Source organism: Prinia subflava, chromosome 3 (genome assembly GCF_021018805.1).
Source record: "Prinia subflava isolate CZ2003 ecotype Zambia chromosome 3, Cam_Psub_1.2, whole genome shotgun sequence".
NCBI lineage: Eukaryota > Metazoa > Chordata > Aves > Passeriformes > Cisticolidae > Prinia > Prinia subflava.
Window position 1 is genome coordinate 62,373,372 of NC_086249.1, and position 72,089 is coordinate 62,445,460.

Genomic DNA, 72,089 nt, shown 5'->3' on the forward strand with positions numbered 1-72,089 from the left:
TTGTTTCAGGTTTTGGAAAATAGAATAAAATATTTCAGAAGTGACATATGTTTTATTAATTTCTTCCCCTGCCATCACTCCCATCTTCCTGGTCTAATATCCTTCTGGACATGATTCTAATTTCATGGTCCAAAAAAACCACAAATAGACATTATCATCATGTTGTATAAAATTCAACACAAAAGACACTCTACAAGTTGCAACTCACATGTGCAATCTGTCCTCTTGAAGTGAAATTCAGAGGTAAGACACATGATGTACTCCAAAGCGTATGTGGTGTAGTTCAGAATTAATTATTTAGAACCTTACAGGTTTAATATACAAAATAAAATGTCACTTCACTTTCTGCTGACAAAGGTATAAATCAATCTGGTTTTATAAAATTCCTCTCCACGATCATGCCTTCCACGTACATCAATGAGCAAGGATCGATGCAGGTCCATAATCTTTTGTAAGAGAAAGTTTTAGCCTTATAATCTATTAATGTCATCTAGTCAGACTAAAAATTTCTTCCTTGTTGACAGTTATAATTTTCTATATCATGTCTAATCATGCAGTAAAATAATGCAACAAATATTTTCAGAGAAAGAAGGGATATAATCAGCTTTTTTTAGGAACAAAACCACATTCTCTTATGAGGGGAAGAAAAAATAATGCAATATCAGATTGTCTGTCTGGAGGAAATCTTTAAATAACTGGACAAACCTTTAGAGTAGACTTAGAGTTTGATAGAAGACATGATATGAGGACTTCTAGAATTAAATATTCATACCTTGACTAAAAACACCACTAAAGCACATGTCATGGGGTAGAACAATCAAAACCAGTTCAAAAATGCAAAAGTATACAGGAAACATTTTACATTGGACAAATTATTCTGCTAACATTTGTCAGAAATTATGTTACTAAGGTTTTAAGAGGAATGTAGAAAAAATAATTCAGCAAGAGATAGGTCAAGGGAAAAAAGTGCTCTGATTTTTTTTTTTTTTTTTTTTTTTTTTTTTTTTTTTTTTTTTTTTTTTTTTTTTTTATGATGGCATAGAGCAGGGATGGTTTCACAGGTTTTCCTTGCATCATGATTTGGGTCATTGATCTTTATTTCAATAAACTAATGGAAAAAATATATATAAAAGGCCTTGGTTTTATTTCTGTTCTCATTACTTTAGTGCTGCATTAGCACTCTAAAATGTTGAATATGTGATTTTTTTTAGGAATCCTTGGAGAAAAATCAATCATGTCATAGTTGTCTTTTTTAGAAGATTGTTAACAGAGACATATATCTATGAAGATTTATTATTATTACAATATTACATCGTTGAATATATTCTCTAAGAACTCAATAATACATGGTAGCATGTAATTTGGATTTCTCAAATACTCTGGAAATAAAATAAAATTAAAAATTTGAACAGATTTGGTTATTTGAAACAGGAAAAATATTCCTTTCATGAAAAGAGAATAAACTTTTAGCTTTCTTTGTTACTCATTTTTTTAAAATTTTCTAATAAGCTGCACATCTGGAAAAAATAAAAACTACACTAATTATATTCCAAATGTATGCTAGTATTGACCAATATTTTACATTCCATTGAAGTTTGTATGGAAACATTAAGGCTGGGTAGAGAGGACAAACATGCTTTTCTTCTTTTGACAGGTTTTCTTACAGACCGAACAAAATGTTTTTACAGACCTAAAGATGTTTTATAGAATATATAATCATTTTATATTTTTGGGGATCTGTACTTCTAAAAGGTTAATGAAAGAAACTGCAAAATTAAGTTGTTATTTTAACTGAGAGACATGATTTCATAGTTCATTGTTAATTTGTCATTGACATAAGTGACAACAATACATGGATCTCCAAAATTTCTCATTTCCTTCTCTTATTCCTTAGGACCAGTGTTTGGATTGAAATCTGTCTCATGTCTTTTAAACCAATACTGATGGGGTACAGCAGGGTAGAACTGACTTGGAGATGTATAAGATGCCTCTTTTGTTTCAAAGACAACAGAAAATCTTTGTTTCAAAGAGGCTTTAGGTCCAACTTAATACCAGCTTATGTTGGTTTGGGCTGGAAAAGATTTTATTTTCTTCTTAGTGGACATTTTCTGCTTCCCATCCTGCCCGTGGGTAGGCTGAGGGTGCAGAAGTTGATAGGGGACACAGCTGGGACAGCTGACCCCAAAGACCCAGAAATGAAAGCTAGGGGAAATAAGGAGAAGGAGACAATGTTCAGATTCATAGTGTTTGATCCTCCAAGTCACTATTATACATGATGGAGCCCTGTTTTTCTGGAGATGCCTGAACACCTACCTGCCCACAGGAAGAAGTGGGTTAATTCTATGTTTTGTTTTGCTATCATGTACCAGTAGTTGGTTTAACTGTTAAATTGCCTTTATGTCAGCCCATGAGTTTTCACACATTTGTCTCTCCTTCCATTGCTGAGTCTTATACTTTGTTATACAGAGATACCTATAGCTTTGCAAGATGATTTTCTTTATTGTGGTTTTCATAGGTAACACAGGCAGTATGCTTCTGCAATATATAGATTAACTGCCAAGGGCTGGCTTGAAATGAATATGTGCTATGTACTGCAAGTTCTTTAAACTTGACATTGTACACTTAAAGAATACAGTTATTGTTATTGGAAGAAAAAAAAAGGAGAAAAAAATTAAAACAAAAATAAATTGGACGTGGCAGTTAAGGAGAGTAAAATAGATGATGGTGAGTACATTTTTTATGTATAAGATGTCTTATTTTGGCTTGTTGTTAGCAACTGCAAAACACAAGGTGGAATGGTATGTCTTGTATGTGATAACTTTCCATTGAATTCTTATTTGCTTCAGATGACTCTGTTCTAATTTATTCTTTTTAACTAATTCAGCCTTAAATCGTATTATTTCTCTCTGCCTTTGTGACTCAAGTAGGATTTTTCTACATACCTAGTCATAAATCTATTCATAGTCTAATAATGTTGCCAGCAGCTGCTAAAAGCTTTGTTCAGGGTGCTCAAGTTAAATTCACTTATTAGTAGCACTTGAAAATGCAGGTCAGCTTTTTTTTTTTTTCCTTTATTTATGTCTGTGTATACGCAGATTGTGAGTGTTTATGGAGTGGAGAGAGATATAAACCAGATACAATAGCCGTGTCTCTTTTTCTGAATAAACAATTCCAGGCAATCTCACATTCCCAGTTTATAGGTTTTCATTAGCACTTCCACTTGTGGCAAGAGAACTGCTTTATGTTTTACAAATTTAGACTAAGACTGTTCATACTTGTCATCTAGTTGAAGTGAAATGTGAAAAAGTGCTAAGAGATGCTATATTGGATTTACTAGATAGCTGTGAAAGCCCAGTGCTGTCTTTGAGTGTAAGCTGTAGCTTCTGGAAGGGAAACACTCACACTGAATATTTCTTTCCTTTCTGTGTTAGTGAAGAGAGCATCCCCTGTATCTAAATGATGGGAGAATTCCTAACTAGTGGGATCTCAATTCTCACTGGTACAGAGGAGAAATATTCTTTTCATTCCCACAAAATCGTCCATGGAGTTATCATTAATTAGTGCTTCTGTGCTCACATAGAAACTCCATCTTCCTGTATGTGACATCTATTGCTGGGAGTTTTAGAAACTTAATAGTTATAGTAGTAAGTAACCACCTTGTCTGAGATGAACTTAGGGAATCACTGAATATTCAAATATACCTACAATTTATTTGTCTTGCAGAATATCTAAAGGGATCAAAGTTTCTTTACACAATTTTTCACATAGTGTGTCATAAAACAGGGGTTGACAACAGGCTAAGGCATAAGTAAAGATATAGGGTTGTTGGATAGAGGCTGAGAAAAAACAAAATAAGATGACAGGAAATTATGAACATTTTATAGAGGAAGAATGAAGTATAGTCTGGTGGTTAGGATGGGAGTCTAGAATTCACTACTTGTGTCAATACCCAAATAACTCACTATATCTGGCCTAGAAACAAGTCTTTCCTACAACACCTTCCTTTCCTGTATCCCTGAAGGGCTGTGGAATAACAAATCTCTTGGTCTACATCTGCAGTAGAAACTAATGCATAGCCAGAAAACAAACTGAGACACTGCTCATCTCATGATCTTCACTGCTTCTCTCATTTCACATTTACTGTCTGTGTTACAGCCCCTCTGACTAACTTCTTACAAGTCATGTATGTCTACAGAACAGTCTGCTTAGACTTTCTCTAAGGAATATGAGAGAAGAAGTATCAGGTTGTGGTGTCATTTGATCATAGATAGGTCCCTCTTGGGTCTGTTTTGTTTTGTTTTCACATGGTAGGGTACACATGTCCTTAGTTTTGTACACATTGCAGTATAAATTAAAAAAAAAAATAAAGTCTGGGCTCAGGTGAAAACCGGAAAATTAATGGTATTCTTCATACATTTTTTGCAATATGGAGGTGTAAATAATCATTTTACTATTTAATTTCATTCTATATGTAATATCATTAAAAGTTATAGTGAGAAGGATTAATTGTTAAGTCTCATGTGATACCTCATAGGAACATATATCACAGGATTTGGGCATATATGTACTTTGTGGGGAAAAGGAGAAACCACATGACTATAAACCACTTTCCTGAAAATATGATTGAAGAATTTAATTTGATCATTCACTTATGGACTTGATTAATCATCTCTGGAAGAAGTGCAACAAGAACAGAAGAACAGAAGAAATGAGCACTGTTGTCCTAAATCTGTGGTCTATGCAGCTCAGCATTGTGGTTCCTGTTACTGCAGTACAAGTGGCTGCAGGAAAGAGCAGCTCCTCTGCAGTCCCTTTCTCTTCAACCCATGTAGTCTCGGACTGAGGAAATGGAAGCATACACTTCTGCTGGTTACCTTCAACATTTATTTATGGCCAGTGTTATCCACTCTATAACAAAGATTTAAATGCCATTCAAAAAGCAGCAAGTTGGAAGTTAGAAGGAACTTTTTTTGCATCATTTGATAGTCTAAAACTATAAGGACTGTCTTCTGTCACATTTTGCCTCATAGTCTTTCATCTTCTAAAAGTCACACATACACATATATAACATATTTTTACTATAGAACATGCAGTATTAGAACATATGCAGTGTAGAATATAGGAAATATATCATGCATATAGTGCACATAAAGCACAGCATAAAATATTCAGGTTGAAGGATCAACCTACAACGATCATGCCATTCAATTGCCTGAACATTTCAGAGCTGACCAAGAGTTAAAGTATGTTATTGAGGGCATTGTGCAAATGCCTCAGACAGGTTTGGGGCATAGGTTACCTCTCTAGAAAGCCTGTTCCAGTGTTTAACCACCACCCTTGAGGTAAAGAAATGTTTCATAATGTCTGGTCTGAACAACTTGTGACACACCATTAAAACATTGTTATGTCCTGGCACCAGAAATCAGGGAGAAGCACCTCCCTCTCTACTCCTTTTCCAAGAAGCCATAAAAAGCAAGATAGTCCATCCCTCGGCCTGCTTTTCTCCAAATAAGACAACTTCAAAGTCCTCAGATGCTGCTAACAGGACATTCTTTCCAGCCTGTTCACCATCCTATGGATGCATTTGAGTGCCTTAAGAAATTTCCCAAGTTTTGTGTCCCAGAACAGCACACAGAACTCAAGGTAAGGTTGCAGCAACATTGCAAACAGCAAAATAATTAGCTTTTGACTGACTAGCAAAGTCATGTTTGGTGCACCCTGGTATAAATATATGCTACACATACAGATAGATATTATAGGATATGTATCCCATTTACACCTATCATATCTGCTATTAACTCTACTGTACACACTGTCTCTATACTAGTAACACATTACTCTATTTACTATTCTACAAGCCACTCTGGGTGATGGACTGGCTTATGGTCAGAGCTCAAAATGTAGGGAATGGGGCTACACCTGACTGCAACTGGTCAGCAGCCACTTTCCTCAAGGTTTAGTTCTAGGGCTAGTTCTCTTCAGGATTTTTTATCACTAATCTAAGTGCAGGAGCTGGATGCACTGTTAAACGGTTTGCTGTTGATGCTGGGTGTTGTCCCTGCAGATGGTGGGGGACATACGATGGTATCTGGGGTCCCTTCCAACACAAACCTTTCTGTTGTCTGCAAGAGGTGGGACAAAGTGCCTCGCAGAGGGATTTAGATGTACTGGAGCACTGGACAATTAATAGTAATTAAACAAATTGAAATGCCATCCAGCTTCACCAAGGATGTACTCATGCCAGGCAGAAGTACAAATCGGGAGAGGAATACGAGGAGAGCAGCACGGAAGAAAGGAACAGGATAGGTTCAGTGTGCTCCAGATGTGTGCCCTGGCAACCATCCTGAGATGCAGCAAACACAGTGTAACCAGCCAGGAGATGTTACTGGGCTCAGAGAAAGGCCACCACAGTGATCGGAAGTCTTGAATTTCTCTTATGAAGAAAAGCTGAGAGGGTTGGGGCTGTTTAGTACAGAGAAGAGATTTGATTGCTGCCTTTCAATAGTCAAAGGGGGCTTACAAAAACACACAAACAAACAAACAAAAAAAAAAAACCCAAAACAAAAAAACACAACAAAAACAAAAACAAACAAACAAAAAACCAAACAAACAAACAAAACCAACAAAAAAACCACAGAGAGAGGCTTTCTAGAAAGGCCTGTAGTGTCAGTAGAAGGGCCAATGCTTTTAAACTTTAGGAGGGTAAGTTATGATTGGATGTCAGGAAGAAATTCTTTATGAGGAAGGTGATGAGATGTTGGAACAAGTTGTCCAAAGAAATTGTAAATCCTTCATCCCTGGAAATGTTCACAGTCATATTGGAGTAAGCAACCTGACCCAGTGAAAACCACCAGGGCAATGGGGTTGAACTAGATAATCTTTAATTGTCCCTTCCTAACAAATGATTCTAAGGCTCTGGGATATCCTAAACAGCAATGTGAAAAAGTTGCTTGACACTTGTCTGGAGCTTTCACCTCTGTCTCATTTAAACTTCACAGAAAAAAAAAAAATTCAGAAACCATGACAGATATGAAGGAAATTTCACCATATGAACTGATAATTATGTTCTGCCTTTGTAATTTATACAATAATTAAATTGAATTGAGAACATTCAATGGAGGAAACCATATATATGTGTGTTTATATATAATTCTCATTAGAAATGGGTCTCAGATAGGGACCATAGTTCATATAAATCCATCATAGTGTCATTATGAGGAAAATGACTGGGAAAATTCTAATGCTTTCAGCATTCTGGGATTTCAAATGAGTTAAAGATGAAACCTGAATTTTTCAAGCTATGAAAAGACAGGTGTTAACCTCTCCCGAGTCCTTTTCCAGCCACCTGCCAGCCTCAGTACAAAAACTAACACAAAAATGTAACACACTTTCATATCCATAGAAAGCCTTTATAAAGATTAAAGCTTTGCATTATCTTTCCTCTATGAAAAAAAATCTTTTTTTTCCCTTAGTGAGACCTTTTATAACTGATTTCTATTGTGTGCTAGATTTTTTTTTAATGGCTGTGATTCAGCTTGTGGTTTCTTCCAATACTCCCTCCCCCAAATAAGAAGCACAACTTGTTAAAATTAAATAGAAGTGGCTACAAGCTGACATCTGTGTCGATGTGAAGAACAAGGACAAAGATTCCATGTCTCTCTTTTAAGAACAGAAGGACTGTTTTTCCTGGAATTCTGAAAGTAGTCTAAAGGCCTTCCACATGTAGCCTTCCTTTCTAAATGAAAGATGAAACTACTGCAGACAAAAGAATCAATGTCCTGTAAATAAATGAAAAAAAATTTCTTATTTGGGAAAATATTCCAGACAAAAGCTAAAAGTCTATACATGCCTTCCAAGATTTAATGTTTGATAGTATACACCATATCATACATATATTTTTATACCTATATTACTTTTCAGTAGACATTTTTGTCATAAATTAAATACCTTTGTGCTAAGTGCTTGTGCCTAAGTGCTGCAAGCATAAATGCTGCTTATAAATAGAAGCTGTTCTTAACTTTGTCTTCTGAATAGAAAACTTCACACTTGCACTTTAAAGGCATGCTGACACGTGCAGTTCTCCATAGGAGTAACCATGATTGGGTCATGTCTTATTTTTCAGAATAGAACTACATGAGACACTATATGAATCGCAACAAGTGAAGTTGCAATTATAAAAAACTATTTTTTAATAAAAACACATTACAGACATTTAAAAGACAAAAGCTTTTTGACTGTAAGATATTAGAAAATAGCATTTTAGATGAGCCCTATTTCACTGAAGTTTGAAGCTTAAGTTTGTAATGAATTATTTAATCAAATGTCAACTAAATGTAGGCAGTCACATCTAATATAAGATAGAATATAGAATATGTCATGTTTCAAATTTGTGCTAATCATAATTGTATTGATATTTTCTTTTGTGAAAAGTCCATATCTGCAATGATTTTTCCTATAGCATCTTTCATCCAGAAGATAATCTTTAAGAGTATGAACATGAATCCTGAGAAATAGTGTAATTGTACAGTGGGACAGGCTCCCGAGGGAAGGCATCATAGCAGAAAGCCTGACAGAGTTCAAGAAGCATTTGGACAATACTATCAGACACAAGGTGTCATTTTTGGGGTGTCCTATGCAGGACCTGGAATTGGACTCAATGACTCTGATAGGTCTTTTCCAACTCAGCCTGTTCTCTGATTCTATGTTCACTTCAAACACATTGGCACCTAACTATGGAAATTATTAGCACTTTTACCCTTATCACTCCAGTGCATTGGCATCATGCCAGTTGTCTTTATGTACTGCAGGGCCCTCATTCTGCAAATTGAAAAGCATTCTAAAAAGCATTTATGCATTTATTTCCTAATCTCACTATCCTCAGTCATTACCAGATCCATTGAACTTGACATAAATCACGTCAAAATTAAAAATATTTAACATTTCAAAATATAATGCTCAAGAATATGTGCCATAATCAGTTTACAATTACTTACTGTTTAACTCAGTCGCATTAACAAGCCACTCTTCCTTCTATGCATTCCTGGGGGAAATAAAGTGGATACATACTTTAAGGTGAGAATACGAGACTACAAATAGAAACAGAAACCTGTTTTAGACTTCCGAGATGAGAGACACACATCTCAGTACTTCTCATTCAAACTATTGTCAATAATAATGAGAATGTTATCCAAACTATACTCTAGTAACAGCAAGGAGAGAAAATATCCTATCTATAACTTCATAATTATACAGGTTAAATACTCTCAGGCAAAAGATGTATTTCAACAAAATATGCATAAAAATATGCACTTCAGTCATTGAACTAGAAAAGACAAGACCAAATCTATCACAACTTCTGAGAAATTACTCTGTATGATTCAGGTCCTTAATATCAAGAGATGGATCATGAATTCCAAATGGAGAGAGAAGCCTTTTTTCCATACCAGAATAAAGCGCCTCTCTTTAAGAAATGAAGCATAAGGTCTGCAGGTCTTCACAGCACTCTCTTCTAGCAAATTATTTCTGCTTAGTTCAGCAGCCTGGCTTCATGGATTGCTTCAGGTCTGTAACAGTCCTCAAGCACTTGAAGGGGCTTGGGCACTGAAAACAGAGTATGTATTCTACTCCATGGCAAAAATATATGGAAGAACAAGAAATTACCTCATCAGGCATTTTAGACCTACCTCCAAACCCAAAGGCTTTACTATCTGATGGCCAAGAGTTTCTTATCAGTTCTGTGTAACCTATTGGTTACCAAATTAGAGAAAATACCACTTGCCTGGCTGTTCTGCTTTCTGGTATTGTAAATGTACATCTAGATAATTAATGAAATTTACTTTGTTTTGTTTGCTCTTAGGAAATAGGAACTCAGAAATCTAATATTGTTTCAAAGTTGTAACACTTAAAAAACACTAGTGATCTAATGGGGTTTTTTTTGGTATGGGTATAGTTGTTTATTTGTTGGTTGGCTTGGTTTGTGGTTTTGTTGTTGTTTTTCCTGTAGTAATATAATCTGGAGTGGTGAATCATCATGGAATAGAATAAAATTGAGTTCAGCTTCTGAATCTGCTAAAGCCAATAGTTCCTCTGTTTTAAACATGCTCATTCAGAGCAGACACTTCAGAGAGGCAGATTTTAATCTGATATATATCCCTATAACACCACTGTGTGATTTTATTTTTGCCTGCCTTGAAATTGAAAGTGCTGTACAGGTACTAATGGAAAACAAGATTCTTCACTCAGTTGTCATACATGTAGAATTTATGCAGAGATAAATTCAAGGACAAGCTTGAATCTAGTTACTTGTGTAACTCATAGTTATGTCTTTGGGTTTTCGTAGTTTTAAGCTGTGGTCTGTGTGGTGGGCTGACCTTGGAGGGGTATCAGACCCCATCACCTTTCACCCATCTCTCACACCCACTCAGCTGTTCTCTCAATCCCCCTTCTCAGCTGTGCAGGCAGAGAAAATAAGATGAAAAAGCTTGTGGATGAAGATAAAGATGCAGCTTTTGTGTTGCAACAGGATGGGGAATGGAGGTTGCAGTCAGTTCATAAAAGTTCCTCTTTGATGCCCTCTGCTTATCCTGAAATTGGGAAGTACAGTAACTGCACCAAAGGTATAATTAATTGTTTTTCATTAAACACTGTCAGTATCATGGCCTTGGCCCAAAATGTCTTTTTATTTTTTCTGCTTCCAGGTAGTTATATAAAAGCTACTTCCTTTTATGTGAATTTTCAGGGTCTCTGTGGGCAGAGATTGATTGCCACTTTTCCATCATGGCACTGTATTTTTTATTTAAAAAAAAAGAAACTTTCCATAGTAAAATAAGCTAGGTAAAGTCTCCATAAGGTTTGGACATGTTTATATGAGTTTAATTTAATCACCTCTATTAATGACTTTTCATTAAATCTTCTTTAACAACGAGTTTCAACTTTTAAATTCAGTGAAGCAAATCATAGTTTTTTGAGCTAAATGCACTTATCTTGAAAACTGGAAGCAGATATGCTCCAAGATCAGACTGTAATTTGCCTTATTTTTCCAGCTATAATCACTCAGGGCAAGACTGTCAACATAAATTAAACATTTCTAGGATAAGGAATAGATCTGGTTAACTTTAATGTGTTCACAATCTGATTTATTTTGTTGATAGTATCACAGACTGTTAGTATAGAAGAAACCAAGAAGGTTTCTTCTATACTAACACCTAACTTCAAGCAGGAACAAATTTCATAGTTGTGCATGCAATACTTTTTTTTTTTTTTTTGCTAAATGTTTCAGATTTTCTCTTTCATTTACATATAAAAATATTGCATACTTTCACTTCTTATAGGCAATATCTTTGTTATTGCTACTAAAAATTCTATTTTTATACAGAACAGGAAATTTTTGTGCCCATGTTGGCAATAATTGCATCATTTATATTTTATGTAATTTACCTTTTTGTCTTTATTTTTTGTCTCTGTTGTGGCTACCAGAATTGAGTTTCTGGACATGAAGAGTTGGCAGCACAAAGCAGTACCTGTCTTTCTAATCAGACACAGCTTTCACTGACATTGGGCAGATCAAGACCAAATCTTAACAGCTCAGCCAATGCCAAAAACAGGGACATGAGTTCAGCAGGCTTTGGATCAGTCTCAAATGCCCATGTTTTTCCATCTTCATTTTCCTCAGGTAAGCAAGTCCTTGCTTGCAGGGAACCCATCCGGTTCTGCAGTGTAGGAGATGGCTGCAGGAGGCCAAAATGTGAGGATCCCAGGCTGATGCAGAAATGTCTTCTGAACCCCAGGAAGCCCCGGGGCAGCCCAGCACAGCTCTACCAGTCTCTCATGCAAAAAAGTTGAAGCAGCTCTGGGCAGTAGCTGAGCAATGGTTAGAAAGAAGTACAATTGAATCTTCCCTATCCTCATGGATCAGAAAAAGAGATGTTCATTCAGAGTATGTGCAGGAGAAAGACTGTAGCTGTATGTTATTTTAACGTACTTGTGTCAAAATTGGATTTCTGCATTTTGCAGGTCCATCTGGAATGCCTTTTTTTTTTTTTTTAATAGATTTCCCTAACATTGATAAATCTTAGCCTTTTGTACCATTTTTAAGGAATTTGTCAGTAGCAAAGATAAGACTATAACAGCAACCTGACAGAAAATATTTTTATTGTGGTATAGTCACTAAAAGCAATACTAAATTGCCGAAAGAAATCATACAGGACTTGATGTTTGAGAGTCTTGTTAACAGCTCAGAACAGGTTCAACCGAAGGTCAGTAAAGCTTTGAAGACAACTTTACTTCTGTTTTTGGGCAATTTCTGTGTCTTACACAGAATATGTCTGTATTTTGAAATAACAGAAAAAAGAGAAAATACCAAAGCACTTAAACAGGAAGCAGGTACCTAAATCTAAATTTTTAATGCCTACTCATCTGTCACTGAAGTGAAAGGAGTTTATAATAAAGCAGACTTTACAGATAGTATTACTAAACATTTCCAAGTTAGAAATCCTGAACATCATATCATCTGCCCAATTGCTCCTGAAAATCCTACTTTCAGAAGTAATACAATACAGAAAATATGGTTGAGCCTCCTGTATACTTCTACAATGCTTTTGATGAAAGATTGTGAAATGCCTTTAAACAAACCTGACAGGCTGAAATAGCTTTTTATACAATGAAAATCTGCGCTTCAGCTTCCCTACATGCATGAAGGATTGCAAGTGTACATTTCTCATCCTCATGACAGTCACTTAAGCACTAAACAGGAGGCTGTCAGTTAGGTAAAAGAAACAGTAGTAACACTTTCACAGAAATGTAGGATGGTTTGTAGTGAAAGGGCCTTAAAGGTCATCCAGTTCCCACCTCCCCTATCATGGGCAGGGATACAGTCCATAAGACCAAATTGCTCAGAGCTCCACCCAATGTGGTCTTGAACACCTCCAGGGATGGGACATCACTTCTCTGGACAACCTGTTCCAGGGTCTCACCATCTTCACAGTAAAGATCCTTTCCTAATACCTAATGGAAATATATTTTCATTTTGAATCCACTTGCCCTTGTCCAATCACAACACCTTGAAAAAAGTACCTCTTCATGCGCACTGTGTGGGAGCCTCTGGTTTCTAACACAGGGTCCTCAATCTCTTTGCATGGATAACTCTGAGCACAGAGGCACCCATGCTCCTTTTTACATCTAATAGTTTATGTGTGTTGTGTACAAACACACATAATGGCCATGGTGTATGCTCAGGAGTTGGATACAGCTGAGTGGTGGGTCAAAAAAGGTAAACTTCATTTTCCCAGATATAAGCCTTCAGAAGACAGGCATAATATTTAGGCGTAACTCATAGCACTGTTAAAGAATGTGCTAGAGGGCTCATCACTCTTCATTGACTTTGAAAAACATCCAGCAAAGTTTAAGTAGACCAAAATGTTAAACTGTTAATCCATTTCGAATTACGCCTCCATACCAACAAGATGATTAATCCTCACCATTTAAATCAGCCTTCAAAGTACTCAACCTTGTCATGGTTTGGCCTTTTAATCTTTTAAAACTGAGTCCAGAGCAGAAATTTCTGAATACATTAATTCAATTTCAAATACACAACTTCAATCCGTAATTAGTCCCTTTTCTTTTTTCTATTTTATTCAATCATCCAGTGGTTGTTAAAGCAGAATGGCCTCTGGCTTTTTGAGGCCCCTTAGGCAAATCACATCATGTAGCTATAAAATGAAAATGGTGTAGTCATGCCTACCACTAAAGAGATATTTGATATAATATGTTATGCATTTTCTTCAAGCTCACCAGTGAAAAACACAACATGAAAGCCTGGAAATTATTACAATGAGACTCCCGTGAGAGAATTTTCTTACATGTTGCATACAACAAAAACATGCAATATTGAAGAGAAAATTAAATGCTCATAATGACCATAAATAACTACCACAATCCATATATATTTTACCTTTGTTCAATCATTTGAATGCAAATCCAGGTTATTGTACATATTCAGAAATTTAGATGAAATTTAGATGGCTTTTTTCTGAAATATGGGCTATGTAATTTTAACCAATATTAAGAAAAACAGAGAACTTTCTCATTTACATACCTTTTGCTCTATTCTGTTTTCAATTTTAACATTAACACTGATCAAAAAGGAAGCTTCTGCTACTAACTTTGCTGAGGATTCCAGAACTTTAAATACAGCTGCTTGCAAAACTTACACATTTAAATAATTAATTTATATACGTCATGGAATACATGCTAATTCAATGTTATATTAAACATATGTATGTAAAATTTAGACTTATAAGTTAACTGTATTGTGGTGCAATGTCCACAGTAGTTCCTAATGTCTATAGCAAAACTATTGCAAATGTCATTATTGTGTCTGCATATATAAAACTGTAATGAATAGATTCTTTCCATAACTAAAATACAGTTTTTACTTCTAAACCAGAGCCAGTGTTCCAGTGAATCCTGGGGAGAAAAATACATCACTTTTCATCAGTTAATATGGTGGGACATGTTTGGCTTTTTGTTTGTTTGTTTCGGGTTTTTTGTTTGGTTTTGGTGGGGTTTTTTTGCATATTGCACAGAATAAGAAAGGAATTTGCTTTTAATATGGGCAACTGTGTTTTAACACAGATAACTTTGTTGATGCTGACAGTTGTTCTGTAGGCTAGAATCATTTAGAAAATCTCAAACATGCATCTGACAGCAAATGCTTACATAAAATGATTTAAATAAGATGACAAAACCTATTTAGCAATACTAATGTCTCTGAAATAATGGAACAACTGTTTCTAAATTATATAAATCAAGAGACAGGTTGTGTCTGTACAGGCAAAACAACTGCAACATGTAAAGCACGTGATGAACCAAAATGCACTAATGCAATCAGGTGAGATCCTAGCATATATTCCCATATTCTGTGGAAAGCTATTTGTTCTGGCTGAATTTGGAACAATATTGAATATAATATCTTAATAACAGAGGTTATGAATATAGGAAGGGTGAAATAGACAGAGAGAAAGCAGCAGATGTAATTTGCCATTTATACTCATTTAGTAAGTCGTTAATGAAAGTAGAATGTTGTTTGAAGAACATACGGTCATTAATATAGGTAAATATAATGAATGAAGAGACTAACATTCAATCCATACAAAAAAAAAACAAAAATCAGGTTATTGAAAAGACATGTAATACTAAGCTTGAATTCAAGTTATTCAAGCAGAGTAATAATTTAAAGATGTACTGGTCATTCTTGCTTCACCTCAATTCTTTCCTGCTTTCTACACATCAGCCTGGAGGACCTACAGATCTTCAACCTAAACAAGCCCAAGCCATCACATCTCTTTCTCTGGACCAGTTCTTTAGGTTTTTCTTCAATTATTCCTCATCTTTCCTAAAGAATGATGTAAATTTTGTGAGCTGTATCATGAAAAATTCAACACACAGTGTCTCCACACTCGCTGTTGAGCTTGTTTTATGGGCAGAAGAGAAGCTGAAATTCCTTATACCAGGGAAAGAGGAAGTCTGTAACAAAGAAGATGTGCAGCCTTGAGAGCTGTCAAAGGCTACTTTGTGGTCAGGGAATAATCAGACAATTCAGGCAAGAGAGGCCAGAGGGACGTAACCTGTTAAGATAAGCACCTACATTTGATCACCAGACTAGTTTCTTGGCTCCAAGGGCTTTCTTACCTAGCTCTTCACCGACCTTGACGGATGGTTAGACAACTACATTTAGACACTAAAATTAGTGTCTCTTTAATCTAATGCTGCATCAACTTTCATTGATTATTAAAAAGAAAGAAAGAAAAAAAAGTAAGCCATGATGAACTAGTAAAGGAGAAACAGAAGAAGGAGGAACACCCTCTTAAAATTATTTTTTAGAATACTCTGTGGCCATAAAACCATTAGGAGTTTTCCTTCTTTCAACAATCTTTTAAATTACAGAAAATTGAAGACCAAAACATACATACGATTCCTGAATATTCATCATGCACGTCATTGTAGAGAATAATTGCAATATTTCCCTTGTTAGTGGCATCAATCCCAAGTTAATTTACCAGAAATACCACTCTGTTTATGGTATTTGTGTGTAGATAGTGTGAGTGTGTGTCCACTGAATGGAGTATGATACATGTTTTCTTTCCACATCTGAAGTCATCTCTACTGTCACTATGTTGCAACATATTCCAAACTGAACATATTTGGAAATTCCTTCAGATAAAAAATAAATATTTCCTTTGTCAACTGATGAAATTGTACAGGAACAAAACATTTTGAAGACTGGAGCTCTTTTGGTCCAAGTTGATATGGTCAGTAATAGATACATCTAGTTCTTGCATAAAGAGGGTTTTTTTACAAATATTTTATACACCTATTATTATTGATGTCTATTGTCCCCTACTCTGCCTTTCAAATCATCTGATCTAGATAAAAACATAAAAAATGTATTAAAAAAAAAGATTCTATAAGTCTTACATCTGGTGAGGTCTGGAGGAAAGAGCTAGGAATTTTGATGGATATGAGAAATGCAAAAACAATGAAAGATTTTAAGGCTGAATGCATATGGATTAAATAACATTGCATAATGTTGTAAACCATCTCAAACTGCTTTTCAAAGTTACACATGCCCTGCCTACTGAAGCATGGACAATTCTCTGACGTGCGGTGTGAACGTCCCTGTACTGAGCACTGCCACCCACCTTCAGCTACCAAGGCATTAGTAACTTTGTAGTTATTGGCTCACAAACCCTAGTTTTTGACCTGTGTTTTCACTTGGAGGAGAATTTCAGATAATTTAATAGAAATGTATAAAGCTTCATGTATCAAGTACTATGTGATGATTTGCCTGTAGATCAGTCATAGCTTTAGGAGAATGCACATTCATTTGGTGTAGTTTGTTCCTTTCAGCTTTTCCTCACTTTTCCTCACCCATCCTTTGCCAGGGAACTGTTCTGAAAAGTGAGAAATGTACTCCTGCACAAGAAGGGGGAAGCAGATCCATTATACACTTATTTTTCTCTGTGCGGCCTCACCTTATTTCTGTGTGTGGTTTTGCTTTTCAGTCTTGCCTGAATTAGTCAAAAGAATTACAAAATTGTAAGCATAAATGCATGATTTGCCTGTTAGGCAAATGTGATACATATTCACTACAAAAGTAGTTTGGCTAATAATATATAAAAAGGAGAAAACAGTACACCATTTCTAATAAATATATATGTTTTAATAATTTGCTATTTTTGCTCTCCTGATATGGCAAATCCACTTAAATATATGGTACTAGGCTCCAGGGCTTTTTAAAAACATTGCTATTATTTATCCTGTTTCTGCATCACAGGGTTTTTCCTAATCATTGTTTCATTGTTGTTGTTGTTTTCTAATAGAAATATTTGTTTTGTATTTTCTGTTTTCATAATGTTTAAACTCAAATCAAATGTTACCAATTATACAGCTACATGAAATGCAGTGATGTAGCATATCAAGAGACAGAAGATAAATTTGGAGATAGCTATAATACATATCTATAAAAGCTTAGAGATATGTATAATTTTATATGTACATATATATGTGTGTGTGTGTGTGTCTATAGGCATACATATATTCCTTCCCTTCAAAGATGAGGTCAGCTCTGGATGAATATATTAAGACATTTAAACTTTTAATATCAAGTATTGGGTGTCATCTTTTTAAAAGTCTCAAGACTTAGGACAAGCTCTGCAATATAGTTGAGCTTTATACATCAAGCCAGTTTTAACTGTTCGACTCAGATTATAATGCTGAAGCAATATATACTGTAGTGTATTCTACACAAGGTATCTTGCCTAAATTTATTTTTCAAAAGTTGTAATATATTATACTCAATGTTTAAAGTCTTGGTTCAGCACATGAAGTACTATAAAGAAAAACAAACACCCAGTAATATGAAAAGTCAGTCTTCCAAATACCTCTTTGTATTTGAAGAGGCATCTCATAAAATCATAGTCCTAATTCTTTGTTTGCCAGGCCATTGGGCAGTCATGCAAATTGGATGTTAAATATTTGTTTAGAATTATTTTCTACTCTGTGTACATACTTAAAAATAATTACTCTTGATGAAAAATCTCAACAGAATTAAGCCAAAGTAACACTTGCATTTTGATGAACAAATTCTTTTCCTCTATTTGCACTGAAAAGATGAGAGGCAAATGCAGACTTAACATATATATTCACACTCAGAGTTTTACAAGTATAGTTTAGAAACATAATAAATAGAAATTGTTTGAGCAGCTGGTAAAAATTACAGATAATCACTATGGAAATTAATTTCATCAATTTATTAGGAAACAAATGACTTAATGACTAATGAGAGGTATGAAAATAATTACAGGAGGGAAAGAATTAAATTGAAGTGACCATAAAATCGTGGAAAGCTTTTTTACCTCCCAGCAATATACCTTCAGTAATTCCCCTCCAAACTCCATAAATGTTATATTTATAGACTGTCAGTACAATTCTTTTAGGTAGGAAAGAATTTCTACAAATGAGACCCAAGGGACCTGAACTGAATTGCCTTTGCAAGATATTTCCTGTGAACTTGGAAAAGTCCTGACAGCTCTCTGTGAGGATTCCATCTCATACAGCTTTAGGGAGCTATGATAAAGGTGTCTACATCACCTGGTCACCCATTATCATCATGAGAGAAAAAGGTTTTTTTAGAGCAGATTTTAGATTTGCTTTAAATATCTACATTGTGAAGAGACAATGTGTCTTTCTCTCAGCCACAAAAAAAGAAGACCCTGGGATGAATCCCATTTTACATGTCTTTCTTTTGAGAATTGTGAAATGAAGAATGCAGTCCTGCTTTTCTCCTCAGAAGGATAATGAAGAGAGTTTTAAATCTGAAGCACTGTGAATTGCTCTGGGTTTAAATAAGATAAATATGAATATCTGGATGTACAAAAAGAATTGATAGATCCAATTATCAACAAATAATTCTGATATTTCGATCCACTAACAAATGAGCCACGACGTGATGACTTATATAGCTTAAAGGACAGATAGAAATGCCATATTTATAGGACCATAAATAAAAGGAACCTGAAACTCAGTCTCAAAAGTAAGTATGTCCTGAGACTGGGTCTGTTCTTGTTTTTCTACAAACAAATTTAAAGTTAATATACAACATCAAGTTCTCAAGATCACAGAGTCATAGAATCGTTTAGGGTAGAATGGACCTCAAAGAACATGTAATGTTCTTCCTGTAATAAGCAGAGACATCTTAAACTAGATTAGCAACTATATTAGGTTGCTCAGACCGCCATCTAACCTGACTGAATCTTTCCTGGGATAGGACACTCTTTTGGTGTATCACCACCTCCATTGTAAAAAAATTCTTCTTTATATCTAATCTGAGTCTCTTTTAATTAAAACTCATTACCGCTTGTCCTATTTCAACAGGTCCATGTAAGAGGTTAGTCCCCATGTTTCTTACCAGCTCTCTTTATGTACTGCAAGGCCACAATGAGATCTTTCTGGAGTCTTCTCCAGACTGATCAACCCCAACCATCTCAGGTGTGATGTTCTAGGCTTCTGATCATTTCTGTTGCTCTCCTCTGGACCTACTCCAACAGGTCCACCTCTTGCCTGAGCTGAAGAACCTAGAGCTGGATGCAGTACAGGTGTCCTAAAAGAGCAGAGCAGAGGACAAGAACAACCTCCACTGACCTGCTGGCTATGGTTCTCTTGTCCTTCTGTCTGATTTCCATTCACTAGCATCCCAAGTCCTTCCTGGAAGGACTGCTCCCACTTGTTTTGACACTGAGGGTTGCCCTGACCCAGATGTAGCACCTTGCATCTTACCGTTCATCTGAGCCACTTGTCCCCTCTTGAATGGCATCCCGTCCTTCAGCTGTGTCATCTGAACCACTTAATCTGATGTCATTCACAAACTGGCTGAGGGTGCATTTGATCCAACTCTCTATGTCACTGATGAAGAGATGAAAAAATACTGATCCAAATATGGAGCCCTGAGGGACTCCACTTGTCACTGATCTCTATCTTAACACTGAGCCATTGACCACTACCTTCTGCATCTGCCCATCCAACCAATTCCTCATCCACCAAACATTCCACACGTAAAATCCATCTCTGTCCAGTATAGAGGCAAGGATGTTGTGGAGGACCATGTCAAAGGCCTGACAGAAGTTCAGATAGACATCCATAGCCCTTCCCTCATCTACTGATGTAATCATTCCATCATAGGCCAATGGTTTGGTCAATCAACACTTGCACTTGGTGGAGCAATGCTGCCTGTTTCGAACCACTTCTCTGTCTTTCACTTACGTCAGCACAGCTTCTAAGGGAATCTCCATGATCCTCCCAGGGTCTTATCTTTTCTTCCCGTTTTAAACGTAGGTGCTTTGTTTCCCTTTTTCTAATCCCCTGAACCTTACCTGACTGCCATTACTTTTAAAGTATAATGGAGAATGGCTACATCAGCCAATCCCCTCAGGACTCTGGGATGCATTTCATAATGTCCCACAGACTTATTTATGGACAAGTTCCACGGGTGGTCACAAACCTGAGCTTCTCTGTCCTCTGAATGCCTGTTTTGTTTTTACTGAATGACTAATTGTTTTTAAGATGATGCCTGATCTAAAAGATTGGTGTCTGTGGTCTCAGAAACTAGATTGAGTGTAGGTATGTGAATGAATGTGTGAGCTCTAGTGAAGATCCATATGCTCTTGATGGTGAGCAGGTGAAGCGGCTTGGTTGTGAAAAACAAACAGGGAGACAAAGAACCTTGTCTGTTCACTGGTCTGTATGTGGATCAACTTCTTTCAAAATGTTTAAATCCCCCCAAAATAGGTTACTTATTCACCAAAAAACAGAAATAAAACCTTTAAAATCTTTTTGAGGCATAATCGAAGAAGGATTTTCAAACGTGACCTGAAGAACAGAGATGGGAACAGCATTATGGTTTGGGGGTTTTTTTGTTTGTTTTGTTTTGTTTTGTTTTGTTTTGTTTTGTTTTGTTTTGTTTTGTTTTGTTTTGTTTTGTTTTGTTTTGTTTTGTTTTGTTTTGTTTTGTTTTGTTTTGTTTTGTTTTGTTTTGTTTTAAGGCATGAGGGACAAACCAGTGAGTGGAAACATCTAGATGTACACATGAATACTTGTGCATATTTTACACATTTTACATACAAACAATTTCTCCAACTCATTTTCATTCTGAGGGAAAGTTTTTACCACAGTACTTGCTTTGAAGGAGAAAGACATCTATCTGTTCGTTACACTAAATTATTTCTAAGCTGAAGATGTGACATGCTATTAAACTTTATTTTCTTTACAGTATTACTGTTCTGCAATCATTACAAAGAAGTTGTGTGGAACGATACACAGAGAACAACTGTAAAAAAATATGCATTTTAAATGGTTTTGTGAATACATGCCCTGTGGTGAGACATAACTGTAACATTGTGTTTGGATGAAACCCAAGGTGACAGTTAAGGGAACACACTAATTTAATAACAGTTGATGAATTAAGAAACTGTATTACTTTTTAAAATCACTTAGGAAGTCTCCTTTCAAACCCCTTGGTAGTCTAGTTGATTCTTCTGGACAGCATGTCAAAAAGATTTGGAAACACACAGTCTGTACAAACCACCATGTCTGGTTCAGCTTCTTTTTCACTTTATAAAGAAACTTGCATCAAAGCTTTATATTTCCATTCCAATAAATATGCTCTGTACAAGGGTTTTCTCTTCTGGAAAAAAAAATAATACTTATTATCACAAAATTTATTCCAAGCTGATTACACAACCTGTAGCATCCATCACTTTTATATATATTTCCTTTGAAAGGATAATATGTTAATGAGACAAAGTCCAAGCATTCTTAATGATGATAAATGACTCCTTGCTATTTATATGCAAAAGAAAACAAACCATTTACATAAATGTAAATTTCTAGGAAAACTTAATATGATGGCACAAATGTCTAATGATTATAGATAAATATCACAAACTTTGTGAACTCAGAGTCACAAAAATAGGTATGGCACAATTTGAACTTGACCGTTGTGGTTTCTAAAATGTTTTCAAAACAGGGAACAACTATGACTGAAGTAAAAAAAAAACCAACGTATATATCCAAAGGATAAGTTCCAGTACTCAAAAAAGTCCTCAAAGAAAGACATTTCAGTTACTTTTTAAAATAGATTTAAATATTTTCTTTTAACCTTGATATTCTACAATAGATTGTTTCAATTTATTCTTTATGAATCACAAATTAACATGATGCTTGATCTGACAAGTGAGTGCTCCTCTGAGTAGAAGTGGAAAGGCAGTGTCATCATGTACAAAAAGACAGAACTTCTGAAGCAGATGTGTGTTAAATACAGAAGAGATAGTAATTATAGTACAAATGTTTCTGTGCACATGCACATGTTTCTAAAGAGCTCAAGTTCTAGCTCCAACTTCTTATTTGTCAGTATTTGAACCTTATTAAAACCTCACATTTACCACTGAATAAATTGTTTAACAATTCTATGAAAATACAGTGTTAAATGGAATAAAAACCACCTCCCAATTAATTTTCTCATGCCTTTGAAAGTGACTCAAAGAGTCAACAATGTCCTGAATTGAGGGTTAAAAGTCTGCTCCCAAGAGAAAGAAGTGAATTTTCTCCTCCTGCAGTAGTGATAATAATGTAAGGTACACTTTTTTTATTTTCTACTAGGAAAGACTAAGAGAATTTGGTTTATTCAGCCTGAAAAAGAGACAGCCAGGCATGATCTAACTGTGGCCTTTCAGGACCTGAAAGGAGCCTGCAAGATAGAGGGAGAGGGACTTTTTACAACAGTATGTAGTGAAAGATCAAGGGGAAATGGAATCAAACTGAAAGAGAGCAGGTTTAGATTAAGTATTAGGAAAAAATTCTTTATTGTGAGAGTGGTGAGACACTGAAACAGGTTGTCTAGAGAAGCTGTGGCTGCTCCATCCCTGGAGGTGTTCAAGGCCAGGCTGGATGGAGCTCTGATTAATCTGCCTATGTCCATGGCAGAGGGTTGGAAGCAGATGATCTTTAATGTTCCTTCCACCTCGATTCATTCTATGATTCTATGATTTATAGCACTTGGCCCATGGTACTGTGTCTCTCTGTCCAGTCTATAGAATTCAAGTTGTATTCTATACATACATTTAGTCACAATGACTGCAAGAAAAAAGGACTTACTCCTTTTTCCTGGTTAGAATGAAGCAATGATTATAATTGTTATCTATGCAAAACCAAAAATCTCACCATCAGTCTTAGAATCTTCAGCCTAAAATTCATTTTCCAAAGATGGAATAGTTGTATTATTTTTCAGATTATTTTTCAGCCTCATTTAAAAACACTCACAACAAAGGCTTAACAGCATCTTGGTGTATTTAATGTTCTGCTAAATTTATGATAAAGTTTCATAGGTTTTTTTAGGTCTATGTAATCTAATCTAGTTTTTCCCCACTAAATTTTAAGGACCATTATTATTTTTGTAATCTTTTTATCCTTCTACCATAATTTTAGGTATTTAAAAGATTGTCATCTTGCTTCTTTCATGGTTTTCATTTGTATGACCAGTTTTGTTTCATTCAATCTTTTCATAGAAGTCATATTTCCTAGGCACCGATAATTCTTCTGTCTCATCTTTTTGAACTGTTCCAAATAGTTCCTTTAGTATGGCACAAATCTGACAGTAGGTATTTAGGTGAACCCTTTGTGGTTTTGAAGAAACAGGAAATATTTCTATTTTGTTACACATGTGGGGTTTCTTTGTGTTTGTTGTTTGTTTGTTTGTTTGTTTGTTTAGATGTGAGGTTTATGTATGCATACATGCTTCTGTATGTCCATATACAAATGCTTTAGAATATGGATATTTTATAAATGCATATATGCATATTTTAGACTGATTTTTGAAATTTATATTTTATTTCTTTCCAACATCTGGCTGTTTTACCCTTAATAGCTGCAAAAATATTTTCCTCTTTGTTACTAAAGTACATGTGATCACACTAAAAGAAATGGTTCAGCACTGTACAGCTGCTTTGTCCTACCTTGACCTCTCTTCAATTAAGGTGAAAAAGGCCTGTGATTCATTGCTGAAGAATCCAGACTCTAACACAGGAATGAACCTCTTTCTCTTTCATGTCTGCAAAGGATATGTTACCACAAATAATATGTTACATGCAGATATATATGGGCAAATATAAACTTTTATGCAATGGAAGTGAGGTTTTGAAATCCTGATGTTTTACTGAGATAAACAACACACCCTGGAGTTAGATTGTTTAATTTTCTGTCTGCAAATATACATCTATGTAAGATACTGACTTATTACTTCTGAAAACCATTAAGCTGCAGTTTTTTCATGGAAACTGAACAGGTGACACGTCTCTGGGAGACTGAGTTAAATTCTTGTTATTACAACTCTGGATTTAAACCTTACAATAGAATTTTTTCCATAAACCAGAGAAAATGTCATTTGCTGTTAGATTCCACAGTAAGCTAACAAGAATGACAGTTAAGCTATTTGCTACAAACTGTAGGGAAATCTCTCTGGAGACATTTAGAAAAATGAATGAACATTTGTAGCTTTGGTCATTTAAATAAATTTTATCAAAGGGCCTTGGCAAAATAAATAAGAACCCAATTTAGGTTTACAGCTGCTTTTTTCTTGTGCTATTCAGCTCTGCAAGTCAAAAGGCACAAGCACTAAATACCTTTTTTTATTTCTCACTTACATGTTCTTGTGGACACAACCACTATACAGAGGTGAAGGTATACAGGGTTTATCATTTCAGGGACTTTTTTATTTATATATTTTATAAAGTCCATTTTACATTAAGTCAATCTTTGATAAAATATTTATTTGAGGGCTATCCAGTCTCTGCAATGTCTTTGTCAGTATGACTACAACTAGTGTAAGGGCAAAATATTAATAATTGTGGAAAAATTTTAAATTTACTACTAAAGCTCTCAATGACTACTTCAGAAATAGCAAATCTTCCATTATCAAAAAAAAAAAAAAAAAAATGCCCTGGCCCTGCACTTTTTCAAGTTTAGTACACTATTTAATTTCTAAATTTTGTTAAAACTGTTTGGAAGTTCAAGTTTTCAGAACAGAGATGTCTTAGGTTTTTTTTTCTTGTGTTTTAACACTTGCACAGCCTCCACTAAGAAAGATTACCTTTCTTTCCACTATGCTTCATCCTATATATATATGAAAAGAAGTAGCTCTTCATTTGAATAATGCACTGCACAGTGTTGCTTGGAAAATAGAGTTCTAGGAGCAAATCTAGATAAACAGTATAAACTTTTTTATAGGGAAATACAGTTCTTTTATTTCTTATAAAATTCTTGATAATTTAAAAATAGGATATGCAATAGGGAAAATATTCTTCCTCAGGGAAAAAAAATTGGAAACCATTAAATTCTGATTCAAAAAGAAACATAATCTTAGAAAATCCACATTTTAAGCTAAATGAAACAATTAATGAAAATGCAAAAAGGAAAAAGCTGTATGCATTATGAACTAATGCTCTTTCAGAAAGATTATTGTAAATTGTGTTCTTTGCTTTAAAATGGTGCAGAATGTGACATGTTCAACCCTCGTTCACTTCTGCTGGTCAGAGTTTATTAAAGGTATAATATAAAAGTCAGTCTGCCTAAATATTGTGTCGATGATTAAGCCTTAGCCTTTTTTTCTGATTTGTATGTGTTAATCAGTCCTATTGATGGCATACCTGCCTGTCTACTTCACCAGAAATTTTTGTGAAAATATCTACTCAAATTTTGCTATAGGCGAAAAGGACCACATGACAAGACAAAGACAAAAATTTATTGTTATTTCAATTAATGTTTTAGCTGTCCAAGTCCAGAAAATCCTGGCTAATAATACCGGTTTATATTCAAAGCAGGTAGAGGTGCTAGCATCAGTAGTTGTAGGGACTATACCTCTCTGCGTCTAGTGAGGGTCTATTGGACCTTGTAATTTTTTATGTGCCTGGATTTTGTCTTCAATAATTCACAAAAAGTTCACTGCAAACCATAAAGGACATACCTGATATGCCACATTTCTTTCACACAAAAAAATTGAAATCTTTTACCAAATATGGAATTACTTATTGAATTTCCTGAATTTGAAGCTTAATTTGTCTATGGGCCAGCCAAGTTGTATATTAGAGTACGTTTAATAGGAATGATTGACAAACATGTAATGGCTGCTGGAGTGGAAAAACTGATCCATCACTACACCAACAACTTAACAAAGATTAGTAGTTAAATGAGTAGAAAACCCACAAACCTCTGCCACAGATATTTCAGGAGTGGATCTTTTCCTCTTAAATTTTTGTTCCTCTTTTGCAGATGGAAACATGAAAAAAAAATCACTTTAGGAAAAGTCTCACAGGTAAAGCTGAAGTTTCAGTCAGAGGATGAATTTTAAATAGAAAAGAAAAAATAATCATGTTACATTAAAATATTTTACAGCTCCCTCTTGCTCCACAGAAATTAGTCTTAAAAAATAAAACACCTATTCCTGCATATCAAGGAAAATTAAGTGTTTTTTTTATGACTTAGATACTTAAGAAGAAGAAAAGAAAATTAAAAATTAAGCAACAAAAAAATTCAAATCCATCAAAATGTAAAGAACTAGGACAAGATCTGACACAAAGGATGGCTTTATATTTTCCTAAACATATTAACAAAAACAAAAACAAAACAAAAAACAAACAAACAAACCACAAAAACAAACAAACAAACAAAACCCCAACAAAACACCTTTCCTCAGTAGTTACCACCTCCTGTCTCTAAACTAGTTAGAAGGGAATTGCAGTAAAATATTTTGATCCACCACTAGAAGCTGTTCTGGGCTATGGTAATAAGTTCCTTGGCTCTTTCATCTACCATGTGAACATTAAGTACATGGTGCAATTTATCTCCTTCACAATTTCCTTTGGAAGGTTGGCACAATCATCAGCAACTAATCCAAAAGCAGCTCCTGCAGAGGTTCACAGGGCTGGCAGTCAGTTGGTATGAGAGATCCTATCCAGGAATGCATTTTAAGAGTCTCGCACACAAACCTAGCAATTTGTATCCTTATACTAGAGTAATGAGAACTGATAATCTTAGCATGCTATGCAAATGAGATGTTGTATTTTACACACATTAGGTCAAATAAAAAAGTCAGAACTTTAAATTTGCTAAGGCTTGTAAGAAAATAGGAAGTAAAATTAGAAAATATTTAGTAAAAGTTGTTCATAAATCCATTCAATTTTAAGGACTAGAAAAGCATATAATTCCTAAAGAAAAGCATTCCATTTAATTTTGCCTGACCAAATTTATTCTGTAACAGATACTGAAACTCTCACCAGAATGTCCATAATAATCTGCTCTCTTGCAATATGTAGTTCCTATTCTCTTGTAATTTCTATGTAACCAGGCTTTCCAGCAATCAAGCTGGATGGAAAATTTTAAAGATATTATCTAAGATGTTGAATAAAGTTTTTTTCAAAGTGGGAAAAAAAGAAATTATAGATTTACCGCATAAAATTTCTATAGGGTTCTAGGAGAGACTAAGTGAGTAATATCAAAGCACAAAGGTCTGAAAAACTGAAACGTTTAATTATTGACAACTATGTTCAACTGAAAAAAAAAATAGGCGTTAGTTTTGGAAAAAAATCTTCCTATGTGAAATACTGAGGATTTTGATTGTATATTTTCCCATCAAGCTGTACTTTGACAGAAAATTTCAAGTCAACTTGAGATGCAATTATTTTTCTTCCCCTTCTCATATAAACATTTATTTGCTTGTTTGTATTGTGATCTTTTCACTGCAAAAGAGAAAGAAACAAAAATAATGAATTATATGTTACTGAGTTGATTAGCACCTTAAGTCTCTGTGTTGTTTTAAAAAACCACTATAAAGATCATTGGCCAGTGGTGAACAACAAACATTTAGACAGTTGCTACCTAAAACCTCACAACTTATCTGGGCTACAAAATTTTACATACATTAACAAAAGAAAGCTTAAAAAAAATAAATTAAAAAAAAAAAAAAAAGAGATGGATAATAAAGATAAATATATAATAGGTTATGCAGAGAACAATGGATAGATGCTTGAAATACTTTCATGATTTTTATTTACCCTTTTTTAAATTAAGGACATTTTAATTTGGTTTTTTGTTGTGGAATTTTTTACAGATTTGTTTTATTTTAATTAAAACACAATATTTTTCAATTATCTCTTGGATCTACCTTTTAGAAGTGAGACTGAGGATTCACTGCAGTTCCAAGAGAATACAACTGTGTATTAAATCAGCTATATTCCATAGACTCTTTAGGTATGGGTTGTCTGAAAAAGCACTTTATATAGGAATAAAAATTTCAAAACTTTGTGGCAGTGTATTTACATATTTAGGTAGAAAACAAATACATTTTTATTGATGTTCATTGTCAAAGAATTACATGATTGATGTCTAATCTTCTGCTTTTAAATTGTAGGAATAATAAACATTTTATCTATTTCTGAAAATCCCTTGAAGTCTTATGTTCATGTTGAATCTCAGGCTAACATTTCTTCCATTAAATTTTTGTGGATGACTGTCTATGATTATTTCAATAATTCGCTTCTTCCATGTGTGGCTAAATAATTGGTCTGGTAAGAACATATCAGTGTTTGCACTACACTTCAGAGGTTTAATTTACATGATTAATATATAACAGATCTATCAAAAGCATACAAATTATATTTTTATTTTTATTTAAAAAGACTCTAGTAACAAAGTTAGGAAATCACTTCCAGATATAGGTCTAGGCAAGTCTAAGAAATTTGGTTTCCACAAAGGTATTCATGTATGTTATATGTATACATATATGTATAATGAACTTACTAACAGCCATCCTAGGACAAATCAAAAAATCCATTCAGTATCCAGTGTTCAAAAGTAGCTAACTTATACACTTAAAGACTATAAGAAACATGGAAATATAATTGCAGAAATATTTGCCCTAAATCTCTATGGAAGTATTTGGTTTCAGGTAACAGGTAACATAGCACAGAAGGATTTTGAAAAGGCTGATTGCTAATTAGCATGAAGCACTGCACTTAGACCAAAGAGTCTGGTTCCAAGTCCTGTTTCATAATTTGAAATATTTAAAGTAGAATTTTTATATTAAAATATTTTAAGTTTAAAACATACATTACTCATACACTACTTAATAATTTGTCCTTTTGACAAACAGAATACATTAAATACTTTTAAAACCTGGAAGAACCTTTGAAAAACTGACATTGTTACCTTTGAAATTAGTGCAGGATTACACTAGCAATATGTCAAGAAAACAAGGATCATTACTTCAACCAGTACAGAAATGGATCACTCTTCAACTGTTTCAGATTGTCTCAATACTTTATTTAGAATCTGAAGTCATCTAATCTGGAAGAAAGTACTTTTAAGAATAAATTTAGGTAGCCACAGTTCACCATCACCATTATACCACTGTCAGAGAAGTACTGTTTATTTGATGCATCATTCATATTACTTCATCTCTGTATCATACAAGAGTTACGTGAAAAGCTTTTATTTCATGACAGTGTTTGGTGAATACCGCCTTTTTCCTTAACCTCATATTCAGGAAGCCTGTGTATAGAAAAGAAAGACTGTAGACTATTTTTGCCCTAAATATCTTTGGCAGAATCATATTAGAACCACAGATATTGTCCCTGGAAGGAACCCCTGGAGACTCTCTAGTCCATCTTCCTCCTTCAGGGGGCTGAGGTTCCATGGGTACTTTAGGTAATGTATCTCAGTGCTGCACTAGTGAAGAAGATTTTCTTATTATTCAAATGTCTTTTAGGTGTTTACTACTCACATTTACCTTTATAACCCACACTGTGATCTTCTTAGCATACTTAAGTATTGGAAAAAATGAGAGAAAGAAACAAACACATAACTTTTATTTTTTCAGGAGATCGTGTCATGGGAGACTTCAAAATAAATTTTGTGAGGTATTTTTTAGGATATGGTCAGGTCTTATAGTTAAGAACACACACTGGTCTTAACTTAAGCTGTTTGGAAAACAATTGGATGCAGCAATACCCCAATGCTTTTTTTCTATATGTATCTGTGCAGACAAAACCATAAACTTCTAAGATGCTTCTACATCACTCTGTATCTGAAAAACAGAATTCCTTAGCTTTAATGGTTCTTGGATCAGGGAATTAATCAAAAATTCAGAGGGGATTTTTTTTCTTTATATGATTGCTTCTATATGGGGAAATAATAAAGTTTCTGTATATTCTGTAGTCATTGTTACGAATAAAAATAATCATGGGATCTGAGACTGCAAGAAGTCCAACTTCAGACAAAATTTCAGTCCTTAGATCCTATAATAAACAATTACTTTAGAATATATAAAATATGATTCAGCCTTTGAACAACCATGTATAGCAACATGAAAATAGCTATCTTCTGCACATTTCCCTTCAGGATATTCAAAAGTATGAGTGATCAATAGACAGCAATACCACCTCCTCCCCATCCCTCCTGAAGTGATATATTACTTAAAGACAATTGTGTAATGCATGAGGCAATTAAAATCTCCAAATATTAATCTCCATTTCATTATAATTCCATGGAAACATTTACCTTTTGTGAACAATGACATCTAAATGATACATTTCTGATTTAGTGAGGGTTTACGTTCATCTTTAGTAATGTGATACACCACTGTGGAACATCGAAAACTTCAAAATGAGCATGATGAGAAAAGCAATCTAAGTCTCTAATTATTGCTCAAGAACCTTTCCTTCATAAAAAATTATAGATATTTTTCACTCTCCTCCAAGTACCCAAAATTCCAGGATGTCTGAATTCCAATAAACTAGCCCCAAATTTTCAGCCTGGAATTTTGTTTGTATCAAGTTTCATAAATATCTAATATTCATGAGGTCTGATCTAACAGGCATATCTAAAGGATAATTGACATACAAGGCCTTTTTAGAAGTGCAGTGGAAACAGCCTCCCACTTACAAAAGAGCATGCTTGCATAGACTACTAGTTAGTCCAAATCCTTCTACTTTACATGCTGTATGAACTGCCTAAACATACTGTGCTGCAGGGATGGGAATCCATTATACTGTACTCTCCAAAAAGGATATTTAACAAAGATACAAAAGATTTTGCCTAGTTTGGTCTCCTTGCTCAGGATTTTTTTTTTTTTCTTTTTTGAACACTACACTACACCATTTCAGTAGGGAAAATGAGGGAAAGTAGCAGATTATATTTGAAAGCATTTTTTTTGGTTGTCTTAGAGTGGAACCATTTAATATGCATTCAACCCAAATATGAGTCATTATGGAATTGTTACGTTGGCTTTGAATTTGGAAAAATGGGAAAATGCTGACCTGTCACTTAATTTAAAACTAAAAATAATACTATCGTTTATGAGCTGACAATGACATAGTTTCTTTTAAAAAAAGCAAGTTTATGCTAGCATGCTATAGGATTTCTTAATATATAAAAGGTTTCTCATTTTCTATTTGAAAAACTAATTGTCTACTCTTCTGTAGTTTATTTGGAAAATAATCACTAGAAGAATTTTAAATTTCTCAACTTGTAAAAAAAAATCTGAAAATGAAATAATCTGGATTTTTTTTCAAAAAAAATAAACAACTGAAGTTACAATAAATAACATTGTTCCTTGAAACATGAAACTATATTTTTTCTTTTCTGTATTCCAATATTCCATTTCATAAACCATAAGTAAAAATCAAGTAGAAGTAGTCCTTCCAGTAGTAACATTCACATACTGTGAATATTTTAAAGTTAATGTCTTAGAACATGAAACTTTGGTAAATGTTTTATGAAATGTACTGTGCGCATGTACTTGCACTTTTGCATCTTGGTGAAGTTGAATAAATAAAATAAAAATTCTTCATCACATCTTGCTTTCATAGAGCTGAACAGCATCTGGCCTTTTATGTTCTTCCTCGAGGTTAGCTGCTTTCCATTAGACTGTGGCTTTTTAGAATTTGTTCTGTTGTGTCAAAAAGCCAAAGCTGACTGTTAGGAGATATGTAGGAAAGAAAACACCGTGCTTTATCTTTTCAGTATGGAGATTAACTTCACCATATTGATTCCAGCTATAGTTTACTTCTGTTTTAAGGAACAAAAGGATTTGGCTCCTCAAAAAACAGCAATAATATCATAAACTTCAGAAAAAAAGCCCAGTTTTTGACTTATAACACAAGATTATCTTCCCTGTCTCAAATCCCCAGTGGTATACCAATCATCAGGTCCCAGAAGAACTCATCACTGAAGGGAATATATACATTGAAAAAACTCTCCAAGGAGTAGATTTCAATTGCAACAGATTGTAATGCCAGAGGGCAGTCTATTGAGAGTGAAATTCATTAATGGAAATGCAGATATTCTGTGTTAGGAAGTGCAACAAAAGACAAACGTGCCAGACTTAAGAAATTTTCTGATCTTTTGAATTAAGTGTTTGATTGGTATTTAATCTCAGGATGATTTCAGTTCATCTATAAGAAACAGATTATTTTGGTGTGATTGATAAAGTGTATCACTGTAGACATTGACATACTCAGAATGATAACCCAGAATTACTTCTGGTGATGACTTTGAGATTCAGTCTCCATTTTCCTCTTGCCACTATTATCTTATCCTGTGAAATAGTGTCTTATTTGTGGTAAATATAATTTTTTATTAACACACAAGAAAAGGATCTTTCTAAAGTGGTGTGGTTTCCCATCCTGGTCAAACTTATTTCTTCAGTTTAGCATATTGTACAGTTAGTAATCTCTTAGGTAAGTGAGTGGTACATGGCAAACATCTTCCATTTGGAGTCATACAGGGAACAATTTTGTCATGCAAAGAGAGGCTGAAAACTCATCTTCAAATTCCAATCAGAGAAACAATAATTGCAAGTTAAAAAGGATTATATTCAAATCTGATAGGTTTGACACATCACTGAAAATAAGTACAAACTACTGTTCAGTCTGGAATAGATGATGGAAGGTTGATCTGTCATTCAAATGGAAAAGAATGTATGAAAATATTATGCCATTTCTGAATAGACAAATACCCTAGTTGATGTGTACATTTATAGTCTTTGCTGGATAGGATTTTTTAAGTGTAGGGTTGGGTTTTATTTCTTTTAAAAAGCTTGGAGAGGCATCACTGCAGGCAATATAATCAAGTACCAGTACTAAAAGTCTGTGGGAAAATTACCTGTAGCAGGAAGAAAAAGAAAGAGAAATACATTTGTCTTCTACGAAGTCAAAAAGATATGATTAGTTTAAAACAAAAGAAGTGTAATTAATTGTTTTAATATGTTTATTTAGGGAACAGGTCTGTGTTATTTAATATATTTTCTTCACTCAAATATGAGGCAAAAAATGGTGGTGTAAGTTACCTTGAAGTACCCTAGCAACAACAGCACAGCTGCCACTTACACCAGTGTGCTTGACGAAGCACTGCTCTCGCACTCAATTGAACTATCATGCTGACAGGAGAAAAATGGATCCACTTTGTTGCACACTGTCAAACATGCTCTGCCTTCCAACCTCCATTACTCTAGCTAAGTAAAAATGTATCAAACCACTTAACTGTGCCTGTCACTGAAAAAAAATAAAATAAAATATGACAATAGGGTTTTAACAAGAAAATTTATGAATACCCTTCCCAGCTTTCTGCAAACATCAATAACATTAACGACAGACATATTTCCAGTTGTTATAAGATTCCAAGGAACTTTTACAAATTGATATCACATCCTTCTTTCTTATGCGATGCCTTTCTTTTGTCACGATTTTATTTTTATCAGCAGACAATGATTTTATTTAGCTGAAGAATGATCATATAAGGTCAAACATTTGTCCTTTTTTGTTATGGCAGTGTAAATTTTCCTCATGGTTGGAAAAATCATTATCTGAATGTAAGGCAATAGGCAGACCCCTCTCTTCTCGTTATAGAAACTCACTGCATGGCAGCCCAGTAGGCAACATGATGATAGGAAAGTGGACAGCGAGCCACATCCTAGAGATTCCTGGATACAGCCAAACCACTTGCGGTGTTACAGACTGCCACAGAGCACAGTTGTCCTTACAAAGTGGAAGGCATGACTCTCCCTTCTGAAGGAAAGCTAAATGGTAAAGGTCTCTTTAATCCTGCTGAGCCAGGCTCTGATACAGCTGTGTATCTGACTTGCTTTGACACTAATTTAGCTCACTCTTCTTTCTGATGCTTTGAGACTGCAAGGGAAAAGAATGTGTTTGCCACACAGTTGTCCTCAACATTCAGCCAAGTAACTGTTAGCAGCTAAGCAAAGTGACATCTGTGCATGTGGCAATTGTCTTTAGTCTGAAGCTATTTCTCTTAAATCTAAGCCTGAGGGCTTGAATCACCATTTCCCCATGTCTTGCCAATTGCAGGGTGTTATTTTTACACACATTTTTTATTTGGAAATAACTACTGAAATCAGAGACACTGAACTCTAATAAACTCTGTTATCAAGTTACATTTGTATTCTGATTTTTTTACTCTACACTAATTTGAGATCTCTGAGAATTTGAAAAATAACAATTAAATGGGTCTGATTCAATTTTTAAAGCTTTCTAGTGTTATTTCTATTAAATAAATTGATTTTTTAAACTATATTTAATTATTCTATAAAATATTTTTTATTCCTTGCATGAAACTTAATTCTTTAAATGGAGACATTTAGTGTGATTTTTGACTCTCTAAGATATCTCACCTACCCCTCAGTTGCTCCTCCATATCCAGGCATGGGTTTCCATAAGTTCTATGGCATGTTCATGAAGCACATTTACATGTGCTTGAATATGCAAGTACATTTAAAATCACATCGTATAACTAATTTAATACAAAGTTATAGGACCTACATTTTCCCTTTTTTCTCACTCTTACCTGCACAAGCAATACTCAGTATTGTCTTTCATTTTCTGGAATAAAGATAGCAATGAAACAAATATGTTGTCACCACATTTACTCTTCACAATCTTCCAAAATAGACAAGTTTTCTGCATAAATTTTTCTCAGATATAAAAAGAAGAAATAATACTTCTTCTCTAATAACTGAAATTTTGATTTTTGTAAGCCAACAAGTTTTACCTTCCATAACAAACAGGTAACACCTAAAAAATGTTAATAAGGAAGTTGATTTGTTAACAGAGAAAAAATGTTGTCAGATCCTCAAACTACAGAAATTAGTATAGCACCATAAAAATTGTTATGTCTACGCAAATTTGAAAGAACTGAGAATCTGACTTTAATATGTAATATAGGAAATTTTTCTGTCAGAAACTTATGTAGAAGAATATGGAGAACTCGCATTTGCATATACAAATAGGTAAGACGTGTATTTTGAAGTAAAGAATATATCTTTTTACTTTGAGTTTATCAATACTTCAGTGCTAAATTTAGCATACATATGTATACATGTAGTAATTAAGCTGATTTTTCACTTTACAAATAGGAATTAGAAAAAAAAATCTCATGCATAGTCAGTGTACAAAAGATTTGCTTGGAGGAAGATAAATGCAGGTCAGAAATTGTGTTTTGGCACCATGTCAATCATGCACAGAAACTGAATGGCCTCACTGCACTTAGGATAAGATGCTTCTGTCCACATGACAAGAGTGAGAATCATTGTGTTTAATTCCCAAGTAGTTTTGAACTTGTGCATGCAGAGGTTGCTGCCTTCTTTAAAAAGTGACTTTTAAGAAAAAGACATTTAAAAAACTCTTTATTTCTTTCTCATTAATAGAGAGCAGTTCCTTGATTATCTTGAAAATCAGCCAGGAATAAGCTTTTCCTTTTCTTGTGAGTTGGAAAGAAAAAAAAAAAATACAAAATCATATAGAATAAATAGTAAATATAAATCTAGTGAGAATCCATTGCAAAAATAAACCTGCAGTGTTCTACATGTTTGTAACCTATTTTTCTCACAATATTATTTTTCTTCTAATTTCAGAAAATATATTTTTGTACAAATAGCTAAATACTATTACTCTTCCTCATGTGTGTATTGTTGCAGTTATTCTGTCTGAGTGTTGCTTTTGGTTAGGGTGGAAAAGGACCTGTATTTGCACTTGGAAATTCCTAGCCACAGCAAACTCATTTCCTTCAAGAATATTTAAAGCTAACACAGAAGTCATTTATATACATATGTATATATATACACATATATAAAAATCAAACTTATTAAACACAGTAACATATTTACAGCTGATTCTCAGTAGCTTTTCAAATTGCCAAGAATTATGAGTTGAAACACCAGTGATGCACAATATTTTATAGCAGCAGCTCAAGAAAAGATTGTCCAAACTTAGGTAAAGCTATCAGATAGGGAAAGTAGCAGAAGGCTTAGTTTTCTTTGTTGAAGATGTTGGGTAAACAGTTACATATTTTTCCTTCCACATACTGATACAGAATGCACATGAAGTTCCATGTAGAACACTTAAATATTTGCAGGCTCTGGGTGAATACACAAAAATATTTTATCTTTTTTTCCTTTTTAACTGACATATAGTATGACAAGTTTTCAACTCCTTTCATATTTATTATAAAGGTATGTTAGGTGTAGTTGTAGACAGTGGTCATGTATGCAGTGCATGTACTAGCCTAACATATACACTCTAAGGTTATAAATACAAACACTGGTGTTTGGGGTTTCTTTTTTTTTTTTTTTTTTTTTTTTGTCTTTTTGTTTTTTTAAAGGAATCTCATTAAATGGAGGGGGAAAAAAGAAGGGATAAAGGTAATAAACATTTTTTTTTTCCATAGGCTGGGAAACAGTGAACAGAATGGAAAGTGACATACACACCTTTTCAAAACGATGAGGAATAGTGTAATGAGCAATCTTCCTACCACAGTTAAATCTCACAAAATTCTTGTTTAACTTGGAGTGTGACATACTGCCTGCACACAACCCCATGGCTTCCCACAGTGATCCCTGAGTTTGGTTTTTTTTCCCTAGGATTACTGCTGTGCTTAAGTTCTCACTGTTGACATGTTTTTATAAGGCACTTTTATTTACAATGATTCCATCTTAAAGAAAAATCACAGAAATTCGGCCCCAGCCTAATGTATTATCACTTCATGTTTGCTGCTCCAGGACTTCCAGATAGTCAGGCTCAGCATGTAAATTAGCCTTGAGCTCAAAATACTCATTTTTAGTTTGTTCTAGAAAAACCTTTCTTGGCCTGGAGTACATGAGTGTCTCCATTAGCTTCAACTCTTCATGTGTTCCAGGATAACAAACTTCCACATCAGGCTGGAGCTGGACAATATTTTTCCTTAGGTACTCTGTGATCCCTAGCTGCTGCAGCTCTCTCTCTTTTTCAAGAATGTTTCTATACAAGCAGCTAGCATCCTGAAAAGACAGAAATTCAGCAGATTGATCTGCAGCCTTGTATTTGACATTTGGACCTGTAAGTGGCGAACTGTTCTCTCTTTCCAGGAGACTTCGGCGAAGGTACTTGGAATCATTTCCTTCCTTCTCACTCCCCTCCTCCTGTTGCTGCTCGGGATGCTTGGGGCTGAAGGAGGGGCTGTGGTACACCTGAACCATGGGGGTGACTATTCGCTGCTCGTAGAGGGTCGCAGCTGGGCGCTCCGTGGTGTGGTGTGTCGTCTTATGCCCGTACATGCTGTACTGAAGGTGAACAGGGCTGCTGTCCCTCACTTGTTCATCCGCTTGTTTCTTTTTGCATCTTCGGCGCCGGTGCAGAACGAGAACAACTATTCCTGCTGCACAAAATACAATAGTTATAAACACAATGAGCAGTCCTAATATTAGAACAGAAAGTGGGACAGCATCTGTAAGGGACCGCAGGATGGTGTCTGCGGTGTTGGCAGTAGGAGAAGAAGTTGTCACAACCACAAAACTGGCATGAGTTGGTAGGGCAGGGCTGTTTATTAACCCTGGACACAAGACTTCACTGTTTAGGGATTTCAATTCTTTCTTTGCTAAATGCCCGGGAGATTTACAAAAAATACCACCCATCATGGTATTCTTACTCAATTTTTGTATCCATTTTTGCAGTCCAACTGAATCACAAGTACAGTCCCAAGGGTTGTCTTCAAGTTCAATTTGTACCAGTCTATCCAGTTCATCCAACACATTGCTCACAGGCAAATGAGCAAATTGATTTGTTTTCAGATTTAATCTGGTGAGGGGAACACCTGAAAAAATATGGGGTGGCAAAGCCTGAAGCAGGTTGTTATTTAGGTAAAGTACTTTCAGTTTTGGCATTACATTAAATGTCCCTGGCAAAACTTCTTTGATGGCATTATATTCAAGGTACAAGTACTCAAGGTGCTGAAGGCCAAGGAAGAGATTCTGACTTAGCTTTGTAAGATGATTGCCATTGAGATATAGTTTCTGTAGTCTAGTCAGATTCATAAAGGAACCTTCCTCAAGGATCTCAATGCGATTGTTCCCAAGGTGAAGCATTTCCAGGCTGGCATACTCCACAAGATCTGATTTCAGTAGAGTCTGAATAATGTTTCCAGCTAGGATAAGCTTTTTAGGATTTGGAGGAGGGGGTCCTAAATCAGACAAGCTTTCAATATTTCGCTCCTGGCAGTGCATAAGAACTCCTGAGAGCATATGGCTGGTGCAGTGACAAGGGACAGGACAAGAGATTCCTGGAAATGTAGTAGGCTTGGAAGTATGAAACACTAAACTTGGTTCTTTAGTAGGAGCTTTCAGGAGAGGAATCACCTTAGTTGATAGATGATTATCACTGGTAGAGGTGGTTACAACCAAGGGCAGTGACCCAGAAGGATCTTCAAGTTCATTAACAGGATGGGTGGGACAAAGAGATTCTTTTTTCAGCCGGCTTAATATGCTGCCTTTGATAACTGAAGGACTGTTGCATACAATATCACCTATTATGGACTGAGGAGGCATGTTTTCTAGCCATATCTTCAGCTGCAACAAATCACAGTTACAGGCCCATTTATTGTCTTCCAACTGAAGGTCTAGTATTCTTCCAATGTGCTCCAAAAAGCCAACATAGGGCAGGGTCTGTAACTGGTTTCCACGCAGATCTAAATGGGTCAATGGCACAAAACGAAATATGTTTGGGGGAAGATACTCAATGGCATTATCATTCAAAATAAGCACTTTAAGCCTGTTGAGCTTGCTAAAGGCACTTGCTTCAATCACTGTGATGAAATTGTTGTCTGCTTGAAGAAACTCCAAATTTTCCAATCCATTAAACGTATCTTCTTTAAGTGCTTCCAAAGAATTGTGATTGATATGAAGTTGCTTAAGAAGGCTGAGACCATTGAAAGCTCCAGGCTCAATATCTGCTATATTGTTAAAACCAAGATGTAGAGAAATAGCATTGACAAGGCCAGCAAAATCATTCACGTGTAACATACTCAGACCATTGTTTAACAGATTAAGATGGAAAGGCCGTGATGGGGGGACATTTATTTCTGATATCATCTTGATGTCTCTTTTGTCACAGTTGATAATCATGGTATCATCCTTTTCTTCACAGGAACACAGACTCTGACAAGATCCTCTGACTGAAGAAAAAGAAGGCTGTGACTGGAATGGATCAGATGCAACCACAATTGACCATAGAACAAAAATCCAAAGCGTCATCTTGTCCAGCAGATTCTATTAAAAAAACAAAACAAAATAAAACAAAACAAAAACAAACAAACAAACAAACAAAAAAGAGAAAAAGAGAGAGAGAGAAAGAAAAACAATGGATTATGGTTTCACAGGGTTTTGGTTGTTTATAGGTTTTTTTCCCCCTGGGGCAACAGCAAGAAAAAAACCTTTCTAAAGCTTGTCATTGAGCTACTTTACCTTCCAAATAGTATCATATCATGCAAAACATTAGAATTATTTTCTAATTAGAGAATATATATTTAGTTTAATGTATTGAAGAATAAACAGACTCATAAGGGGAAATCTTAGGTATTTTCATGTTGATACCCAAAGTGGGAAATAATCAGGAGTGTGTTGGTTTTATTTGTTTACTGTATAGACTGCCAGCGGACAGCAGAAATAATTACTGTCCCAAGCAACTTATATCAAAGCTAATATAATATTTTGAATCATTGTTTTGTGTCACTACATAGCACTGCAAATTTAAAAAGTACCTTGCTAAGATTAAGTTAATGTTCCCCAGCTGCTGAAGAGAAGAAATAAGATTTGATTTGGATCAGTAATGTGTTGTGAGCAAAAGCCCATTCTGTCAGGATACAAGGAATCTCTCTATGGTTCTGTATTATGTATGGAAATCAAAGAATATTTCTTCTGAAATCCTTGTACCCACAAACTGAAAGGGAAGCAGACAAAATAATCATCTCTCTTTGCTTAAACTTTAATGCATATGTTGTAATTCATGGGTGAAAGTGGGGCCACAGCACACAGCAGTGTAAGGTTTGTATATAATATACATAGAACAATTCTGTATACACATTAAAAAGAGAACTGACAATGCAGTACATTTCAGAAGGAACAAGAAAGCAAGGGCAAACTTTTTTTGAGATTAATATTAGACTCCTCTAATGATTAGAATCATCAATTTCCACAGTGAAATGCATATGGAACTGACTGTGCTTTACATATTAAAAATTATCACCAGTATTATATGTTACGTAATACAATTGTCACCTTTCAATCTGATCTTAAACTTTGAAACACTTGATAAATGCATGATTACAAAAAAGCTATGGAGTTTCAAACAAAATTTAGATGTTAAAATCAGTCAGTATTATTGGTTTGAATTAATATGTCCTACAGTCTATTAGAAGACCCTCTGTTTCTTTCTGTCAAGGCCACCTAATTAGCAAGATCAATGGTATCTCTTGATATATAAGGTAGAGTGAAATCACTGTTTATAATCTTTAGCCAAGTATTTCCACATTTCCAAAATAGTAAAAATCAAAAAAGTCCCCTAAAATGCAATGGATTATTAAAAAAAAAAATCAGTAATGTTTATGGGGTGTGCTATTTATTTGAGGACTGAACCAAACAAGATTCTTCAGTAATCCATCTAATAAAGGTCAGAAACTTTTGAACTAATCTAGTGAAAGATGAAGTACAGAATGTCAGTACACAACCAGCTGTGTTAGTTTCTGAAAAGATTTGAACCTTTTACAAGGATCAGTTCAACTGCATGCATGAACATTTTTATAGTGTGGCCATATGATTTGGCATCTCATCCATGCATCTTTTAAATATCATGCACCTTGGTTACTAGAAATACTATTTCTCAAGGCTTTCCTTAGAAAAGATCGCAAAGCTTTACACATGAAGGCACTTAAATGCTGTGGCATGAGTATTATACACACACACACACAAAGAACAACAGCAAAGTTGTGCACAGTGAATTTTGTTTTTCTCCATTGGTAGCTTCTGATAAGTGAGAGTAGAAACATGAGTTCAGAAGCAGTAAGTGCAATTCACAGTGTGAGAAAAAGTGCCCTCAAAAATACGAGCTTTTATCTTTATTTAAGTAGTTGCAATATAATTTTGTTGTCTCTTATAACCCCCCTTGAACTCCAGCTGCCTATGTTTAATATATATGCCTTTAAGTCTCTTTTCCCAAGAAGTATGGGATAAGACACATCATGTCAAGATGTTATTTTGAAGTATGCAGAATAATTCTAGGATCATATTATGCTAGAGACTTCTTCTTGTTTACATGCATCACTATCCTTTCCAGTGACCCAAGGTAAAAAATACAAGCTCTTGACACAGATGCCAGCTTCAAACCTACACTATGACTAATTCAACTTTATTTCAGTGCATTTTTTCTCATTAGAAATTCCAGCGTCAATCCGCATCAAATTCAAACATTTATAAAGTCCCTGAGCAAAATTCAATTGAAAAAAAATCTGTAAGGCATGTTGCATTCTATTGCATATTGAGAAATTAGGTTATAAAAATGAAAGCCCTCCTCTCAGAGATGAAAGTAACAACATTTGTAACCAATTGAAAAACCTTCACATTTTAATCATCGTCATACTTGTGTAAGCAGCACTGCCAGAACTCTCTCACACACATATATACACACCCACACAATAAAAATTAATAGGAGAGTTGTATTCTTTTTTCCTTTCTCGAGGCTTTTTTTCTTTTTCTACACACTCAGAAACATGTAATGAAGTTCTCAGTGGGCTACTATTGTAAAATAAAAACTGCTCTAATGTAACAGATGATTAACATTTAACTGGAGTAATTAATAATACAACAAAATGTAAATTGAAACACTTGAAAAACTGACCTTTTCATGCGGTGAGGTTTTTCAGCAATTTCTACATGGTAACTGAAGGGGTTTTTTTCATTTTATCTGCTTTCATATAAGTCACTGCTGACTGTATACTGTAACTAAACTCTGTAGGAATTCTAAAAGACTAAAAATCATCACAGTTCTTTCTGTGAGGCAAAGTTGAACACTTCTAGAAGTAATCACCTTACAGTAAAGACATCTCATGTTTGCTAAGTAATACTTGATTTGGTTTTAAAACATTGAAATACATAGTTTCATTATGCTTGGGGTTTTATTTCTTTGGTTGTTTTAATTCAACTATTAAAAAAAATGTTGACAATTTTCAAAGCCCCAAGCTAAGAATTAGCAATTTCCAAAAGCCTTCGGGATATTTTTATTAAATCCTTAAGGGAATCACAGTCAGATGATGCATTTAAGACTACTTTTGCATTTGAGGAAATAAAACCAAACCAAACCAAATTCCTCTTCCCCAAGGCATTCAAAACCAATATTCCCTTAATGCACATATTTTACAGTGTAATCAATTTGAATAAATGTACCTGCAAACTGTTTAAAATACATTATAAACTGCCATCATTTAACATAAAAGTTATACAAAATCATGCAGAAAATAAATGCAACTTGTACTGAGAAATTAAATTCTCATGTGGTTAGCTAATTAACTAATTGGAGCCTTTCTTACCTGTACAGCAGCAGCACTCCCTGATACACTCAGTAATGCAAAGTTGGAGCAGCTGTTTCCATGCAGTGTAATTTTTCCCCTCTGAAAAATGCACGCTTTCTGTTGAGTTTCCCTTTGCTGCAAGCTCCGGTAATACTACAGCTCCATAAAGTTAAAATCCTTGTTCAGAAGACAAAGTACAAAGCGTTCGATTGAAAAAATCTTCCAGGCAGCCGTGCACGTCAGACCATCCTGTAAGCAGTTGTCCTTTTTCCTCAATTAAAATTCACAGCATACTTCACAGCTAGGCTGACTTTTCTGCATATAGTTAACTGTTTGCAAGCATTTGGATGCAGTAAACAAACAAGATGCTCAGCAGAGCTTGACTTGATCACTTGGTTTGTCAGATTTTTAGATGCAAGCTGCTCCTGTGTTCTCTCTGTTCTTTCTAGTCTTTCTTGTTAGCTCGGTTTGGTATTAGTCAGATTGCCAGGGGCTGGGAGGTAGGCGTAAATAAAGAGACTTCTTGGCTTTTGACTCAGCCTTTAAGCCCTTCCCCACCAGAGAGCTTTAATCTGCCAATGTCATTTAATACAAGATACAGCTCCACCTTGAGACAGATCAGCTCCTCCTACTGCAATTTCTCTCACCTCCTTTTCCCCTTATCTAACTGAGCCTCAGAAAGTAAAATTCAGCTAAATATCTTCTAGATTGCTTAAGCACTGTTAATGCCCGATTTTGCAAAACAGTAAACATCCACTGCAGCTCTTGCAGTTTGTTCTCTTGGGCAGACCCTGCATTTAGTTTGTATCTGCAAATGCATGCTTTAGAAACCTAAAAGCATTCCAGTCCAGACTCCACACAACACACCACAAGGGAAACTTTGTCCTCAGGAAAACATGTCTATCACATTGAAGTGCAGAATTATTCAAATATATAAAAGAGTCTGTAAAGCTCTCAATCCAGTCCACTCAGTGTGACTGGGGTAGGGGTAAGTATGCACAGTTGTGCATGATTTATTTTGGAAGAAGTAAAATTATAGAATATTAGTGCTTATGCTTGCACAATGACTGGCGTCAACCCTTTCTAAAACTGCCCATCTTGTTCTCTAGGAAGAAGACAGGATTGATTGTAATTGTCTGTTTTACAGATGTTAGCACAGTGTTGGTATCTGTCCTCGTGAGATTGCATTGTGTTTCCATGAAACACTGCTTTGATACAAAACGATCTGGTTTGGGGCAGGGCATTTTTAAAAGCATGTATCATGCTTAAGGTATTATTTTCTTTGTGCTTATAAACAAGTAATTAGCAGATACAGTACAGGAAAATGATTATTCCATGCAAGGAATATTTTCCTTATCCCTCCTGCACTGCATGGGATGGTTTTGTAAGCAGCAAATGCTACTTCCTTGTTCATCCCACTGCCACAGAGTCACAAAACCTTTTGGTGAGCAACAATAGATGTGGTGCTCCAGCATATTTGCCCTCTAGAGCATAAAATTTCTGTTTTGTTCTTATTGTGCCTTGGATTACTATGCAGACTGTTTACTACAGCCTCCAAGCAGTCAGATTCCAGTAACTTCTTTTGCACTGACAGATCTCTAGGTGGCCTCGTTGACCCTAAAAAGGCTATTGCAATAAACTTCCATGTGATAAAGGCTATCAAGATCTTGTCCTATATTTATAGTCACGCACATACACCTGAACTTTTACATATAAATTTAGAAAATTCATATATTTATAAATATATTTAAATTATATCTATAATGTAGATTTTTTTTATAAAAAATATAAAATATTCCTGACTAATAGCAGCAATTTGATTTCTATTCTTTTCAACACAACACTTTTTTTTTTCTTTTTTTTTTTCAGTTGTCTACTTGTAATGAACCTTGTCATTCAATCTCAACTTGCAGGCTGTTTTTTACTGTTAAGGCTCTAAGGTTCTCAGCTATGTGACCAGTCAAACAAATATTTATTTTCTTTATTAGTTTTGAATTTCTGAATTTTAAGTCATATTATTTCTATTTTTACTGAACATTTTTCAAGTATTAACACTTGTGGTTGCCTGTTTGAGATAGAGAACATTTCTAAATATAAATATTCCCATTAAAAGTGAAAACAGCATCATTCTTTGCTTTTGAGTTGACATCCACAAGAGTAAAACATGATCACAAAAATGTTTCCAGAAATCAGCTCCTAAAAATAGGACAGTTTCCTAACCTAAGCATTAGGTTAGGAATTAAAAACCACTGAGAATGGTTATCTATCATATTGTCTTTTAAAAACTGCATCCTTACAAAATTTATAAAAATGGCTAATTGTTTTTCTACCATAATTTTCTGAATCATTAAGCAGATTGTTATAAAGAATGTGATTCTGCAAGTGCCTCTGCAGGTCAGCTGACACAGGTACACAGTACCCTGTATGTCAAATCTTCATCAATTGCTCTGACAATTTTAAATTTTGTGAATGCTGGATATATAAAATCTAAAACTGTCAGGCTTGTGCTTACTGTAGGTTTATGATTTACAGATTAGTCTTCAAAATGTTAATTTTCATGACAACTTGTTAATTTGCAACTTCATTGTTTAAATGTAACAGGAAGAATAAGCATCTGCATTTGTTATTTTGATGCAGAGAAAATATTTTTTCCCCATTGTTCACAACTCATCGTCACTTCTCAGAACGCACACAAGGAGCCATTGATAACACACAAGATGTAGGAGGTAAATAATATATCCTTCCTTGCCTGCAAGAAGCTTCAAGCCTGTATCAACAACTCTTCACCTATATTTCTTGCAACATGAACCCTTTGAACTCTGTATGAGTACAGGTCTGACAGCTTAATACACTATATTGAAAGGATGCATTTTCCTGGAACCACTAAGTAGCATCTGACATGTGAGAAAACCTGCTGAGGAGCTCAAAATTCATGCATATATAATAAATTAAAATGGTATATGGAAGAACTGTCACCAAGGCTAAGACTTAACTAAGAACATGGCATATGCACATACACACACACAAAACAAAACAACAACAAAAAACCCCTAATGTAATGTACTGTAATTATGTACGCTATCACTACCTAATATATTATTTAATTCAGACGTAGAACACCTACTTCCCTCACAGAACTGATGTCCCTTTTTACATGTTGGGATAGGTCCTACTCAAAACCTTCTGCTCTGAACACACTGTGTGTTCATGGCTTTTTGCAGCCATGAACACATTGCAATTGTCTAAATAAAGGTCAGGATTCCCCTCTACAAGTGACACACAGACCTAGCGGCTATTCTCTAAGCATTTCGTTTTATCTTTACATGACCCTTATTGAGAGACAATTCTCTGAAAAATCTGCTGAAAAAAAACTTCAATTTGTAAGAAAACAGTTAGATTAAAGGAAAGAATTTTTATTACCCTTATACATTTTCTAACTCAATTAATTTAGACTCATATTTGTATACCTAATATACAAGTACACATATCATAAAATCATAGAATCATAGAATGGTTTATGTTGGAAGGAACCTTTAAAGATCACCTAGAGAATCACCTCCCTCATCCTGCTGGCCATGCATCTTATGCAGCCAAGGATATGGTTGGCTTTCTAGGCTGCACCTCCATATATGTGACATTGTATTAATTGGTATCTACCATCATGCAAAAATCACAATCCCTGAAAAAAAAATTTCAAAGAAAAGCATAATGAAGTTCATATCCTTTATATTTTATTTTTCAAGTTAAAAAGTCAAATGGTACTTTAAATATTCTGCTTGAGTGAAAATGTTTTATACTGCTATACTTAATAGCATGATTCCTTACAAAATATTAGATTCTTAGTAATTTAATAAAATAGTATGCAATAGGAACAGATGAAACCAAGGTATTTTCTCTTGTTTACCTCTTTATAATCCTGTTTTGTTATATGTGTCAGATCACTGAAAATGGGTAAACATTTCTGGAATTTGTGATTTATTTCTTGTGCATCTGTGTAATATTCTTGATTTCTTTTTTGTTTCTTTCTTTCTTTGTTTTTTTTTTAATTTGTTTAGCCCCTTGACAGAGAACTTCCAGTTCTACATAATATAAGAAGAGTTTAATACCAAAGTTAAAATCTCCTATTCTATTCTGAGATTGTTCATCTTGTTCTTAAAATTTGGTATTGGAGTGAGAAATATTTCTTGATCTGAATCAATTTCTTGGAACAGACAAGTTCTCCTTGCTTCTCCTCCTGATCTTGGCAATATTTGAATGACAGTTAAAAAAAATGCCTAGAGGTGGCTGGTCTGTAGAGAACAAAAGTCACCTGACTACTGCAATCAAGTTATAATGAATCATTTGCAAATTTTTCAAAATGTATTTTGCTTGCCAATGGCCCAAGAGCATACACACAAAAAACTGAGTCATGGTTTGGCACTCCGTAGCATGCTAAGAGCACAGAAAGATCTGTACTAATCAATTTGTACTCCCTTTTCTTAGTAATTTTTGAAACACCAGAAGCATTGTTGTCTGTTGACCTTAATTACTGTAGGTTTATACTGAAGTGATCCTCTCCACTAACACATAGCCATTTAAAACTTTCTTTGGAGCTGGAAGGGATAAAGTACCTTTTGTCCACGTAGAAGAGAAAATCTAGTGTGAAACCAATGGAATTTACCAGGACTTCTATGGACTTTGACTTCTCTTCTGATTACTTCGGGCTCCCTGTCAATATGCATTTCAAAAATACTTGTGAGTTTATATATGTTAGTTATGCTTTACATACCTCGTTTTTTTTTTTCTTTAAACCATGTGTTGCAGTGAGCCAATTAATTACCAACTGCACCTCTGAGTAGTCAGCTTCACATTATAGTTATGAATATTCCAGTTGCAATATAGTCAGGCTTCCTTTCATGCCTGAGAGCAGCTGACTGCCTAGCCCTCATAAAACTTAAAAAAAAAAATAGTACTTCAGTACCAGCAGTCAATGAACCTCAAAGTTATGAGAATTGTGTAAATCTTTTGAAATTAATAACAGAATATTTTCTTCTTCTGTATTGCAAGAGCAGTAGAAATAACCACTGGGTGTGCAGTAATCAATAATCAGAGCAGAGGATGACATGATTTGTATATGTTTACATTTATTTTTTGGTGTTACAAAACTCCTATTTTTATTCTTTTTCAATAAACATGAATCAGAAAACATGAAATATTGAAACTACTGTGTAAAACGATTTTCTTTCCTTTTGTCTATGAATAATGCATTGATATTTAACATTAGTCTCCTGTTAGACACAAATAAGTTTCTACATGCTGACTATGCCTAAGCCTATTCATGATAATGTGTGCCTGTGCCTAGCCTAATTGTACATTACATGCTACTGCTACTCCACCAAATCCAGCTAAAGTAGATTATATCAGGCAACTTGGAAAAACACCTGAAGAGTAAAGTCTGCAGTATCCAATCAGATTTGGTATTTTGCTAGACTGTAAATAGCCACAGCATTCAATTTCTTTCTCTTGAGGGTACAGCATACACAGTAAGATTCACAGACCCAGCAACAGTTTAGTAAAGTAGTGAATTGGTATTTAAGCTCTGCTTTGAAAAAGATTTTATCTTTTTTTCTGGAAATGTATACCCTTTACAAAGTCACTGTGTTTTGAACTCCAGCTTTGAATACATCATACAGGAACCGAAGAAAGTGAGGGTGCATGTCAAAGAACACTTTGGATCTGTAAAGTCAAAGGTAGTGTTCAACAGAGTAGTAGATCTTGATGGCTGGCAACATGTTTTCACCACTTTGACTTCCCAATACAGGATTGATGTGAGCTAATTTTCAGTCTAAAAGTTCACTAATTAAGTAAAAAGTTTGTTGATCTTTTGTCCTTTTTTTTAAATGTACAGGCACATTTGACTTAATTTGTCTTGTCTACCTTAAGATGCTAATCTTTGGAATGTACTACTCTGGAACTCACTGTAATTCATTGTAATTCTACAACTTAACTGTCCTAAGCTGGTGAGTACCAGTGTATGCTGGATATGTCTGTGGTGGAGTTGATGCTCACAGCAGTGTGTACAGCATTATATTGTAGATTTGTGACTAAACCAGTGTTGATAACATGACAGTGTTTTTTCTACTTAAAAGCACTTGTACCATATAAAGTCTTCTTGTTCTTCCAACTCTGCCCCATCATGAGTAGATTAGGAGTAGGCAAGTAATTGAAAAGGGACACACCCAAGGCAGCTAACCAAAGTGACAAAGAGGATACACAGTACCATACAGTGTGATGCTCAGCAAGGAAAAGTGAGGGGAGAGCCATTTTTGGGAAAGTACCTGTTGCTCAGGGACAAAATAAGCACTGGTCTACTCACGTAAGGTGATGAATGACCACTTTTCCATTCATTTCTCCCTCTCTTTCCTTCCTTTGTTAAACTGTGAGTGTTTATCTTTTTTCCTCTTTCGCTCTTTCTATTCTTTTCCCCGTCCCACTGGAGACGGGAAGTGACTGTGGTGCTTTACTGCATAAGTAGCTAACCCACAACACAGAGGTACAATACAGCTCCCCATCTCTAAACCCATAGTGGCCATTTCCTCTTTTGCACCATATTCATGTAGTCAGACTTCTCAGAAAATGGTAGAACTGGAAAAAGAACCCCAAACTCCTTATTTTGGCTTTACTTCCCAAAAGTCTGTAGGTAAATTCACTGTTCCCTGGTGCAGTTGCTGCATGGATTAGTCAAGATTTCAGGAGTGTTGGGCTCTAATTGGAAGTACACAAGCTGTAAAAATCTGAATACACCTGACCACAGATACAGCTCAGGAAAGGTGTGACAGTTTGTGCTGTTACATGCAGTTACCTCCTTGAGTATATTTTCTTAGCTTAGTATACTCCTTGTCTCCATTCACACTATTATCACAGAGCAAATACAGCACATTAAAGAAATTCAGTCTATTAGTTATAGAACCTAATTCAGCCTTTCTGTCAAAGGGGAAGAAGACACAAATCCACATCTGCCAATGATCTCATATTTGGTTTCTATTTTCAAACAGATATTTATTTTTAGAAAGCAACTTTAAAAAATGTAAGGTTCATGTTAGTCACTATAAGAATAAACACATTATGTAGGAAAAAATTACAATCAACAGAGTAAGGAGTATACCATTTCCTAAATTAAAAAAAAATTTTAGGAGTTCAGAGCAAATTTTCCTCTATTCAAGAAAGTGTGTAGTTAAATTTAGGCTCATTTTTTTCAGAAGATATGTCAGATTTCTCTTTAAAAAATGTATACCTGAGGTTCATAAAAAAAGCTGAAATGCACTGAGAGGGTTTTTTTTTAATCACTTCAGCATGTTATATCAATAGCTTGCCTTGTAATTTTGATGGCATGACTTCAGACTCACATGGTTCTCTTTCTAAAAGAGGTATGGGTTTATACAACTTTATTTAGCAGTACTTTTTATTAGGCAGATGTGGACTCCTACTTTGTTTTTATGCTGTCAGATAATGCAGACCAAATGGACCTTTGTTTTCACTTTTGAGGTACGAATAGGAATTTTTATTCATGTAAGACTGCATCTTACGTTGGACTGTTGTTTGGGGTTATGGGATACTGGGATACTGGGATTTCTTACATGGACCAGGAAGAATATTAGTACAGCAGAATCAAACATTTTTTTCTTCTTTACAAGAGAAGAAAATCCTCTTTAGGCTGAAGAAAGAAAAATTCAGTTTAGTGTCCTCAGGGGTGAGGGATGAGGACAGGAGCAGGAATATTTCCACTGAAAAAAGATGCAGAAAGTAGGTCAGGAAAAGTGAACTTCCTGTTCTTTCTTCTATTAAAAAGGATGAGAATAAGGTAAAGTAGTGACTGTTTTGAGAGAGTTCATCTCACCAGCTGTGATCATGTTGTTGCACACATTTATTTTTTCTCAGTGACACTAACAGATACAAAAGGCAGGATTATATACATTATTTCTGCTTTCAAAATTCTACTGCCCTACAATCTACCTGCTATGCAGCTTTCCTATGAATAAATTATTTTTTGAACACTTAACCTTTGTGACAAATTGGCCTCATTTTTATGTGGAATTTTATAGACAAAGCAGCTTTGTCTAGAACCCATAGTAAGGACAATTTCTGAATAAATTTTCTGAGTTTTCCATAAACCTTTATCTGACTGAAGGATGTAACACCAACTGACCATCTACTGGCACCTGTGAAAAGCCATATGGATTCCACTGAGTCACAGACCATCAAGAGGAGTGAGCTTCTCTGTAGGACAGCTACTGAGTCAGTAGCTGGGACTGGTATTCTTCATGACATCAGGGGTAGGTATTTTCACCACCTTCACTTGCGGCATGGTAGCTGCTATCTCAGTCCAATTAATAACTAAGAACATGAATAGTGAGTTAATACAATGTGCAGTGTAACCACATGTAATTAAATATGAATTGTTCCTTCCACTCTGTTTTTAGGTTGTAGTTGGATTTGTTTGGGAAAAAAAAGAAAAAGGGGATTAGAATGAACCATATTTTTCAATTTAGAGAGCACTGTTCTTTATTGCATATAATCTGTCTTAGAGGAATAAACATTCATCTTTAGTACGGAAAAAAATTTCCTTTTTGGAGTTTTCTCTGTAAATGATGACCATATTTTGCCAAAGCTGAACTTGTATTTTGCATTGACATTTTACATGTTTCAGAGGCCTGAAATTGCACAAAATTGACATCCTGATGTTGCAATGACTTCAAATCACGAAGCAGGTTGCAGAGAGAAGTTGTGGGATCTCCATCTCTAGAGTTACACAAATCCTGATTGGACCTGTTCCTGGTTACACAGCTGTAGCTGACCCTGCCTGAGCCACAGAGAATGGACTACATTATCCAAGCAAATCCCTTCCAGCTTCTGTGATTCTGTGAAATGCCTTGGGAATCCAAATTCTGTTGGGTTCAGAATTTTAAGGTATATAACTTTAAAATGATTCTCAGAACTGGATTACTATATCTGAAAACATAATAATTAGCATGTAATTGGTTTTATCCAAAGTCATGTACCATGGTATTTTTTTTTACCATGGAGAGAAATATAAATAACACTTTAATTATCTTAAAACATAGTGTAGAAGCTCTTCAATACCATGTTAAAGTAGCATAATTAATACTAAACAAGTCATGTGATATTAGCTTAGAGATATTCCAATACATTAAGAAGCTCATTTAGTGACAACTATTATAACTACATGTTATTTTAAAAAGTACTATTATTCAATCTTACATGCCTCTAGACCAATCTTTAATTAATTTATAATATTTATGCATTGTCTAGAGCAAAACAGACAGTGATTCTATCACAATTTAAAATAATGACTTAATCCAGTTTTGAGTGATACTTTTTTAGGACAAAAATGTGGGCCATTAATTCAATTTACTTGATATCTCTTGTTCCAATCTGTTGTGGTTTAACTCTAGCCAGCAACACAACCCCTTGCTCATTCCTTGTCCCAACAGGGTGGGGAGAAGAAAATTGGAAAGATAAAAGTTAGAAAAATAGTGGGCTGAGAGAACTGTTTAATTATTGAAATTTAGGAAAATCATTTTGTTATGAACAATAAGAGCAATAATAATAATAATAATAATAATGATAACTATGTTAATAATTATAACAATGGTACATTTTAATGACAATGAAAATAAAAAAAGGAAGCAAATAAACCTCAAGGAAGATCAGTGATGTTAATTAAATCAACTGCTCACCACTAACTGATGCCCAGCCGGTCCCTGAGGAGCAGACCCCCTGGCCAACCTTGCCCTTGGTGGTAGCTTCTAGCTTGGCACTGTATGGTATGGAATATGCCTTTGGACTGTTTGGGTCAGCTTTCCTGACTGTGCTCCCTCCCAGCTTCTTGTGCACCCCCATACTTCTTGCTATTGCAGTGATGTGAGAAGCAGAAAAGGCCTTGGCTCTGTGTAAGCACTGCTCTGCAATAATGAAATCATCCCTGTGTTATCAGCACTGTTTCCAGCACAAATCCAAAACACAGACCTGTACTGGCTACTGTGAAGAAAGTTATCTCCATTCCACTCAAAACTTGTAAAAAAGCATTCGAAACAGATAAACAAATCCACTGGAACACCAGTTTATGCTCTTTAAAAAAATGCTTGCACTTCTGTGGCATTCAGTATATAATTTTGGAAATACATTTTATTATTAAGGTTGTCTTAAAGAAAGTGTTTTGATTATCAAAGGATGTAACTTTGAAAGTACTGGACACTTTGAGTGAACTTGCAGCTAAAACACGGACCAAAGAATAAACATTTATAAAACCAAATTTGAAGGTCTTCTGCCTAAAATTCAGTTCTCATTCTAGAATAGTCAAATAACTGTATTGTCTAAACTGCACAACAAGCAAGCATTGGAATACAAGGGACTGATGCTAATACATCGGTTGTCAAAGTATGGATCATCTTTTACAAACAGTCAGCATAAACACATATATTCCTTGAGTAACCACTAAAGCTCAAACAAATCACTGAAGCTCAAACAAGTATACTTTAATTAAAATGCACTGCACTAGTCTATTAAAAAACACAGTTAGAATCAGTGAATCCTTATTGGCTCAGTGGATGAAAGTAGGAAAAAATACAGTGTATTCTTCCATTCTAGCAATGCTGCTACATTTTGTTTTCAAACTTTTACATTAACTATTTTTATGTTTCAGTTAACTTTTTTTATTCTTTTGACATTTTCAGCATTATGCTAATTCTTTCATTTCCTATAAATATAAATTGCATTTCATAGCTGTGAGCTTTTAACTGTGTCTTTTTTTAATCGTGGAAGTATGAACTGTTCAAGAGCTTGAACATTAATGTACTAATTTATTATTTATACAGATAGCAAATAAATTATAATAAATAACAATGAATGCCTGCATTTGAACTTTTGACTGCAAAGCAAAATAATGCAACATGAGTAATTAAAATTATATATGTGGAGGGAGAGTATTATCTACATAGATATGTCCATACGATTGCAAAGATAAAGAATGTGATAATTATCTGTTACTTTGTTACTGTCCAGTTGTGTCACTTTAACCCAGGTGACGGTGATTGAGATTCAACTGCTAAAACCTCATCAAGACTAATGCTGAAGTGAAAAAGGAAAAACATCCATTCATTTCTACCAATGCTTTTGCTGACCCCACAGAGTTATTGGAAATAAATCTGTATACTGGGATTTTTTGAAGTTATTAGTTTATAAACAAGCAATTAACCAAAGAGTGTTAAGTAATGTTACCATTGAACATGCTCACGCTTTTATCAGTAGTAGCTTGCAATTTTAATTTCTTTTTCATCTTTTATTCTCTGACATTTGACCTACAAAGAAAAAAAAATACCCAGTGTTCTGTATATGAGGAAATACTCATACTATGTAAAACTTGGTTTCTTCATTCATTTCTAGTTATTACCCTGCATCATAGAGATAACATATGGAGGAGCAGTTTCTAAGTACTGATCAGTGAAATATAAATGTAAATTCTACAAAAATCTGTTCATTTGTAGAAGGACACTGATCAAGTTGCAGAAGTCTGATGGCGTGTTGGCAGATCCTCAGCATGAAGCTGCTGGATCTAAGTTGCAGTATGGTTGACTTGAGAGTCAGTTGGTGGCACAGAGCAAAGGTGTCCCCTGGTTGTGAACACAATTCCATGATACAGACTGTTTTATCAAGAAAAGTATGGTGAACTGATAGGAACTACAGCAATAACACTGCTTTTATACTTTCCAGTTTAAATCAGAAATTTATTATGATTAATTTTGCATCATATTTTGCACACCACCACAGAAAATAGCACTTGCCATTCATAATCTGTAATTCTTTGTAACTGAGTAAATGAAAAGAAAATGATTCAACAGGAAAAGAAAAAAATGTTATAAGGAGAACTTAGATGATTTTTTTAAACCACGGTACTCATTATATTTTCTTTGTTAATAGCATACACACTGATAATATACAATCATATTATTATGACTCATTTTCAAATGTTTGTCTTTGGGGTTGGAAGGATGGAAATTCAACAGAGAGATATTTTCATTCTCTATTCATTTTGAAAATTTACATAAAGTATATTTGAGAGTCTTAAAATGTCCTTTGATATTTCTTCAAGGGAATTTCTTCTGGGCTTCTTTGAACTAAGTATTTGTCGAAATGGAAAGTTTCAGAGTCTTTCTTATGCAAAATAATGTACCTAGACTCAAGTGAAAACCGAACTTTCAGTGAAGACAGGCAAGACTGCTTTAGATACGTAGCTCAACACCACACTCTCCTGGTGGTACATCTCAAATAAAATATCATCAGTGGATAGGAAAATTTTAGGAGTCTTTTTGTATTGATTTCAAAATATTGAGATCCTTTTTTACTAATTCAAACATTATTTTTAATTTTCCTGAGAAGAATAATTATTTTTCTTCCTGTTGAGAACTGTAATTCTCTAAACTAAAATTATCTGGTTTTACTCATTTTCCAGTTTTAGCCTCATGAATCTAAGGTATTTTATTTTAGACGCATTTAAAAGTATGTGCAAACTTCTCCAGCTTTCAGACCATTCACAGTCCATGTGTATTTTACACTGTTATATTTTAATCACTTAGAAAACCATTACTTATTCCCTCTATTGGCTAATCTAGATTTCAAATTGTTAGGGAAAAAGTACTATCAAAGAAAAAAATCATAAATTTATGACAGTTCAAATATAATATGAAAACCAGAAGAAAATAGCACTTGGAATACTGGGAAGAGCAACAAGTAACGAAGTAACCTATTTAGATAACCTATTTGGTTTACACTTTGCTGAGGAATAGCAGCTTTTTTTCTTTCTTCTATTTACCCGCAGGTTCTTTGGAACAGCTTCTTTTGCATCTATATGTTTCCTATCAAAATCAGTTTCAAACCCTGACTGGGTCTATTGGCAAAATTCCAACAGCTGTCTGAAGAAGTGTATTGCTACTGTAAAAGCAGTAGTCCATCCTGTCATGCAAAAAGCAAGAGAAAAGATGTTGCAAGGGTCATCTGGAATCAATTCCTGTTAACATCTTAATTATTAGGGATCCCAAAAGTAATAAGCATGTGAGTGTGTAAACTGAAAATTGATGACCCCTGGCATGAATTTGTTTTCAGGGGTCAAGATATTTTTCACAGCAACCAAATGATTGATTTACAAGCTGAACCTACCGTAAGAGTGGGAAATTTACGTCTTTAAACACTGCTTCATCCTAAACCATGATATCACACAAAGTAATGTATTTCATACTTCCAATATAATGATAATCTATGAAACATGGCATACCACTGGTTATGAGAAAGTCTCATAGAATCATGGAATGGTTTGAGTTGGAAGGAACATCAAAGTTTGTGTAGTCCCACTCCTCTGCCATAAGCAGGGACACTTTCCTGTAGAATGTTTAATGTCCCACCCAACATGGCCTTGAAAGATAAACTATCATTATCTACTTTTAAATAGCTATGAGGTCTTAAATAATTGAAATGTTGTGAAAAGCTGGTAAACGACATGCTGTAATATTGCAACAGAATAAATGATAAAATACAGCTTGGCTACTTAAATCTAAAGTCAAGATCAATAGCCTTCCAAAGACATTGTTTTTACCTTCCAGTAAGAAAAAAATTGTGATATATAAGCTTGTCTTACGTTGTTCATTATTTAATGTTTTTCAAACTGTTCTTACTTCATTATATTTTAAATGGCTTAAAACTTTATTGAGTTATTAGCCTCTGATGGCCTGCTAGATCTTCTCTTTACTATGATAAATAACAGTACCAGGTAAATATTACTATAGACTACAGTACATTAATTACAGTTTAAATGTTACTTCTTTATTTTAAATATCCTATTACACTCATATGCTGTACAAGCTACTGATTACTCTGAGTTCAGGGTAATTCAACAAGAATTCTTCCCTAATCCTTTTTTTAGCTGACTGTTGTGTATATTTTCTTATATTTTCTAAAAACAAATCAAGCACATTACACATTTTAATTTGTTGTAATAATCTGTGCACAGATTAAAGTATTTGAAAGCTGAAACCTTACATAAAGAGATGCCATCATATATAAAGCAGGATTATTTTATTTCCATTAATGAACTTACACTTATCCAATTTATGGTGTGGGAGAATAGAAAATAATTCTTATTATTTTAGTGAGTATTTAGAACAGCTGGGTATTCTCAGACTAAAACACACAGAAGATATTTAATCAGATGATGTCTTTCCTAAAACATTTATCTTATGACTTTACGTTTTTTTCTCCTTACGGATTCAGAACTTTGAGTCCCCAAGAATTGTTTTTTTTTAATCTAGATTATAACATGATCCTGTCATGCTGTTGTATCTATCTTCATTGAGACCACTTATTTTTCTATATCTGGGAAAAGCATTCAGAATCATAATAAGCACAACAGAGATCTCAATTTACTCATCCTACAATATGAATAGCAGCTGACGATCTTGAGGACTACATGATGTTTTTCATTTTTCCTTAGTTGTTACTTTTTGCAGTCTTGAAAACCATTTACTCAATATGTGGGCAAAAAAAACAAAACAACGCTTTTCAGGGAAATGATAAATAGAAGCAGAATCCTTCAAGTTAGTCAGCAAATCCATAAATTTATCTTATGTCTGTTTAAAATATTCTAGAAGCACATATATATTTACGTAAGGGATATTTTCCCCCTAGAAATCTTGCAGCTATCATAATTTACCTTCTCAAATTGATTTACAGATTTCATTATGGTGTCAGGGCATTGAGGGCACCATTAAGCTTCAGTAGGTTGGGCCAGTCTTACTCAGAAAACCCATACTATGGACCCAGAAGCTCCAGTTCAGCTTCAGGCTGGGCACCCATTGCCTCTGACCAGCTCTGTCCCCTGATGTTCCTGACTTGCCAATGGAGGTCTTGGGTTGACTTCAGCTGTGAATTTTCACTTTGTGTTTGTCTAAGCATCTTTGGACTGTTGGGGAGACCTGTTGTTGACACCAGCCCTGCATTGCTCAGCCTGTTTTGCTGCTGTGGGGCTGCAACCCCTCAGTAAGGGCAGGGTCTGCACAGTGGTTCTCTTGACTCCATGTTCCTTCTCTTGGGAACCCACTCCTTCTGCTCCCTGACAGATGCCATCAGGTCATATAGCCAGCTGGGAAAAACTGGATTTGAAACTGACAAAGCAAAAAAAGCAATAATATCAAGGATAAGTAAAAGGCACTGTCTATAATATTGTTGTTCACAATACAGAAGTGCAAATGAGTGAGAAAAGAGCAAAGATATACAAGTGCATTTGCAAGCATGCAAGAATAATCCTAACTGATGAAATAACAGTTAACTGATAAACCCATTTAATAATCCTAACTACTGAAAGGAATAAGGAACCATCAACATGAAGGTCATATTTATCGTGACAAAGAACTCCAGAGACTGAAAATGGCAATGCCCTCCCAAATGCAACCTAAATGAAGCCACTAGCCTTAGGACTCTTAGGAGCCTGGGAAGAGTGAGCATAAGAGCAGGAAGAGGAGTATAAAAGAAATATGTGTGCAACAGTTTAACTGCTTTATTATTACTTATTCTTCCATAACAATTAGATGCAGATTAAAACTGATTGAACTCTTATAATCTTATTTATGTTTATAATAAATTCTTGATTGTACTTATCTGAAAGGTGTGCTTCCTCTTTCTCTATAAAACAGATTTTGAGTCTAACACCAGAGCTGGTCCTGTTGCTTGCGTATATGCACGTTTGCCCAGTATATCCTTTGTGGGCTCCAGATGCTTCCCAAAAGTTGCAACTCTCCTATAATTTGACCATCACAGCTGTAAAACCCCTCTGAATTATTCCAACAGGCTAAGTCGTCTCATAAAACTTAACAGTTTGTGTTCAGGTAACTAAATTGAATCCCAGATTTCCACTGAATATTGAAGTGGGTCAAGAAAATACATTTTAATGTTTTAAACCCTGAGCCGAATTTCAGCCAGAAAAAGACTGCTTAGCCATTATGGCAATATAGAAAATTCACACTTTTACTATTTACTCTTACAATTACAAAATGCATTTTATCATCGTCACATTAGTTTTTATAAGCATTTTATGAAGACCTCAATGAGATAATATAAGATAATTAATTACTTGTTTAAATGCGATTAAAAGATTACATTCTTTCTAATGTAGCATGTGAAAAAAATTTATGAAGTCAACAAGACAATGTTAAGCATTTACACATTTATTTATATATTTGTAGGTATATAGGTTATTTGGAAGAATGTGCTTTATAAAAGTAGTTAGTATGAATATGCTAATAAGTGATGAAATAAGCCATATATAAATTTTCAATACTGCATTTTTATTTCAGTAAAATAGTAATCTGGATCAAAATATTTCCCCACCCCCCCAGGACATATGGAAATACTACTTTCTCTTTTCCCTGGTTATCATTACTATTTTTTTTCACAAGTGCTTTATCATGCTCATATATTTTCTTCCAGTCATCTTGTTCCATTACTGATTGCATGTCTCATCAGTAATTTTGCAATTATCTTAAATTATGTCCTCAGTAATTTCTTAAATTATTTTGACTCACATACCTTAATTAATGGTATTCAAATGAATGTTTGAACTTGAATGGGTCTTTCATTCCTTTCTAGTCAGTAGCTAGCTCAGGAATTCATTTGCAGTGCAAAATTACTAACTTGTCACAAAAAATAGTACTTCTAGAAGGAATTACGGTAAATGTATTTAAAAAGTTATCCATCTTTGCCCTCTAGTGGTCATGTCATTTCTCAAGAGGAAATCATGTCTCATATCTTAAGAGGAAAAAACCTCTTTTATTTAAGGAATAAAATCCTTATTGATTTTAGTGTCTTTCATCATAGTTTACTAAATTCAGTCAACTTTTTTTGTAGAAAATGATTTTGTGTAATTCCTTTAGATTCATGCTTCCATGCTTTTAAAATAAAAATCAAATACTTTGTAAACAATCAAATAAAGTGATTTTTCCATGTCCAATACAGTAGCTTTTAAATTATGTTGCCCTGCAGTTTCACTAAAACCATTTAAGAAATTTTCACACTTCAAGCACTGCAACATGAGAGATTATACCCAAACTCTTTCAGGGTAATTTGCTTAAAAATCCAACTTTTGGGGGGTTTTTTGTTTTGGTTTGTTTGTTTGTTTGTTGTTTGGTTTTCTGGGGGTTTTTTTAGATTTTTTTTGGGGGGGGGGGGTTGGTTGGTTGGTTGGTTTTGTTTTTGGTTTTGGTTCTTCTTTTTTTTTTGTATTCTTTTTAAGACAAACTGTAAAAGATAAGAAAGAAAAAAAAGAAAAAAAATTTAAAAATTCAGCACAAAACCAAAATATTATGCTATAGCAATTATTTTGTTTTAATAGCTCTAATAACTGTGGTTTAAAATGTAAGCCACTATAATTTATTCCTTACAAGAAATCAATTCCAAGATATAAGTTTAACATTAGTGAGATCTTTCCCTATCTGCAGAGTTAGACTTTTGCTTTTAAGCGTGATGTCAAGGAAAAAGAAAAAAAAAAAATCATTTCTTGGCCGGCAACCAAGTCTAAAAATCCTCTTTTGGCCCTAGAAAGTTTACTTTTTCCACACCATTGAGACCTGTCTGACAGTTTGTTAATCTTCTCAGCATCTCAACTGAGGTGCAGTGGAAGCCTCCTCTGCTTCATGTCTGTTAATTCTGTCTGCTCTGGACTGTTGACTCTTCTTGAACCTTCTCTCAAGGTTTAGTCGCTCTCAATGGACAGGGGCAGCCTCCTCCATTTGGGAAGTTTCACCTGACTTTCCTTTGCTCTATGGAGGAACATAGAATTATAATTCCAGTTCAAAGGGAGCACTAGAGACATCAGTCCTAGATCAGTAAAAGGAGGACATATTTCAAACCTGAATGTTGTTATACAGGGATTTGTTCTTTCACGCTTTCAAATTCTTCAGGGATGAAGAATTCACAGCCTCTCTAGGCAGTCTGTTCCAGTGTTTGATCACTCTCATTGAAAAGAATTTTTGCTTTTTCTTCTTGTCTTATAATTTAATACTCTGAAGGAGTCCTGAGACCACAAAGCCTGGCACATGATACCAACTCCTCAATCAGTTAGTGGCTTGTCTCTATTGGCGTTCCCCAGGGCTCAGTATGGGTGCCTGTCCTATTTAACATCTTTAATGATGATTTGGATGAGAAGATTTAGTGTACTCTTGGTCAGTTCACAGATGACACCAGGTTAGATAAGTGTTGATTTGCTTGAGGGTAGGAAGGCTCTGCAGAGGGATCTTGACAGACTGGATTGATCAGCCAAGGACAACTGCATGAGGCAAAATGATAGGTCCTTCATTTGGATCACAACAACACCATGCAATGCTGTGACATTGAAGAAGAGGAGCTTGAGAGTTGCTCAGCAGAAAGGGACTTGGGGTGCTGGTTGATGCACAGCTGAACATGAGCCAGTGTGTGCCCCAGTGATGAATAAGGCTAGTGGCATCCTGGACTGTACCAGCAATAGTGTGGCCAGCAGGACCAGGGCAGTGACTGCTCTGCTGTACTCAGCACTGGTGAAGCTGCATCTCAAGTACTGTGTCCAGTCTTGGGCCACTCACTTCAAAAAGGACATTGAGGTGCTGGACTGTGTCCAGAGAAAGGCAGGAAAGGTGATGAAAGGTCAAAGAAAACATGTTATGGGGAGTGACTGAGGTAATTGGGATTGTCTAGTCTGGAGAAGAGGAGACCCAGGTGGAACCTCACTACTCCGTACAATTATCTGAAAGGAGGTTGTAGTGAGGTGGAGTCAGTCTCCTCTGCCATGTCTCAAGTGAAATGACAAGAAGAAATAGCCTCAAGTTATACCCAGGGAGATTCACATTAGAGATCGGGGAAAAAAAATGCTCATTGATAGATTTGTTAGGCATTAGAATAATTTGCCCAGGGAGGTAGTGGAATCACAGTCTCCAGTAGTGTTCATGAAGAGTCTGAAAGTGGCACTTGGCTATATGGCTTAGGAGTGGTAATGGTGGTGATAGGTTGATGGTTTGATGGGATGACCTTGAAGTTCTCTTCTAACCCTGATGATTCTGTGGTTCTCTGTGATTCTGTTAGTGGCAGACTTCAGCTGCATCTACTCACTTCTTCTCCATTGCCTGACAGAAACAAGGACATCCCCATATGAAAAATTATGCCACTGTTCCTTACACTCAGAACCCTATGCTCATCCTTGGTTTGCTCAGCATTTATTTTGGTGGTGTCATTAATGCTCATATGGATGAGCATCAAGAAGCACTTGTCCAAGGCCTCACTAATTTCTCCAAACATCCTGGATGCAAGATCTTGACAAACAGCAAAACCTCTCAGACAGCTCAGATAGTGAGCAAATGTCTTCACTACTATCCCATCTTCACCCTGCAGCAAGAAGTTTCTAAACAGCATGACAGACTTCTCTGTGTGTAATATCATACTTGGTTTCCTGACATGCCTTTCCTCATGGAACTTGTTCCTGCTTATCCATTACTAGGTCTTAGTTCCTCTTCTGTATGAGCATGTCTGCAAGAGGAGAGAAGCTTTTTTCCTCCTGCCTGAAAAGCCAGTCTTTCAGCCTGCCCCAACCTTGTAGACTCCAAGCTTCATTGATTCAAGCAGCCTTAGCTCTCCTCTCCTAAACAAAGCAGGGCTGAGGCTGTTGGACTTTCAGGGCCTCTATGAAAAACTCATCAGTCTTCTTCCTGCTCTGATGTTTTGAAGATTATTCATCCCTTACTGCAGTCCTTGCAGTAAGTGACTCAGTGCCTAACTGGAGTTTACCTGCATGAGGATCAGGGTGCACAACCAGCCCCGCTCAGTCCTGGGAAGGCATCCTCATTCCTTGCAACCTAGCACTGGGAAACTGTCCTCCCACAGGACTCGGTAAAGACTTCTGATCTACCCTTGAAGTCCACTGGTCAATGCTAGTGAGGACTGTGCTTTGTGGTGCAATATTGCTATGGTTGTACCATTTTTGGCAATCTCAGTTTGTCTCAAGCAGTGCCTTCAGGACTGCTGCCCTCACAAGATGACTGTCAAATCCTCTTTTTACTGCCCATGGATGCTGTCACTGCTAGCAAGTATTAAACAAACACTCCATGGTTTTATAATAGCTCCCCATGCAAAAAGAACTTGAAGGTATGGGTCCTCCTTAGTCAGGGAAGTCTCTCTGAATAGTCATTGTCCAAACAGAACAGTTCCTTTTTGCCAGCCCTGTTTGACTTTCTCAGTATGATGCAGTTGAGGAAAGCGAAAGAACAAAACCATTCTATTGTGCAACAGTGACTTCAACTTCTTGCAACCTGTGGTGTCTTATTTGTATGACATTATGTATATTATATTACTCTATAATGGTGACAGACAAGAAATCTCCCAGGTGTGCAGTACAACAAAGTCTAAAAAAAATACTGTTGAAAATAAAGATCAAAATGTGATAAAGAAAGAATACCTAGGAACCAGAAGGGATTACCTAAAACCAAACAGAGGAAAAAGGAACTGAATTTTCAGGCTGAAAAGCTAGGAACAAAGGACCAGTCCACAAGGACACAAGAGGCAACAAATCCTTTTGCTTTATTCTTGTCTCCTCTGAATTTACTTTTTAAAGTTATGTGTCTTACCATATAAAAATATACTTTTTTTTTAAAACAAAAAGAATTGTATTTTTTCTTTTTCTATGGTGCTTACCAAAATAATGGCAAAACATTTTTGACATCTTTTAAAATATGATGTCAAATTAGGTTTTGTACCATAATTCTCCTAGCATATTGTATTTGTTTCAATAGCAGAAGTCAGCTTCACCTGTACTTCTCAATCTTATATTGAGAAGTTAATCATTTCTGTCATATATACATTTTCAGGAGACCTTCCCTGAGGGAAAAGAGACATTCCCATGTGGCATCTCCTTATTTTATACGTAAGATTTAGCATCTCCTTAATATTTGAGAATAGGAATTTTTCATGGCCTGCTGTGCTTTTTGGTAGTTTAATTTCTGTGATCTAGCAGCATATTGGATATTTTAGGCAATGCCAGATTACTTTCAGACTGTTTTTCTTGTGTCTGCCTCATCCACATTCTCAGTACACAGTTATTAAGTTTGCAGCTTGTTTAGCTCGTGCATATGTTGTCACTACTGTTTTCTCCTTCCAAGTGCTAACCACCATTCCTTGTTCTGTCACTAGTACAGAGAAGGTGGTTAAAATTCTCTCAGCCCAGTCCCATGGTGGAGTCCAGCATTCCCTGCAATCTAGCACTAGGAAACCATGTCCTCTCACGTGACTAACTAAGGCAGAGTACTGGAGCAGTGGTGTACCTGAAGACTACTGCAGCACTTCTGGAACACTGTCAGCAGTTACATAATGTTGATTTGTATATGTAATATTTAATTATTTTTAATTCTACACTTTTTTGTTACCAATACAGGAATGCAGTGAAACACTGGCTTTTGTATGTACTCCAAATAATATCACTTACTCCCTTCCTCACTGTTCTTTAGCTGACTAAATGACCAAAGGTCTATCTCAGGAATTTGATGTAAGAGACAATACAGGGATAATTATAATAGATGGTTTTAATACATTATTTTCTAAAAATACTTCAGTTCCTGTAAATTTTATTTCAAAGTACTTTTCATATGCATATGATCCACGGTGTTACATCAGACAGTGTTAAATCCTCCCTATTAGAGGAGATACCTGGCTGTTCCCACCTGAACCTGAACCATTGAACTTCGTGTTTCATGGCCTTCCCCCACCCATAATAGATCGAGTCTGCAACCATGTCTTCAACCAACAGACCTCTAAAACATTCCAGTCAGGAGAGCTATTCTAGCACATCTCCATAATCACAATGAGATCAAAGCCCTGTGACTGCACACATCTCCCATTTCTCATGTTTGTGCCCCATACTGCCTGCATTCATGTACAGTGTAAGGCATGAGCTAAGATACAAAGGTATGAGCTCTAAATTATTTAGTTTTAACTCCACCAGATGGCATTGTTGAGAGGCGTAATTAAATTCTGACAGCATAACATCTTGTTAAATTATGGTGACAATTAAAAAGGGAATGAGGGACAGTAAGAAAAACAAGGCTGATTATTATTCTTCTGAACTGGTAAACCAAATCATTAAATAACTTTACTACAATATACAAGTTAGGCTCCTGGAAAAACATTTTAGTTTGAATGAAATCTAAATTATAGTTTCTCCATCCTTGTGTGGTAGGAGAAATATTTCTTTCTGGTCTCTAATGCTCTCAATATCCCTAAATAGCCATACAGGGATATTTACACATAATTTAATTAATTTACATGTAATTTTTAAATTAAAGAAATATCTTTTAGCTCTCACTTTTTCTGTAGATGAATTAAAGTTTAACTTTTTTTTTTTTTTTTTTTTGTAATTTTTTTTGGTTGGTTGGTTGGTTAGTTGGTGTGGGGTATTTTTTTTGTTTTGGTTTGGTTGGTTGATTAGTTACTTGTAGTGGGGTTTTTTGGTTGATTTTTTTTTTTCATTTGATAGAATAAGCACACAATAACATCTGGTGTAAGAACCAAATATATTTTCAGATTCATGTAAATGCTTGATAAGGTTGATGATATTGGATCCCTCCTATTGAACTCCTAAGTCCTCAGTATACTTGGTGAGACAGAACACAGTATATTTGTATGCCATGACTTGTGAATTGCTGAATTATGGTCTTGCTTTCTCAGCATTTCCATTTAAGTAGACCTATAAAGAAGAAAGAGAGGGGAAGTAAACTCACACACTACCTTCAAGAAGCAACATAAATCTAGTTTAAATTTCCTCAGCCATTTATACCAAGAGGGAAATATCCAATTATATTAATCAGCTCTTCAGAAACATCTCAAAAGTGTCTTGTCACCCAAAAAGTGAATGAATCATGAATCACACAAAATACCTTTTAGCCTGTCAAGGAGGAAAAATGTTTTCTCCTAAATAGCTTTCAGATTCAAATCAAAGCTGAGGATTTGGAACCAGAGGTAGAGAACAGGATGACCTCTGTTTTGCTTTTATTATACTTTGATGATGTTTTCTTCACTCTTCCTTTGTACATTGATGGTAGTGTCTGTAGGTTTAGGGGAGTATGAGTCAATAGATGACTTTCTTCACAGTGACTTGTGAAGGAATTGCAGTACTTGCTAATACAAGGAAGCAGCATCTGCAGACAAATGATAGGAGTAAATTGTGGTTTTATTGCCTGTTGCAGGTGCATTTGACATCTCTGACACTCCCTTTGGAGGACTGATGCTCCTGTACTCAAAATGGTCTTTTGAAATCTTGCTTTTTTTACAAAGAATAGGACGAAAAAAGTGGCTGATAAATACTAGGATATACTTTACATCCCTAAGTGCTTCTATAATGTGACTAACCATAACAATAGTGACTAAAACCAAATTTTGTAATGGAAGTAGTGATAAGTTATAGCTCCATTTCCCAAGCTAGAGTGACTGCTAAGCCCCAAGTGGATGTTCTGCCAATATCCTAAATCAATATCTGAGGAGAACTTCAGAGCACACCAGCTTCTCACTTTTCCTTTACAAGCTAGATTTTGGACATTAGGTCAGTCAGTGGTTCTCAGTGCTAAGATTAAGTACTTGGTCTGGAAATTTGGAGGTTCAGACCTCTAGGATATGCAGTGGAGTAATCTACAGTTAGTAAGTTACCTGAACAGAAACAAACAAACAAACATCTCAAAACCAAAAACAAATAAACAAACCCCCAAACAAACAAAAAACAACTTTGATTGTAAGGCACACATTATTTCGATACCTCTATATGACAATTTTTCCTAGATTCTTCCATCAACTCTTTAAGTAGCACATAATTTTTCTACACATTGACATTTCCATAAGGTTCTGTGAATTAAGTAGCCTCTGTGTAACTGGAATATGACCTGGCTAATATGCTTCTATTTCCTACATAGTTTCATATGCTTCTATTTCTTTTTGTAAGTGTTTTTTGTAAGCAAAAATGCAAACCTTAAGCAGTATCAATAATCATTCACTCATTATTTCTTATGTTTTTGAAAATAAGAACGTGTTTTCTATATTATATCATGAAATAAACTCAGCTAAATTGCTGACATTGTTTTTTCTTCAAAGAAAAATGACTTTTTGGTTTTTTGCTTGCTTTTATATGCCCCATATTGTGGAAGTCACTTGTTTCATGGTCTTTAAAAGAAAAACACTTACTCATTTTTTATAGAGACTCTCAATTTTTTTATTTTCCTTTTTTTTTTTTCTCTGTCTCTTTCTAATTCTCTGAAGCTGGATTTCCTTTCTGAAAAAGTGATTCAATTTCAACAGGAGATAATCATAATTGGAATAATAACAATTGGGGTAATCAGGTATCAGACTTCGTCACCCAAAGTACTTGTGTTCTGCTCATTTGGGGGCCCTGCTTGGAAAACAGAGGATGTGGGCTTGTAGTCTAAACTTTAGGAGGACATGTAATACAGGTCTCCCACTCTGTCCAAAATATGTATAATGATATAATTTCAACTTTTCCAACAATAGTACTAAGTCAAGGTGGCAGTGAATGTTGTGTTTTATGCTGGAAGCCATGCTGCTGGCCTTTGTTGAGGGGGTTGGTTTCAAACATGCTCACTTGGACTTCTTTGGAAACAAAACCTGAATTTCAAATAACACAAAGCACAAGACAGGTTGTGAGTGCCTTAAGTTTCCTTGTGTAGTGGTATCTTTCAGCATGGCTGCATTATACATTATGGTTCAGACCAAAGGGGTCGTTTTTCCCCTTGTTTGTCCATTTTTCAGTAAATTGCTTATTTGTACTCTCTGTGCTAAAGTGCTGTCCATGTAGGGATCTCAGAATGTACAATGGGCATCTTTCCAATTACACTTTGCTAGAAAAAAAGCTGTCATTTCATCTGTTGAAGGCTTCAGATTAGAATCAGCCTATGAGTAGGTTGGGGTAAAACTGGAAAATGCTTGCAATGTGGCTGCCAAGGTCCTCAGCACTATTTGTTTTGCCGTACTCTTTATTGAATTAAATTTACTACTGATATAGATAGATCCTCACATTTGTGGAAATCTTGGAATGCAGGGAAGTTCACCAGTTCATTGAAGGTATCTAGGGAATCTCTATTGACTAATAAGTGTTGCTATGGGGCTTTGTTAGACTGTTTTGTTTTTCATTTGTTTGTCCTTTTTGAAAAAAAATTACTAATTAATTTAAGTCACTATATTTTTTTTAAACTTTAGATGTTTATAAGAATGGTTATATCCAAACAGAAATGATTGAGCTAATGATTATGCTTAAGATGTTATTTTTGAAGGAGATAGTCTGAAGTCCTTTTTTTTCCCTGAACTGGGATTTAGTTTCCTTGAAAATAACAGATGCATTGAGGGAGAATTAGAAAAACCTTCAGAGAATGTTAGTTGTTAAGGATTCTCCAGTAGATGGAGGTAGAGAATAGGACGTTTTAGAGGATGTATGAAAATATTTTTTCTCCATGGTAGTTTGTACATTTTCTGTCAATCTTCCTAGGGTGTTTATGATAACTGTTAATAAGTTTCTGTATGAGAAGATACTCAAGAGAGCAGAGGAAACAGCACCCAGATAAGAATTCAAACCATCTCTGCATATGAAAGGTGAGTTGAGCAAGTTAACAAATGCATTAAGAACGATATTCCTGCTTTCTTAGCTTTCGTTTCACTCACTGTCTTAAAAAGAGACACAACTCTATTTGGTGTCTTGTGTATAGACAGGCACTTGTAATTTTTAAATTTTAAATTAAATAAATTTAATTTAAAATAAATAATATACATATTATAGAAATATACATATTAAATATATGCTTTTTATTTTAAATAGTTTTTTTAACATGCAAACTATCATCTGTGTGATTTGAGTCATTATCATACTAGTGTGTAGGAGTTGTTTGTTTACCTTTTCTTTTCATTATGCTAACATATCGTAAGTACTGTCATAATTTCCTTAATTTTTAAGTTCTTCTGTAAAAAAAGTGAGTTGGTTACTTTACTGGCAACTTATTCTTCTGTGATCTCTGCAGAAGCAGGAATACATTAAAATTAGAGGAAAGACTAGGGGAATATAAAGACTAAAGTAAAAAATAAATGAAATCCATATAGTCACAGCAGGAAGACACTAATGATGGGAAAAAATACAAGGTAATTTCTAATCACATATTTTATTCAGGCATGCAACCACTCAAAAATGTCAGTGTATGGCTTCCCAAGAAATGGCATGTTTTTCAGCTTGGAGCCCTTAAAACATCCACCTGCAGACAAACATTTAGCCCTGCCATAAAATATTGACTACTGTTGTTCAGTGAAAACAGATACAAAATCTCCTGGAGGAGAAGCTTGCTTCTGAAATAAAGAATCGTTTGCATAATTTTTTTTTTTTTTTCCATTCATATGTTTACTATAGATATTCACAGGGTTTTATTAATGGTGCCACAGAGACACTGATTAAAAAGATTGTCTCTTTCTGCCAGGCAGCTTGCAATGCATGTTGATTTGATTTTGAAAAAAAATGGAAACCTTGAAAGTTTCGAAACAGTCCAAAAGTGGTGAGGAAGAGTGGTCATTGCTTTGAAAGTCAATTCACAGCCCATAGATCAGTATCTGAGGATACTGCTGTGTAAACCTTGTTCTTTTTCTCATGGCTGGTACTCCAGTCGTTAGTAGTGTTTATGATCAGGTGCAAAAAAAAATCAACTGTGCCTAAGAACTTGATGCTAAAGAGAAAAAACTATGCTATGAGAAACTTCAGATTTTTTTATTTTTCATAAAGCTTTAAAGACACATAACTTTATCAGTAGTTTAGAATAATGTTATGCATATTTTCTAAAAGCCATATTACACAGAAATTTCTACTTCTGCATTGAGAGCTTGATCATATTTCTGGAGAAGACATTTATTTATCTTTCACTGTGTAAGAATTTTGGTTCATTTGTGGTTTGGGCTTTTTTAGTTGGTTGATTTTTTTTTTAAATTATCTTTTCCCATGTAATAGAGAGCAATCTTTAGATTTCTGAGGATTTATAGAAATAAGTAGTTGAACTGAAAAACAGACTAAAAGAGAGATTGCCTTGAAATCATTCTGAAGAATAGGGCAAAGCTGTGGTGCAGGTCTGCAACATCTTCATCAATAATGCAGTGGTCTCAGGAGCTCTATAGTGTTGGGTAGGTGAGCAAAAGATCTCTTTCATTTAGAGAGAGATATGGAAAGACTGACCTTGTTTCTCAAAAAAGCAAGTACGAGAAGAAAATTTTATTGGAGTACCACAGAGGAATTCTTGATCTTTTTTACCTCAAAAGGCAGGAGTCTCTGAGTAAGAGTGGTTGCAGCATTTCTTTTCTTTCTTTCTTTGTCTAAGCACTCTCTCATACTACAACTTCTTCAAAGAAAGTTTGCAGGGAGCTTTCATTTCCATTTTTGTTTTGTTTTGTTTTGTTTTGTCTAAACCTCTTTGAATAATAAAATAATGTTTTCTGATGGTTATAAATGAGGAGCAGTGTACAGTAGCATAAGACATTATCAAATAGCATAATATATCGTATGTGTATATATACTCACATAGATATGTGAAGACAAGGGAAGTGTCTTTAAAGTTGTACCTCATGCCCTAAACTTCTTCACTAACTATAAAAGCCTGGTTTTCTGCCACTTACAGATATGAACTGTTTTAGTAATAGCAAGGACTGTCAGGATTTGTTGCGTTCTCATCTTAGCAAAAGTTCACTTAACCAGAACATTGGGGATTTGGAATATGTCAAGGACAGCAAGTACAGAACATTTGTTTTTCCCTGTGTCTTGCTGCTCTACAGGTCAATCTCCCTCTTCTAGCTGGGATATATAATACTGGGATTCTGGCACTGTTCTACAAGCATAATAAGTCAGTTGAATTTGTTGTTCTTTGTGTTAGAAGGCCCTGAAATCATCCACCAGAGAGGACATGTGTAACTTTGTTTACGAAGTGAACATTCAAAATGATTTTCAATACTTTCTGCTGTTCTTTATTCCCTTTATTCTATCAAGTGTCTGATTTTTCATCAGCTTTCTTGAGTTAAACCAAAAGTGCAGTCCTGACAAAAGGCCAATTTGGTGACAGAAAGAGCTGCAGGAGAGATTGATCTGTACAAGAGAGATCTTCTATTGTCTCAATGTTTTCTGTTTTTCTTGCCTTGTCTATGGATCTGAGATGAGTGAACCATCTCTTCTTTTATGGATTAGTATCCCTGGTTAAGCATAAAGAAAAATCATTGGTGTGGAGGGGGTGGAAATTAAAATCAAATGTATACTTTGAAATCATAGGCATCTTGTAATCTTTATGGCTGTAACCTAATGGGTTTTTTTTCAGGGCCATATGTTTTGCTTACATTAGGATAACTGCTAAAGCCATTTCAAAGTACTGTACTCCAGGTCTTACCAATTACACAGTGAAAGGATTGGCATTTTACTCTAACCTCAGAGTTCCCCCTTACATGGTAACAACTGCACTGCTCTGTACTGCAGGTGACAGCTTCCACCTTCTACATTTCCAGGCTGCCTTCATTTTCTAGCAATCATTCACTGTTTTGGAAGTACTTCAGTGTCAGCAATAATGGATTTAACAAAAATCTAACTGCCAAGTTATTTTAAAAGGACAACCATACTGTTTGCTTTGGGGAACACAGTGCGCTCTCTCCAGATATTATGGTGTTTCAAGAAATAGCGTAATCTTCTCAATCACCTCATCCTAAGAAGATCTGACATTTCTATCTTGTTCTGCAGTGTATGATTGCTTTTCAGTGAGTTTCTCAAAAGTCAAAAAAAAAAATTTTGCTGTTCCTTGTCCTCTTCTTTTCTTTTAGTCTCTAAGCACTGATGTTCCAAGCATACAACTCAATGACTTTCTTCTGCAGACACCGCTTTGTACTATTTTACTTTAAAACAAGCAGTACTAGTAAAGTTGATAAACACAATTTTCGTGTTCTACCCATTCTACAATGATTCATGCAAAACCAAGGAGAAAAGAACAAACCTTCAC

General features: G+C 35.0%; 1 protein-coding gene across 2 annotated transcripts; it reads right to left on the reverse strand.

Annotated features, from left to right (window-relative positions):
* Positions 1-36,723: 36,723 nt before the first annotated feature.
* On the reverse strand, positions 36,724-43,717 carry SLITRK6 (SLIT and NTRK like family member 6). Of its 2 annotated transcripts, XM_063392296.1 has the most exons (3): positions 43,000-43,717; positions 38,074-39,688; positions 36,724-37,803 (listed from the first exon to the last, which is right to left on the reverse strand). In XM_063392296.1, the coding sequence occupies exons 2-3, from the start codon at positions 39,671-39,673 to the stop codon at positions 37,151-37,153; spliced, it is 2,253 nt and encodes a 750-aa protein (XP_063248366.1). In that variant the 5' UTR covers positions 39,674-39,688; positions 43,000-43,717; the 3' UTR covers positions 36,724-37,150. The 2 variants fall into 2 exon arrangements, with proteins under 2 accessions (XP_063248366.1, XP_063248365.1); XM_063392295.1 differs by having other exon boundaries at positions 36,724-39,688; positions 43,000-43,715.
* Positions 43,718-72,089: the final 28,372 nt, after the last annotated feature.

Bases quoted from the DNA above. Each gene is read 5' to 3' on its own strand.
- SLITRK6 (XM_063392295.1), bottom strand. From the start codon at position 39,673: ATGACGCTTTGGATTTTTGTTCTATGGTCAATTGTGGTTGCATCTGAT.